General features: G+C 37.4%; 3 protein-coding genes across 3 annotated transcripts; 2 read left to right on the top strand and 1 right to left on the bottom strand.

The window, feature by feature from the left end:
* The first annotated feature begins 18,814 nt into the window (after positions 1-18,814).
* LOC145112028 (uncharacterized) lies at positions 18,815-20,083 on the top strand. Its single transcript, XM_079048241.1, has one exon. It carries the CDS (start codon positions 18,815-18,817, stop codon positions 20,081-20,083), a length of 1,269 nt encoding a protein of 422 aa, XP_078904367.1.
* Positions 20,084-22,218: 2,135 nt separating this feature from the next.
* On the top strand, positions 22,219-22,698 carry LOC145112027 (uncharacterized). The gene has a single exon (XM_079048240.1). The coding sequence runs from the start codon at positions 22,219-22,221 to the stop codon at positions 22,696-22,698; it is 480 nt and encodes a 159-aa protein (XP_078904366.1).
* A 16,259-nt stretch (positions 22,699-38,957) lies between these two features.
* On the bottom strand, positions 38,958-41,247 carry LOC145114863 (E-beta-caryophyllene synthase-like). Its single transcript, XM_079050972.1, has 7 exons — positions 41,164-41,247; positions 40,808-41,081; positions 40,321-40,702; positions 40,007-40,225; positions 39,753-39,891; positions 39,434-39,682; positions 38,958-39,289 (listed from the first exon to the last, which is right to left on the bottom strand). The coding sequence occupies exons 1-7, from the start codon at positions 41,245-41,247 to the stop codon at positions 38,996-38,998; spliced, it is 1,641 nt and encodes a 546-aa protein (XP_078907098.1). The 3' UTR covers positions 38,958-38,995.
* Between the last annotated feature and the right edge of the window lie 30,842 nt (positions 41,248-72,089).

Genomic DNA, 72,089 nt, shown 5'->3' with positions numbered 1-72,089 from the left:
GGCCTGCCATGGCTTCCTTAACACTGTTAGGTTCATCCAGATTTACCAGTGTACTGTCACTGATAAATGTATCACCTTCCGTAGTAATATTAAATCCATAATAAAACTCAGGTGTGTTCCTAACCCTTGTGGAACGCCTCGGAAGTATAGACTCGTCAGCTGGATCAACAGGAATTTCCTCCTCAAGTTGATTGCTAGTGTCTGAGGTTCCTTCACCAATCGAGTCTTGAATTTCTTCAAGGTCAATTTGCCTCCCACTGTCTCCTTGGCTTATAAATTCTCTCTCTCGAAAGACCCCTCTCCTAGCCACAAAGACCACATTCTCACTGGGTCTGTAGAAGAGGTAACCAAAGTATTTTTGTGGGTAGCCGATGAAAATACACCTTTCACTTCGAGGTTCGAGCTTGTCATGAGTCTCGCGCCTCACGAAAGCCTCGCAACCCCAAATCTTGATGTGGTCCAAATTGGGAACTTTCCCAGTCCACATCTCATGAGGTGTTTTGGCAACCTTCTTTGTAGGGACTAGATTAAGGATGTGGGCGGCAGTCTCTAAGGCATACCCCCAAAAAGAGATTGGTAGCGAAGCTCGACTCATCATAGAGCGAACCATGTCCAACAAAGTTCGATTGCGCCTCTCAGCTACACCATTCAGCTGTGGTGTCCTGGGAGGTGTCAATTGTGAGACAATCCCACACTCCTTAAGATAGTCGAGGAACTCAGTACTAAGATACTCACCACCTCGATCGGATCGAAGCATCTTAATGTTCCTGCCCAATTGATTTTCTACTTCCTGTTTAAACTCTTTAAACCTTTCAAAAGTTTCTGACTTATGTTTGATTAAGTAGACATAACCATATCTACTAAAATCATCAATAAAAGTCACATAATAGCGATTAGCATCCCTTGTGGCGGTTTTGAATGGTCCACATACATCAGTATGTATAAGGTCCAACAAACCCTCACCCCTTGCACAAGTACCAGTGAAGGGTGATTTTGTCATTTTTCCAAGTAGACAAGACTCACAACTATCATCCGACTTGAGGTCGAACGACTCCAAGACTCCATCCTTTTGGAGCTGGCCTATGCGTTTCTTTCTTACATGTCCAAGACGACAATGCCACAAAGATGCTTTATCCAAGCTAGTAGAAGAATCAATATATAATACATTATTTCCTAAATTATCTACAACCGATACAGCTTCATACACACCATCACAAGGTAATGCTTTAAAATAAAGAACATTATTAAAGAAAGCATTAATACTACCAACTTCATTATCAAAAGAAAAGGTAAAACCTTGTTTATACAAAGCATGAAAGGAAATAATATTCCTCGCCATTTCAGACGAGTACACACATTTATTCAAATCTAACTTTAACCCACTATCTAGCAACAAAGTATAAACTCCAATCTTGGTAACAGGTGCAACCTTCTTGTTCCCCATGATTAAGTTTATCTTTCTGTGCTCCACATCCTCACTTCTTCTTAGGCCCTGCAAGTCACAACAGATGTGAATACCACAACCTGTATCAAGAACCAAGAATTAGAATATGGTGAGTTATTAGACAATATAGTGTAAATACCTGCATGGGATGGTTTCACTTTCCCATCCTTGACATCCTGCAAGTACTTTGGGCAGTTTCGCTTCCAGTGCCCCTTATTTTGACAGTAGAAGCATTCAGCATCCTTAGGGATGGCAGAAGGAGTGCTAGAACCACCTTTGGTTCCAGATGAGGAGCCTTCAAGGGACTTTCCCTTGGTACCATTCGAAGGGTGCTACCTCTTCTTCCCTTTGCCTTGCCCGATATCCAAAACAGGGGTAGTAGTAGGAGTAGGAGTAGCAACCGACTTACTCTTAAGACCACTTTCGGCAGTCTTCAGAAGTCCTTGAAGCTTACTGAGTGTGACTTCCTCCTTGTTCATGTGGTATGTCATACGAAATTGATCATAACACGATGGCAAAGAGTGCAAAATGATATCAATTGCCAACTCCTCAGGGAGGTTCACATTCAGTTTCATTAGACGGTCCACATACCTTTGCATTTTCTGCATGTGGCTCGTGATTGGTTCGCTATCCTTTATACAGGTAGTGATCATGGAGGAGATTATTTCATACCGCTCTTGACGAGCACTCTGATGGTACCTTTCCATCATATCCTGATGCATCTGAAAAGGGTAATAGTCCTCATATGACTTTTGGAGTTCAGCTGTCATGGTGGCCATCATGATGCATGCCACCTTGGTGGCATCTCTTTCATGTGCCTGATACTCAGCGACCTCCTCAGGAGTAGCAGTGGACTCATCAAGCTCCTTTAGCTCCTTATCGAGGACATATTCCTTGTCCTCGTAACGAGTAACCATCCTGATGTTCCGGATCCAATCCATGAAGTTGGAACCATCAAAGATGACCCTCCCACAAAGGTTCATGAGGGAAAAGGAGCCAGTAGGGTTAGAGCCCGAAGCTTTGTTGTTGGAAGACATCTGAAAAGAAGAAAACAAGTTTAGATTAGATATATCGAATCCTTAATAATACACCCAAATGTAATATTAAGGCTAGGATCCAACACAATATATTATAACTTAGAAGAGGGATGCCGTAATCTAAGCTATAATATATTTGAAGGTAGGTGAATGACGATTCACCAATTTCCACCATGAAAACGAAATGAATTATTAGGTTTAATTGGTTTTTGAAATTCCTAGATTCTTTTGATATTCATTGAAATTTTCAATGGCATGTTTCAATCTCGATTGTGCCCTTCAAGTTTTGTGACTGGGATGCCGAGGATCACAAAACAAGGTGTGAATAACCATGCAAATTCACTTGGTACCCTTAATATTATCACCTAATCAATGTGTCGGTTAACCACACACGCTCCACCGATCTATGATAAACATTAAGTCACCCTTCGTGATCCTTACTAGTCCAAGTTAGTGTGTCGGTTAACCACACACGCTCCACCAACGACTTGGTAAGGTACAAAGTGTGAATTTCATGGCTTAGCACCATATTCACATTTTCCTAAAGTAACTAAGATTGGGAATTTATAAAAGGTTTAGTTACTTTATAATATTCATCATACTTTTAATGAGAATTTATAAGTCCTTGTCCTACCCATTCGGCTAACGACCCTCCACCAGTCAAGCAAGCGGTGGGTGAGAGTTGACACCCATTAAGTTGCCATTTTATAGGCAACAACCTTATACCCACCTTATAGACTGGCTTCGTGAATGAGGCGTACTAGCGGTAAGACGACTTTGATCTTATACATATATATAATAATTAACCATTAATGTTATAAATAGTATAAGGGTTAAATTTAAACTTTTAAAACTCTAAGGGTTTGGAATTAAAGTATATTAAAGTGTCTGTAACTTTACAAATTCCAAAACTTGAGGACAAGTTTTGAAACTATTCAAAACTTTTCATTTCATAACTTATGAATTAAAGGTTCATAAAAATGAAGACTCTTCATTTCCATGTAACTTATGTGTTTTAAGTGTGTGTTTAAAAGAAGTGACCTTTGGATATCCATAACTTGAGGACAAATTATGGACTCCATTAAAACACATAAATGATCAAGAATTAATCCTAAACAATTCAGCAAATAATTCCTATCATCTTCTAAATTCATAAGAACATGAACATGATCATCAAAGTTTCAAGAATTATATGAACACATACAAAGCATGAAATTTTGATATAAGCTATTGTAAATGGATTAGAACAACCATTACACCAACTAAAACAAGTTTTAAAACACCAAAACAGTTTAGGGTAATGTTTCTAGTCCATTTCCAGCAGCAAAAGTCGAAAATCTGCATTCTGAGGCTCCTACTCGCCGAGTGCACGAACCTACTCGGCGAGTAGGATGAGTTTACACATGAACTCGGCGAGTCCCCCCATGGACTCGGCGAGTTCATCAGTCAGACAGCAAAAAAATCGACTTTTTATCACTATTTTGCATCAAGTATCAAACAAACAAGCCTAGGCTCTGATACCACTGTTGGGTTTTGAGCATTCTAACACTTCCTAAGTGTACATGCAACCCTATTAAACCTTGGATCTATGTTTGTCTAAGATACATGCAAAATATTATTTTCCAAGGTTTATAACCTATCTAGCATGGCATGGGGTACTTTTAACCATAAAAGAATTAGATGAATTACATACCTTTTGTTGATTGTTGATTCCTTGGAGTTTGAGAGCCAAGCACCAATAATGTGAATGCCTCAAATGGAAATCACAAATCACCACAAACTTGGAAAATGTATGAGAGAGTATACTAACTCTTGATTTTGGCCACCACACTTACACACACATTAGTGTCTTTTTCATGCAACATAAGCTTGTTTATATAGTGTACATGGTTAGGGTGAAACCCTAATAACCCATGTCTTTTCCTCTTCCAAGGATCCATGGGTAAAAGCTCCATGGATCATCCATGGACTTCCATATAAGCTTAGCCCATTCCAAATGAGTGTTAGCCCACACCATATAAATATAATAGCCCATGATTTAATTAGTCTTCCTTTTAATCACTAAATTAATTCATAATTAATTCAAGATTAAAACTAATTAAGTAACATGACTTTATATTAATATATTATAACTTATAATATATTAATAAATCGTAAGTATACAACTCTCATAAAATTATCCATAACTAGTTCGGGTGAAGTGCAACCCAAATGGACCATGCCGGGTCGGGTCAAGTATATACCAAATAAGTTATGGACTTAGACACCTTATCCAACAACTTTACCATGAGTGGTATTTGTGTGTGACTGAGATGTTTTATGTGCTTATCTGTGTATTGTGATATCCTTCATTGTTTCTTTGTGATTTTTGCTATGTATTACTCAGAGCTTACAGAGTTAGGACCGGAGGGTCCACAGAGTTAGGACCGGAGGGTCCATCAGAGTTGTGGGACTGGAGGGTGCCACTGAGACACATTGACCAGAGGGTCTTACAGAGTTATAGCCTCGAGTGGCTAATATGTTGTATGTGGTATTTTGGGGAACTCACTAAGCTTCGTGCTTACCGTGTTATGTGTTATGTGTTTCAGGTTTTTCTCAGAATCGCGGGAAGGCACCGACTTTATTGTACACACCGGTGAAAGAGTTATGTTTTGAGGATCCTGGATTTGAGTCAAGTAATTTCGGAGTTGCGATTTGTAAATTGAATAAATGAGATTTTCGTGAAATGTGTTATGAGAGTTATGCGATTTTAAATGAAAATTTTATTTGTAAAATTACGGTGTTACAGAAAAACCCATGCTTAAGAGATGGCCAAGGTTTTCATCAAAAAAGAATGCAAGTAGTTTAAATAGTGTATACACTTCCTTTATAAAATATAAACCTTGACTTTTTGGTAAAAGACAAAAGAATTTCATCTACTCCAAAAAGTTATGCATGACATGTTAATTCATACCATACGAAATAAGTAATGTTACTTGCTAATAAAAATTATTATTTCCTAGAAATAAATAATTTCCAATTAATTATAAGAGTATTGAATATTTATTAAAATCAATTTCTAATAGATAATCAATTGTATCAAATTGTTGTTAGTGTGACCCACTAGTATCATATGTTAATTAGCAATGTCACTTTATTATGATTCTTGAGCATACAAGATCATTCAATTGTTAAATTATGTACCGTTGAAGTGAAAGAATGTTGTAGTCTAATGAAATGAATTCAGATGATAACTGGTTTATGGAACGAAAAATGAATGTGAGACACTTACTTCGGATGGACAATCCCCAAAGGTGTGGTTATAAAAGTGATGAAACATTGGTTAGTTTGATAGTATTGCTATGTGATTACCTTTATAGTAAGTGAGAACAATAGCTAATTAGTTTAAATTTAATTAGCATATCGACTGTGATGTATTGTTGGTTGATAAGTTAAATTATTAAATGATGCTACGTGTTGTTATGTTAATATAGTTGTTATTCACTAAGCCTTGTGGCTTATGATGTTTGTTATTATTGTATAGCAGGTTAGATTGTTGTAGCGTCCGACTCAGATCTTGTACTTGATACCAGTACGATTCCTAGTGATAACTTCTTGTATTACAGTATGCTAGTGTACACCAAAATGTGTTATAAAGTTATTAACAAAAATGAATTTTATTTGGTTGTACCCATTGTGAAAAAAATGTGGGCATTACATCTCTTCAGCCTAGAAAAATTCCATGTATCTATGTTTCTTCCTTAAACGACCTCTACGATCTCCAATGCTTCATTTTTATCTCCTATATCCATTAAAGACTCTTTGATTAGTGTCTGATTAATATCATGTATCCAATTATGTTTTTTTTCTATGAAGTATGTTATGTCTTGGAAAGTTTTTGTCTCCGTTTGTGAAACTAGTGTTACCAACATGGAATAAATGATTTTATCTTTTACAATGAAATTTATCTCTTCTTCAAAACAAAAATTGAATTTAATGTTAATCATTTAAATAATGAATATTCAATTACAATGATTATTTTTTGTAAATCACTTGATTTCACTCCATCAAAAGGAATGTTATGTTATTAGAGAGTAATGTTTGAATTCCTTTCCATTAACCCCTTACATATTCCTCTCACAAAGGTCCCGAATAATTTTCCAACTTGCATTCTTGAACTTACCTTCCTTAAATTCAAAGTTATTAACGATGATTCCATTGAAGTTTTTCTCACAGACGACATAATTAGTAACACAGAAAACCTTTTTAAATGCAGTTAGTGTTCAAGAAAACCCAAAAAACTTCGTACTTGATGAACCCTCGGAAGAACAGTTCGATCAAGCCGAAGATTTCAAGAAATATCATGTTCCAGGTATATGGGTGGTCTTTTTGCATCTTATCATCAAATGGATTTCTGGAAAGTTTGGAGGGTTAAATAAAATGAACCATGATGTTTAAATCTTGCTTATAGCGTCTTCACCAAAAACGGATCAGTTTTCAATGTTCCTAAAGTTCTATGGGATAATATTGTGAAGTTAGCCAAGCATTGGAAACTAACGAATATTCCATCTCCATGATTCTGGGCTATGAGTCTCCAATAACTATATTACAAGCTTCAACATCCGATGCACTAGACCGTCGATGAGGTAACCCTTCCTTTCAAACCTCTAAAAGCCTATTGGGTTCCAAATCAATCTAACATTGGTACTATCTAATGACTTCTTGAACATATGTTGAATACTCTCCCATTGATCTCTCCCTATGATATGAATCCATCAAACCAATCGGATCTTGCCCAATCAAAAATAATTTTCCAAATGAGGGATAAAATCCTACTCCGAATGCTTCATGTAGGATACACATCGTTCAAATCAAGAAGAAGCATTTAGGAATCGGTGCTCCCTATTTAATTTGAGTCAAAAAGAGCGAAAAGTACTAATTACTGTTTAAAAGAATCAAATATTGTTCCTAGAGCTGACTCTGGGTCTCTACCCACCCCTCCTACCCACTCATATTCGATATCCCAAGATGTTTCAAAATCACATACACACACGGGGAGTCTGCACATAATCCACCCTGTTGCTGGTATTGAAAATAGATCGTAGGAGCCCCCTGGATCACACTTACGTGTCTTACTTGAGCCTGTTATTTCTTCACACTTCATACAACCTGAAGCAATTGCTCATAAGTTAAAGCAATTTGATGCTAGGGTAGTCCGTCTAATATCAGATCTCTAACAAAACCAAGATCCACCAGGGATCAAAGATGTTCTGATGTTACTAATATTGAATATGTACAAGAAAATGATCCATAAGTTAATTCCTCCATCTTTCTCGATCCTGCCATCTTACGACTTCAAAGAGAAAATCCTAACAAGACTCTGGATCAAGTCATTAGGTTGCAAAAGATGAAAGAACCTAGAAGACTAAGAAGTCTCGGGATAAGTTTTAAAAACCGATGCTACTGGCGATATCACCCCTCTCTCTGATAGGGATCACTTTGAGGGTATTAATGTTGAGAAAGAAACCTAAGAGATCAAGAATGATAGTCCCTTTAACGATGATTTTATTGTTGATCCAAATATCACCATGGGTGGTGAAGAAGAATACGTACAAGTTGAAGAGGAAGATGAAGTGTTTTGTTTTTACCACTAAAACTAAATGTCATTTAGTTGCACACACTTTTAATGAAATATGTGTGATGTGCCATTATAATAGGTTTGTAGTGGCATATTTTATATGAACTATAAAAATTAAAAGATTTAATGGAACTTTACATTTTATGTCACTAATATTCATAATCCTTAATGAAATAATGTTTTAATTTGCCACTAAAAGTTATGTTGTATTAAAAATATTACGTTATTATATATATATATATATATATATATATATATATATATATATATATATATATATATATATATATATATATATATATATATTTGCAAAAAGATATATGTGGTGACCTTTAAGGTTAACAAATTGAAAAAAAATTATCTTTGTAAACTAAATATACATACACACTCCGCTACTTCATTTTCTAAGTTATTTAAAATGATCTAATTAATGTTTAATATAGTCGTGTCACACCCCGAGCCGGCGGCTGAAACGCCGGGTTGTGCGATGTTTTTCATGGATCACATATATTGATTAAATTGAATAATATACAAAAATATAACACAAATATCACTTTCATTATAAAATAACTATTACATCATACTAAGTTTTCAAAATACCAGAAATTCAAGTGCAAATAGTGCCTTAACAGATAGACATAAATAATAACAACAATAATTCTCCTGTGAATCCATGAGTGCTTACCAAATGGTTGTTCCATCTGACTCTTGGTGTCCTGAGAATACATATGATTTTTGAAAACGTCAACATAATATTGGCGAGTTCAAAGATTTTTAACTTTTATATCGAAAATACTTTTTGTATCAAAGTATTTGTTTTATCATATGTAAGTATTTCTAACTTATATAATTTTGTATACTATTTTTCCAAAAATAGTGTCATACTATATATAAAGACTATTTAAACTTACATAATTAGTTTTGTGTACTTTTTATCCAAAAGTAGTATTGTACGGTATGTAAGTCTGTTTCAACATATATAATTGTCTGTGTACTTTTTATCCAAAAGTAGTGTTTTAGTGTATATAAGTTTGTTTCAACTGATATATAATTGTTTGTTTACTTTCTATCCAAAAGTAGTCTTTTACTTCATATACGCCTGTTTCAACTTATATAAATGTTTGCTTAAGGTGTGAATATCAACGTTACAATGAGTTCCCATAATCAAGTTGGGATGATTTGTTGCATCTTACGACGCTTCATCGGACGTCGTGGTTGTTCTTTAGACAGTTATCGCCCGCATCCTGGTTGTAGTTGGCAGTCACAGGTGGGGGTGTCAATTCATAATGATCTATACATAACTCTCCCGCCCACTTAATATTTAACGGTTATAGGTAGGGATCTTAGCTAAGTATTAAACTTAGACGATGAACGTTTATTTAACCATTGCGTGAATAGCCTTAATAGTTTTAGCCTTAACTTTATATGTTTAAGTTATCGGGCCTTGTTGCGTTGTATAATTATATTTATTTATAATTATAACATTTAATTATCTTTTCAAAATTTAAACGGGCAGAGTAACCGTATGGTGTAATAACTATTTCATATTATACGGGCAGGGCTGTCCCAAGACGATTTGAGGCCCGGGGCCAAATAAAAAATGGGGCGCTTTGCGATAGATATATAGATATTTTCTAGAATACATATTATTATATTATAGTTATTTTATGGGGACTTTTTATTTAAATAAAACAATGATAAAATAAAGATTATTAAACAAAGCAAATAAGCAATGGAAAAAGCACCTGATCTATTGGTTGGATATTGTCAGTTTGCTTCCAGCAAAAACTTTTTACTTCTTTTTCAATTAGTCAATTATATAAACTCAATACACTTACAATAAAAAACACACACAGTTAATACTTAAATTCGGATATGAAAAAAAACCAGAAACATAAAATTGAAGTCGAATACTTGGGATGATAAGAGAATCAGAAAAAAAAACAATTTGGAAATAGGTATCTATGAAACAGAATTCACTCACAGAAATCGATATCTATGAAACAGAATAAGTCCCCTTTAATGTAGAAAAATCTCGAAGAAAAAAACACCCAATTAAAGAACGATAGCAATGTTTAATACATACAATTGATGATGATGCAATACACAATATATACTCAGGAAAAAAATTTGAGACGATGAATAAAAGAGATATAGCATACCTTAGAGTGTGGATGCTTCGATTATCGATGTTACTGGAAGGAAGTCTAAAACCGATTTCACTATAAGTGTAGAAGTAGAACCGATTTCAAAAAAAAATTAGTAAATTAAAACTTCAAACCCTTGGATGAAGATGATGGATCAATGTTTAACGTTAATGGAAGTTGATTGTGGAGTGCATAGTTTATTATTGTTAAGTCATAATTATTGTTATGTCAAATTAGTTGTCTTTGGAATTTCATGTTGTTCCGTTTCCAAATGGGGCTTGTCCATTTTCGGAATTGTTATCTTTTTCTTTCTATATATAGCGCCTTTATTTGTCTCTTTTGTAACAACTTTGGTACTATCTCTTCCAGCTAGAAAGAATAGTTCCTCGTTGCGAACTGTTCTATTGCTGAGTTTGATGGAGTTCATTTTGTGTTCAATCATCATTGTTCTATTTCTTTGATTCAATTTCATAATATAGAATCTATCGGTCATATTGTTTCCATTAATTGGTATCAGAGCAGGAGATAGTGTAATCTAATCGCTACTCTTCTGTCGAGAAAAAGGGTTTTTGATTAAGGTTTTTTCAGTTTTCTCAGTCATGTTCTTGTTATCTCAATCAATTCCGCATTTGCAATATCTTTAATGCGAATTGATTATAGATCTCAGATCTAAATCTCTTGTTATCCCTTAAACTCGATTCAAGTTTACACATCTGATTCTATATTCTGTTTCATGAATTCTCGTTAAAATGCCTAACGACGATCTTCATTCTCATTCAATCTTCCAAGTAGTATTGGATCAACATCAAGGATTCATATCCTTTTTCTTGAAGATTATGAGGTTTAGGCTCTTCATTTCGAAGATTATGTGCTGGGAATTGAAACACATGGATCTAGTATTTGGCACGCTATGACGGTTGAAACGTACAAGTATTCTGGTAACGGAGAAGAAGTCAAAACTCAAGCTCGATATGATGCTATCATCGCTGAAGACACATAAATTCCAAATGATGAGAAGGAAAAGCTGATATTTATTTTAAAGGCAATGAGAGTCATTCGATTTGCTCTTCCTCCTGACACATTTCGTCTTGTCAGTTCATACGACAATGCAAAAGGAATTTGGGACAGACTGAAGGAATTGTATTTAGGTGATGACGACTTGGAACATTCTCTACAAACGACACTTTTGTCAGAGTTTGGGTCCTTTGTGCAGAAACCAAGTGAGAATCTAGAACAAACTGTCAAACGCTTTAATCATTTGTTGAATAGAATGCTTAAATACAATCTTCAACGAAAAGTTATTTAAGAAAAGGTAACATTCATGAATGGTCTCACATTTGAATGGAAATCAATAGTTTCTGCTGTTAAGGCTCATGAACAGTTTAAAAACTATTCAATCGCAAAACTGGTAGGGATTCTGAAATCTAATGAAGATGAAGTCACAGAAGAAGCGAAGCTAGTCTCTGGTGTTGGATCGTTGGCGTTGCTTTCTAAAGGTGACAAGCAAAAGATGTTAGTTGCTGATGATTCTGAATATGGTATTTCGGATGATGATCTCTCAAATGAAGATAAAGTGTTGATGGTCTCTAACCCAAAGAAGTTCTTCAAAAAGAATTTCTCTCGTTTCCAAAACAAGTACAAATAGGGCAACTCAAACTATGAGAAGCCAAGAGAGGAGAACTATAAGAATTCCCAGAATGACGATGAGAAGTAAGAGAAGAAGTTGCAGGGTGATTCTGGATATGCAACTGATGGTGGAAAAGCTTCAAAAAGTAGCAGTTCAGAAAGGAAAGGATATGCAACTGATGGTGGAAAAGCTTCAGAAAGTTGTTTTTCTATGAAAACAATCTAGGAGCAAGTGAGTGAATGCGATAGGGTTATTGAAAAGGTACATTCTATTCTTAAATCTCTTAATATTCCTACATCTCGTTATGATTCTGAATTGAATGATCTGAGTTATACGATTTCTGATTTTAGTGATAGCTTGAAAAGGACTCGTATTAGTAATTCTAATCTGAATGATAATCTTAACAAGTTAACTTTTAAGAATGAGAAGATGAGAATTAGAATAGAAGTCTGGGAGGTTGAGCTTAATAGATCTAGAGATGATGTTATTTTGCTTAAGAGAGACAATAGAATACTTTTGAAACAGCGAAATATATTTTGTTTAATTGCTAAACATTTGTATTTCAACATTACTCAACTTCATTTGGATTGCGAAATAGGTAAAGGTTTGCATAAGATGATTTTGCCTTTTCTTGAATTGAAAGAAGATGAGATTGATGCTGAATGTTATAAATGTGAATTCATTGTTTCTTCGGATGATGTTTCTGATTCTTACATAGTTGGACTTGAAAAAATTGAAGAATATATTAAGTCCAAAGAACATAAAAACATGTTGAAAGATATCTTAACCGAAGAAGATAAAAAAGAAATCAAAATGAGTGCTATACAGAAATATGACTTATTATGCAAGAAATTGAATTCGGATAATACTCTAAATTCTGAGAATATTTCTAAATTCGATGGAAGCGAAATGAGTGAAATATCTAAAGAAGACGAAATTGATTGTTCTACTTTTGTGAGAAATCTTGATGAACCAAAGAAAAATTTGATTTCTGAAAACTCAATCGAATTTATTCAAATTGTTGAAAACAAAGGTTCAAAAGTTTTGAAAGAAGAAGCAACAGTTTTTCCAAAAGTTCAAACAACACCAAATCAAGTTTTTGTAAAGAAAGGACTAAACAAAAATGACACTTTTGAGTTAAAGTCCATGGTTGCTCTTGATAATGCAAATGAGTGTGATGAATTTTTATGGTCAAAGCCAATAGACAATGCTGATGAAACGAAAGTCTCTCAAAAATAACCTCCTGGAAATCAAAAGGAAAATATGTTTCAGAACCATTGAATCATGTAAATTATTGTTATGATAAGGTTGGACCAAGTGGTACGAAAGAAGTTTCAAGTGATACTTCATTGCAAGGAAAGAAACACCAATAAGAATAGAAAAATCTAAAGTCAACAATCGGAAATCTGTTGAGGAATTCATTGCAAAGAAAAGACAAATGACTGCAAGATACAAAAAGAATTTTATTAAAAGAAAACAATTTTGGAAGAAAGTTGGAATGAATTCACATCAAAGTTTTGTCAATTCATCATGATCTTTTAATCAAAATACTGATTCAACTCAAATTTCGAAACCAAAATCATGTTATTCACCAAATTCACAATTTTCAAAACCGATTGCTAAATAAAAAAATTTAAACAAGGTTGTTTTAGAACCTGAAATTACTCTTGATGAATACGAAGCAAAGTTGAAAAAGGAAGCAAATGAGTTTTCGAAAAAGATGGCTTCAAAATACAAAGAAAATATTCAAAGAAAAACTTATTTTGTTGAAATAAATCTTTATGATAACAAAATTAAAGTTTTCAAATTAGAAAAAGGGATGAACAATACTTTGAAAAGAAAATCATTTTGGGTTGAAAAAACAAAATTTTTTCCTGTTCAAATGAAATTCTCACAAGGACCCAAGTTGGTTTGGGTACGTAAAACTGTTTAAATTCTGCAAGTTATGCGTGACGAGCAGTATGATTCGGATTGGTACATTGATACCGGCTGTTCTCGTCACATGACAGGAAGGAAATTAGAACTAAGAGAGTTTCAGACTTTGAAAAATAGAGGAAAAGCGAAATATGAAAACAATGCTACTGGTGAAATAAAGGGATATGGAATGATAACTAATGGAGAATTCATAATTCGGAAGGTAGCTTATGTTGAGGGATTACAACACAATATGATTAGCATTTCTCACCTGGTTGTAGGTATAGGTCTCAAAGTATTTTTTGATGATGAAGGTTCAAAAATCATAGAGAAGAAATCTAAAGCTGTTCTTCTGAAATCAAAAAGGAAAGGAGAAATGTATCTTCTCAATCTAAATCCGATCTTCGGGAAACCACCGAAGGCTTTCTCACCTGAACTTCAAAGATATCAACAAGCTTGTGCTTGGTGATCTTGTTCGTGTGCTTCCTCTTCTGAAATTCGAAAAGGAGCACTTATGTGCTGCTTGTGAGCTTAGAAAACAAAGCAGAAAGTGTCATTCTTCTATAATAAACACCAAGATCATTGAACCACTTGAATTGATGTATATTGATCTCTGTGGTCCATCAGCTATGAAAAACATTGGCGGTAACAAATACATTTTAGTTATTGTTGACGATTTTTCTAGATTTACTTGGGCATTTTTTCTTAAACAGAAATCTGAAGTAACAAAAAAGCTGATTGATTTCATAAAGCAAGTTGAGCTACAATTGCGGAAGCCAACGGTTCAGAATTCAAAAATCATGCATTTGAAGAATTCTTGACAAGCAAAAGAATTTCTCACAATTTCTCTTCGCCTTACTCTCCACAACAGAATGGTGTATTTGAAAGAAGAAATCGTTCTCTCTTTGAAGCTGCTAGGACAAAGCTATCATTTGCGAATCTTCCTCTGTATTTTTGGGCTGACACTTTTGCAACCCCTTGTTTTACTCAGAATTGATCTTATATTAACAAACGATTTCTGATTACTCCATATGAAATTCTGAAGAATCGGAAACCTAACGTTAAATTCTTTCACGTGTTTGGATCTAGGTGTTTTTTATTAAATTCTAAAGAACATCAGAACAAATTTGATGAAAAAGCCGTTGAAGGAATCTTTTTGGGATATTCATTAATTTCGAAGGCATATCGTGTTCTAAACAAGAGATCAAAGAAGATCGAAGAAAGCTACTATGTTACGTTCGATGACAATTACATAAAGAGATATCAAAAAAAATATTGTCAATCTGAAGAAATTTTTCCTTCAACAAATTCTAAGATTATTCCTCTTATAAATCTATATGAGGATTCTCTAAATTTGTTTGATGAACCTGAAAATGTTAGTTCTTCGAAATCAAATGACAAAGATAATCAGGAGGATGAACTATTGAAGATTGTTGATGAAGCTGATAGCTTTTTTTATTTCCTTATTTTTATTAGTTTATTATAGTATATTTAGCTCTTTTTATTAGTATTGCATTGTATATTCTTTATTTTTCTTTATCATGGATCGTACCGGGGACTTTCTATGTTGCATGAGATATTTTGCAGGGTTTTGGAGCTTGTTGCAGTTATGGATTAGCTTGGAAATGGGCTTTGTGGGCTTCCGGGACATTTTTGGGCTTGGCGGATCCATTAAAGAAGACTTGGGCTTTAAAAAGGCTAAGGACTTGGATGAAGTGGGCTTGTGAAAATGGATCATGGATTGTTATTTTGGGCTTGGAACATCCATATTTGAAGCTAAAAGATGATTGGTTAATTTGAATCATGTGGGATATGGAGGGGACCAAGGGAATATTTGGTAGTGGGATGGTTAGTGGAGAAAAAAGGAGTCAATAGCATTCCAGCAGGACTTGCGCGGGTACCCGCGCAACTGCCCAGTTTTGGGCATTTTGGTCATTTGGCTTGCCATTACCTTGGGGGATTGGATCTATCAGCTATCACTTCGATTTTACACCATTGGAGACCAGAAGAAGGCGATTTTGGAGCTTGAGACTCATTTATTTTCATCTTTCCAAGTTATTGGTAGTTTCTTTATGCAATTAGACTTTTGTGATTGTTATTCTATTGCCACGAGTGGCTAATTTTTCTATTTTGGTTAACTTTGGCTAAAACCTTTGAATGTTTGTGGGTTTTTGAAGGTTTCATGTTTATTTATCATTTATCTTATGTTTATGATTCTAGTTTATATTTTTATGCTTGTTTAATACTTTGATCATGAGCTTGGTACTTGAATGAGCAATTGTTGGTTTATTTCTTTGGTTTAGCATTGAATCATTTAACTTCTTAGAACAAGGGCTTTATGATGGTAGAAATCATCTCTAGCTTATGAATCATAGCTCCTTTATGGATGTGTAAGCATTGACATCCTCTAGGAATTGGGGATTCCTTCATTCTTAAGGCTAATCAACTTCTTGGGTTCAATTGCTTCAACTGGATCTATGATTTAGATTAAGAAGGTGTGTTGTGGGCTTCCCCAACCTCCATACTACCTATGAGGAATCTCGGCATATCATGCTTCATGATTGCTATAACCAATTTGGGATGAATGATAAGCTTCATGTTGAATCCTAATGATAAACACACAAATGTTCATTGTGTTGAATTGCCTTGGTTAACCAATTCTCATCAATATTTGAGCATCTCATCATCTTGCTTAATTGCAAGCTTTTTAGTTATTCAAGTCTTTTAGTTTTCAAGAAATCATATCCCCCTCCCTTTTTAGTTTAATTGTAGTTAGTTAGTTTATTTACACTAGTTCTATTGGATTGCATTGGTGATTGAATACAACCATTTCCCCAAGGATCGATACCCCTTTTTACCATTATATTACGTTTTATTTGCAAACAAAGGGTGTAATTTGCTTGGTGGAGTTGACATCCCACCAAGTTTTGGCGCCGTTGCCGGGGAAATTGGTTATTTTTATTTGATTGTTTATGCCTAGGTCTACAAGAACCGGTGAACTACTCTACAATCCGGAGATTGAAAAAGAAGCAAAAAGGTTGAAAAAGTTAGCCAAACAAGCAAAGCAACAACAACTAGTTCAAGCTTCTGCCTCTTCTCCACTAATCAACATAGAAGATCAAGTTCATACTTCAAGTGATACCGACACCGAGCCGAGTTCTCCAATTGTTGGTCATTCCTTTGAAGACATTCCGTTTAAAAACTACATAGCCATGAATCACACTCCACCTCATAATCCTAACCCAAACTCAAACAATCAAGATGCCAACACCCTACCCCAACAACCAATACAACAACAACAAGAACCTCTCATTGATATGCCACCTTGGAATCAAGACCCTCCTCAAAACCAACCCAATTATCAACCACCACAACCACAAAACCAACAATTCCATCAAAACAACCAACCTCAAACCAATGCTTTTCAAGTTCAAAAACAAGTACATTACCCAAATCAACCTAATTACCAACAACCTCCAATGTACCAAAACCCAATGTACCCACAACAACAACCTCCCTACAACCAATATCCTAACTACCAACCTTATCCACCACCAATCTACAATCACCAACAATACCCATACCCACCTTACCAACAACCTCCCAATTACATTCAACAATATCCCAATAACCCCAATCCACCCAATCCCCCTCAAAAGTTGACACTTCGACAAATGATGGAGACGGATGTTACTCACACACCCCTTGGTATTGTTTATCCTGCAAACCGCCGAGAAATTGAATTGAAGTCAAGTTTAATACATCAACTCACCAAGTTCCATGGTTTGGATAGAGAAGATCCTCAAAGGCATTTGAAATCCTTTCATATGATATGTGTTAGCATGTTTCCCGAACATGTGACATTGGATGATTTCAAGTTAACCGCCTTCCCGCTCACCTTGAAAGATAAAGCTAGAGAGTGGTTATTCAACTTACCACTGAGTCTATTCACACATGGGAAGAATTACTCAAAGCCTTCAATAGCAAGTTTTATCCCACCTCCCGGATATCAAGCCAATGAGTGACATTTTGGGGATTCGTCAAGGGGAGAATGAGACTTTTCATGACTTTTGTGAGCGATTTAACAACTTATGTACAAGTTGCCCTCAACACAACATACCCGAACAATTACTTCTTCAACAATTTTATGAGGGTATGAATGAAAACGATCGGAGGATGATTGATGCTTCAAGTGGTGGTGACATCTTCAACACGACACCCCAAGAGATAAGATCACTTTTTGGAACCATTTATCAAAATCAACGAAACTTTGGGACCCTCAATGAAATGAAGAAAAATTCTCCACAATTGGTTGGTGAAGTTAGCAACACCCAACACTTGGAATCAAAGCTCTTGGATTTGACTAATGTGTTAAGTCAAATGGTGGTGGGAAGTGGTCAACAATTGATTGTGTGTGGTATATGTGCAATGATAGGGCATTATACGGATAAATGTCCCACACTTGGTAGTGAACCGGAGGATGTTAATGCAATGGGAGGATATCAAGGTCAACCAAGACCCATGGGATTTCAAAATAACTACAACCCAAATTGGAGGAATAACCCAATCAACCCTTACCCACCAAAGCAAAACCCACCACATGTTATGATGATACCCCAATTTTCTCAATACCCATCACAAAAACCTCCATATCCACAAACATCTCATCCCACTCCAAATTACCAACAACATCCACAACAAGGCCAATCAAGTGGTAACCATCAAATGAGCCTTCAAGAACTTGTCACTTCTCTTGCTTAAAGCCAAACCCAATTTCAACAAGAGACCAAGAACACTTTCTCCAACATTCAAGCACAAATTGGAGACTTGGCCACCGTTCTCAACAAGATGGAACAAAGGGGTAAACTTCCTTCTCAAACCGAGAAGAACCCCAATGTGAGTGCAATAACCTTAACAAGTGGGAAAACACTTGGAGAAAGCAACCCTAAAAGAGTTTTAAGAGAAGACGAAGATGAAGTCATTATTGTTGAACCTTCGAAAGTTGTACCTACTCCAAAGGACCCGATTATGCCAAACATCGACCAGTACGACTCTTCCAACAAACCCATCAAGCCATTGGTCATACCACCACCTTTTCCCTCCCGATTGGCTCCATCAAAGAAAAAGGAGGAAGATAAGGAATTTCTTGAAACCTTCCGCAAGGTCCAAATCAACATTCCATTATTGGATGCCATAAAGCAAATTCCACGCTATGCCAAATTTCTTAAGGATTTGTGCACCACTAAAAGGAAATTCAAGGCGAATGAAAAGATCCAAGTCAATACAAATGTGTCTGTGGTCATCCAAAAGAAGTTACCACCTAAATGCAAAGACCCGGGAATGTTTGCTATCCCTTGCACTATTGGTGATTTGCATGTCGAAAGTGCCATGCTAGATCTTGGAGCCTCAATCAATGTGTTGCCCTACTCGGTTTTTCAATCTCTCAATGTTGGACCTTTGGAAGAAATCGGAGTGATAATTCAGTTAGCGAACAAGTTAAGTGTATTTCCAAGAGGCGTGTTGGAGGATGTCCTAGTGCAAGTCAATCAACTAGTATTTCCCGTGGACTTCTATGTCATTGACCTTGAAGAGAAGACTCCATCTAAGTCATCTATGATTCTTCTTGGAAGACCCTTCATGAATACCGCTCACACGATTATTGATGTCCATAATGGGAAGATCACCATGGAGTTCGATGGAGAGACCATTCATTTCAACATGTTTGAAGCAATGAGGTACCCTAGCAACATTTCTCCATTGTATCCGGTTGATGTAATTGAGCCAATTACCCAAGAACTATTCGAGTTATCACATGGAGATATTTTGAAGATGGTGCTCAACTTGAGTCTTGATTGTGAAAGTTTGAAGAAAACATTGGGTATGTACACAATGGACTCCGAAGTTGAAGAGATTGTGAAGACTTTAGAAGTTAACAATTCCACAAAGAAGGATGTTTCTCAAGTTTCCTTATCTCATTCTCCGAACAAGATTCCCCCTTCCATAATCCAACCACCCACACTTGAATTGAAAATCTTGCCTAGCCATTTGAAGTACGTTTATCTAGGTCTAGACGAAACTCTCCCGGTGATCATCTCTTCTCAATTGAAAGACTTTGAGGAGGATCAATTGGTTGAAGTCTTGAAAGATCATAAAGAGGTCATGGGGTGGACAATAAAGGACATCAAGGGGATAAATCCTACTGTATGCACTCACAAAATCCTTATGGAAGACGATTGTAAGCCTCGGAGGGAAGCTCAAAGAAGATTAAATCCTACAATGATGGAAGTGGTCAAGTAAGAGATAATCAAGCTCTTTGATGCGGACATGATTTACCCCATTTCCGACTCCAAATGGGTTAGTCCGATTCAAGTGGTTCCCAAGAAAACGGGAATCACAGTTGTTGAAAACAACAAGGGCGTAATGGTACCCACTCGAGTTCAAAATGGATGGAGGGTGTGCATTGATTACAGAAAGTTGAATTCCATCACGCAAAAAGGTCATTTTCCCCTTCCTTTCATCCACCAAATGCTCGAAAGATTGGTGGGCAAATCACATTATTGTTGCCTCGATGGATACTCGGGTTTTCATCAAATACTTGTTGCCCCCGAAGATCAAGACAAGACGACTTTTATATGCCCCTTCGGCACGTTTGCCTACAAGCGGATGTCATTTAGATTATGTAATGACCCCGCCACACTCAAACGATGCATGGTGAGCATCTTTTCCGAGTATGTAGAGCATATAATTGAGGTGTTCATGGATGACTTCACCGTATATGGCAATTCGTTTGATGAATGCTTGGATAACCTTAAGAAGATTTTGAAAAGGTGCATTGAGAATAAGTTGGTGTTAAACTTTGAGAAGTGTCACTTCATGGTCAATCAAGGCATCATCTTGGGACACATTGTCTCCAAAAAGGGAATTGAAGTTGATAAAGCCAAAATTGATGTCATACAAACCCTTCCTTACCCAACATGTGTTAGAGAAGTGAGATCTTTCTTGGGCCATGTGGGATTCTATAGAAGATTTATCAAAGATTTCTCGAAGATCATGCGACCAATGTGCCTCCTTCTTCAAAAAGATGTTGACTTTGACTTCAATGTAGCATGTCAAGAGGCCTTTGACAAACTTAAAGACTTGTTCACCTCCGCTCCAATAATCCAACCTCCAAATTGGGAACTTCCTTTTGAAATCATGTGCGATGCAAGCAATTTCACCATTTAGGTCAAAAGGAAGGCAAAGCATCACACGTCATCTACTATGCCTCCAAAACCTTGGATAATGCTCAAGCCAATTATTCCACCACCGAGAAGGAACTTCAAGCCATTGTTTTCGCATTGGAGAAATTTCGACAATACCTTCTCGGGACAAAAGTAATTGTATACTCCGACCATGCGGCCTTGAAGTATCTAATGACTAAGAAAGATGCCCAGCCACGGTTGATTCGGTGGATTCTTCTTTTACAAGAATTCGATCTTGAGATTAAGGAAAAAAGTGGTGCCGAAAACCTAGTGGCGGATCACTTAAGTCGGTTGAATATTGGTGGTTCTTCTTCTTCTTCCATTCTTGATGAATTCCCAAATGAACACCTCTTCTACATTTCAACTACCATTCCATGGTATGCGGATATTGTCAATTACCTAGTTACTAAAGAAATTCCACACACATTTACCAAGTACCAAAAGGCCAAGTTGAAGAGTGATTCCAAATACTATGTATGGGACGACCCTTATCTTTGGAAACATTGTCCGGATCAACTAATACGGCAGTGTGTTCATCAAAATGAGGTCGAATCAATTCTGAAGTTTTGCCATGAGTATGCATGCGGAGGACATTTTGGTCAAAACAAAACCATGCGCAAGGTGATAGAATGTGGACTCTATTGTCCAACAATGTCAAGAGATACCTATATATTTTGCAAGAGTTGTGATAGATGTCAAAGAACGGGAACCATATCCATGAAGCATGGAATGATTCAAAGCCCTATCCTCATTTGTGAAATTTTTTATGTTTGGGGAATCGATTTCATGGGCCCATTCCCCGTATCTTTCGGTTATACTTATATACTCTTGGCGGTTGACTACGTCTCAAAGTGGGTGGAAGCAAAGGCTACAAGGCACGATGATTCTAAAACTTTAATTGACTTCTTGAAGTCAAACATTTTCGCAAGATATGGTGTACCGAGAGCCTTGGTGAGTGATACGGGCACTCATTTTTGCAATAAAATGATGGAAGCCATGATGAAGAGATATGGTGTCACACACCGGATATCAACAGCTTACCATCCACAAACAAACGGCCAAGCCGAAGTTTCAAATTGAGAAGTCAAACAAATTCTTGAAAAGACGGTCAACACCACACGAAAAGATTGGAGCTTGAAGTTAGAAGATGCATTGTGGGCGTATCGAACCGCCTATAAAACTCCAATTGGCATGTCTCCATTTCGCCTCGTCTATGGAAAGTCTTGTCATTTGCCGGTGGAATTGGAACACAAAGCATATTGGGCGGTTAAAAAGTGTAACTTCAATATTGAAGAAACCGGGAAGCACCGAAAGATGCAACTTCAAGAAATCGAAGAGTTAAGGAACGAGTCTTATGAAAATGCAAGCATCTACAAAAACAAGAAAAAAGCGTTTCACGTCAAGCACATCACTCGAAAGCATTTTATTCCGGGCCGAAAAGTTCTTCTTTATCATTCACACTTAAAGCTATTCCCGGGAAAGTTGCGATCTCGATGGCACGGACCTTTTATTGTTATAAAAGTGTTTGAACACGATGCGGTTGAAATTAAGAGTTTGGAAACAAATCAAATATTTAAAGTGAATGGGCACCGCTTGAAACCATTTTATGAAGGCTTTGACAAGGGAGAATTCGATAACGTAACATTGGAAACCCCGATTTACGAAGGTTGATGGAAGCGGGACTATGTCTTGGCAAAGACGTTAAATAAATGCATTGTAAATAAATAATCTCCGCTTGAAGTTTTGGGTGTATCTAAGCTTAAAGTTGGTCTAAAAATAAGCATATTGAAGCCTAGCAATGATCTTGGTGAAGTTTGAAAAAATGCCAAAAATTTGTAATTTGCACGGGTACCAGCGCAGCCGTTGCGCGACCGACCCCCAGCCGCGCCGATTCCGAGTTCTAAATTTCCCCAACATGGGGTGCTCTCTGATTGTTGCGCTCGGCCAGATCCTACCCTCGCAGGTCATTGCGCGGCCAAGACCAAAATTGCACCTCCCTTGTGCGACCAGCCCATATTACCCACACCCGTACCGCCCCACTCGATAACCCGCTCCAATTTCGTTCTAACCCAGATCCGACCCATATTCGACCCGAACTTAACCCACCTTATACCTCCTTAACCCGTCGAACCCCCTTCCCCCCTTGTGCCTCCCTTCCACCAAGAAGACAGCGATCCAAACCATCCTCTGCCACCTTATCCCTCCGACCAGCCGCTACTCCCGCTGCCGCCAACGTCTTCCGACCAACATCCATCGTCCGTCGTCACCACCTGCCGACCTTACGCCGCCTTCACAAGTTCCTCCCCTCCTTTTCTCACGCCAGCGACAGCCACTACAAACCGATTTCCCCCCCCCCCCTGTCGCCGGAAAACCACTACTCACCCAATCCTGCCTTTCGCCTGCTGCTCCCACCGGCGCTTCCCCACCACCCTCCTCCCCACTCAATTCCGACCAACCAACACCCTTTTACCACCGGGATTAAGCACAATTGCAGCCACCCTCTAACTCGGTGGCAAATTGAAAAAACCTTCATTCCACCACCACTTTCAATCAAAATTAAAAATTTCTTTGGGCATTCTTCACCAAACACTTCCAACCACACTGATCTACTATCAATTGGGCAGATTTTATTCGCCGGAACCCTAGCTCTGCCGCCGGCCGCCGCTACTACTTTTGACCAAAAATTTCAAACTTCTTGTTTCTCACCGGAGATTCAAAAGATTCAACCTTGCGAGTTCAATTCAAGCTTGGGGTGCGGTTTTTGCGGATTTATTTTCGGGTTTCGACACTCGAATTTTGGTACATTCCTTTTAATTCATTGCATTTAATTTCTAATTTAGATAACATTATGCCATGAATTAGAGTAATTAGACTTGGTTTGCTTTGAATTTATTGGATTATATTGTATTGAATCGAGCCAAATTGCAAGTTTGGAGTAATTGCCCGATTTTTATTGTTATTGGATTGGTGTGAGCCGAGTGTGAGGGATAATTTTGCACAAGTTTTTGGTCTTTGCTAGGTTATATTAAAAGGTGCAATGGGAAAGAACAAAACCATTCACGCGTCTCGTGGATCTTCCCGTGAAGCTCAATCATCGCGATCAACAAAAAAAGTGTCTACCGAGCATGTTGATTGTGATGGTAACCTTGCCCTCACTAGTGCACAAATCAAGCAATTCAAGTCCAACCTCCAAAAACATGCGATCCGAGCCACTAAACTTTACCACCAGGAGTCGATGATCAACCTTGGCCTTGATGATTGCTTGCAACAACTGTTCTTCAACATAGGTTGGCACGATTTCCTAGCTCTTTCCGCACGCACATTCAAGCAACCCACACTTGAATTCCTTTCCACTTATGCACGGGACGACGCAGAGGAGGTGCTCACATTTAAACTCCAGGGTCGGCAGCGCAGCCTCACATACGACAACCTCAACACTATCATGGGCACATACGATATGAAAAACACCGACATCTATAGTTATCAATGGACTCAGTTCAAGAGCTTGCCCAAAGTAGAGTTTTGGACTCAAATCACCAGCCTTCCAAACTTCAATCCAAGTCGAAAAAAAGATCCTTACATCATCCATCCTTGTTGGAGAATCGCCCACCGGATCCTTTCAACTTCCATCTTTGGTCGTCACGAGCCGGGACAAATCAACACAGTCGAGCTATATTTCCTCTATTGCATGACTAGCCGCCGTTGGTCTTGCCCTGGTTTCGCCACCTTTTTCTTGGATAAGTGTGACAGCATACGCATGAAGACCACTGGCGACATTTGCATTGGAGGTCTCATTACCCTAATTGGTTTGGGTGTGGGCCTTCAATTTCCTGAGTCTGAGTACGTGCTAGTGGATGACCCACCTCTCTGTTGGATTAGTGTCTAAGTCCATAACTATTTTGGTATGTACTTGACCTGATTATGAGTATGGTCCTTTTCAGTTGCCTTCACCATAGCAATATGTAGGATGAATTAAGGAGAGAAAGGTCTAATTTTGATTTATTAATATATTATAAGAATAATATATTAACGGAGAAATCATATTGTTTAATTAATATTAGTCAAGAATTAATTAAGAATTAATTTAGTGGCTAAAAGAGAGTAATTAAACTTAGGGGACTGGAGTTGTAATTATAAGATAATTACAATTGGGCTATGGATCACCTAATAATATATATAGGTTGGACGAATTCTATGAGAAGCCCATAAGGAATTCGTCCAAGGGATATGTTAAAGGAGTCCATGGGCTGCTTAGGGCCTAAGCAGTCAGATTAGGGTTTCCTAGTTGCAAACCCTAATAGCCTACATGTATATAAAGGACCCCTATACCCCAAAAACGTGGCTAAGTGTTCCTTTAGGGTTTCCAGCCGTTTTTGGTGCCTCCCCTCTCTTCTCTCCTTCATCCAACTGCTTAATGGTGTTTGTGACTCCATTAGAGGTGCAATACTTGAGGCACTGAGCTTTCTGAAGCCAATCAAAGCAAGGAATTGATTGTTATTACTATATAACAATCAAAGGTAATTACTAAACCCTTATTTCAGTTCTTATATGATAGATCTAGGGTTTATAGCTTTGGATATTCAATTGAATGTTCATTTGACAAACTAAATCCAAAGCTATTAGGGTTTGCATGTACACCATAGGATTGATGTATTGCTCAAAAACCCATCAGTGGTATCAGAGCCTAGGTTTGTTTGTTAGTGAATTTGATGCTTATTTGATCGAATTTTGGCTGAAAATTGAATTTTTTTTGAGGTTTTCGACTTGACTCGCCGAGTCAACTGGGTGACTCGCCGAGTCCATAGTGAACTCGACGAGTCTAAGCCTGAATCGATGAGTCAGAGAGTCAGATGGAGGATTTTTCGGGTTTCTTGCCTATTTTTGCTGTGAGATAATTACCAAAACGTTTTTTATTGATAGAAATTGGTTTTTTATGATATTGGGTGATTATCTTTGCCAAAATAAAAGATAATTTCATATTAATTGAATAATTACTTCCTTATATGATTAAATTTAATTATTTGAATTATTTGGTGTATTATCTTGCAAGAAATTAGACTAGGTCAAAACTATATAATTGCCTTATTTGAATTGTTGATCTAGAATGTTCTTGACAAAGTTTGAATAGTTTCAAATTACTCCCTTTAAGTTTTATAGTTTAAATTTGAACTTAAAAGTTTTGTTTTTGAAATTTAAATAGTTAAACCCTAATGTTTTGAAATGTTTCAAAACTTGCCCTCAAGTTTTGGAATTTAAAAGTTGATTAAAAGTTTAATTTTGAAATGCTAAATTCTAAAAACCCTCGTATTTTGAAAAAGTTCAAATTACACCCTTATGGTTTTATTTATTAATTAAGGTGTATAATTAAAGGAGATTTTATAAACCCACAAAGTTTTGGTTTACATTTAATTAAAATTAAAAGTATAATTTATTAAATTAGACCACCTATATTTTAAAAGTGTAAAATACACCCTATACTATATATAACATTGAAAGTCTAATTTTATATATATCTATGAGTAAACAGTCAGTCTTACCGTTAGTAGGCCTCATTCACGAAGCTGGTCTATAAGGGGTGTTTAAGGAAATTGCCTATAAAATGGGGATCCACTCTTACCCACCCCACTCTTGACTAGTGGAGGGTCGTTAGCCGAACGGGTAGGATAGGACGAAACCTTCCATTATAAGTATAATGAAGTACAAAGTAACTACATGCTTTACAAATTCCCAAATCATACTTACTTTAGGCAAAATGTGAAATTGTATGCTAATCCATGGAATTACACTTCGTACCCTTGTCAAACGTTAGTGGAGCGTGCGTGGTTAACCGACACACTAATTTGGGATTGACATTGGTGGCGAAGGGTGGCTCGATGTTTATCATAGATCAATGGAGCGTGTGTGGGTAACCGGCACATTGATTAGGTGATAGTATCATTGAGTGCATCACGTAGATTCGTATGGTTATTCACACCTTGTTTGTGATCCTTGGCATTCCAGTCGCAAATTTGAAGGGCATAATCGAGATTAAACATGCCATTGAAAAGTTCAATGAATCTCAAAAGATCTAGGAGTTTCAATTCATTTAAAACTTAAACTTCAGTTTTTGTTTTTCATGGTGGGAATTGGTAAATCGTCATTTACCTACCTTCAAATATTCTGCAACTAGATTACGGCATCCCTCTTCTAGGTTGTAGAATGTTGTGTTGGATCCTAGAATTGATGTTTCATTTGGGTGTTACATCATGGATTCTTATCAACTAACTTGAATTTTCTCCCGTTTTGTAGATGTCTAAATCTTACAATGGTCTTCCCAAGTCTCTTGGAACACGCTTTCCAAATGAAGATGACGTTCCACGATACGATCAAGGAAATGAGAGTCATGCTTCACTTCCTCAACCTCCTCCAATTATTCTCCCTAACCCACAAGTTCAAAGGCTTGAAAATTTCAAGCTCACTCAAGCCCTATTGGCAAGTAAACACGAAGATGGGAAACCTGTGTGTGCATACGTCTTGGAGATAAAGTCACACATTGACAGGTTAAGGATGTTGGGTGTCGAGATTTCAGGTGAGTTGGCTGTTGACTGGGTTCTTCAGTCACTTCCTGAATCATATAGTGAGTTCGTAAGAGAGTACTATATGATGGAACACGACGGGACCCTCATTGATCTCACCTATTTGCTTATAGCTGCTGAATCAGCAATGATTTGGCGTGTTGGTCAAGCAAAGTTGTCTGGTGAATCAAACTCCCAAACTTCAATGGACACTGGCAACATTGGAAGTCCAGAAAGGACTAAGCATGAGATTATCCCATGTGCTGTGCCAAAGGAGTCCATTTGCTTTTATTGCCTAGAGAAGGGGTATTAGAGACGAAGCTGCCCAAACTACCTGAGAGATCTAAGAGATGGGAGAGTCAAGGAATATGCCTCTACTTCAGGTAAAATCCATTATCTAACTCTGTAAGTTCCTATTTTTGATTCTTAATACATGATGTGATAAGATTACATTTTGATGTTTTGCAGGATCAAAGAAAAGAGAGGAAGCTTAAGGAAGAAGTGTGCTGAATCTGATCATGAAGAAATGGATTTCGATCGCATGGATTCGAAGATCAGATTTTTGAGCTGCTACTCTAGAGTTAGGATAGATTGATAAGAAATATGTAATAGCATAATTTTTCAGTTGAATTACATTGTAAGGACAAATTTTTCCGCAATAAAATAAATTTTGATTTTGTCTTACTTATTTATCCTTGCAATGGTGTGTATGAAAAATTGATGTTTAATTATTTCTATTATTAGCAATAATGGATTTGATTCTTAATTATGTTATTTGTGGAAATGTCGAGAATTTGCCAAATAAGGGAAGATTCTCATCGTCCAAGTTTCAATTGGACAGAAACTTGGAATCATACAACTTGGTTGCGTGATGAATGAGAAACTTCATATTTAGAAATTAGACTAATTCTTTGGCAAAGTGTCAAGAGAAGGACTAGGAGTCAGAGTACACTAGGTTGTGCGTTGATCAAGTCCACCACAAGAGTGATAAAGATATTCGTCATGATTTACTAAAGTTTAGTAAATATGGTTATACTTATAAGATTAAGTATAATTCTGAGTTGATCGAAAGAGTTTCAATCAATAGCAGAACGAATAAGAAGAATCAAGTAGGAAGAAAGATAAAAGTTTCTCTATTCTAAGAAGAAGGGAGAGTACCTTTTATTGTGTTTTATGATAAGTCTTAATGATTAAGAACTATTTCTCAATTGGTCCTCTAAGTGAGTCTTAGTGCATTTGCATGTCTAAGAAGAGGAATCAAGAATTATGGAAATAGTTAAATCAATAAGTCAATCATACTTCGTTCCAATATCAAGTCTTAAGAGTCATACTCTAAGATTATGACTTGAGTGACAAGTCTTAAGTAGGTTTATAACACTCGTCAAATGTGGAATTTGGAAAAGTTTTCTTATTCTTGCACATTTGAAATTGGTAAGTTGTGATGTCTTGGATAAGACAAAGACCAACCAAGACCAATTGTGTGAAGTGTTAAAGTTGACAAAAGGCTACACTAACTCTTGAATATTTGTTTGTCAAGAAATGTTTCTTGACAAGAGAATCTTATATGTCAAGGAGTCAGTGGGAGTCTTAATGGTCTTGAAAAGTTTCAAGAACAAATCAAGAGTAAACCTAGTTAATCATCACTAACGCACGACTTGAGGTTTATAACCTATCGTGTTGACATTATTTTGTTTCCGTGCCATTCCAATTAAGCTAAATATGTATGTGAGTTCTATGAGTTCTCATTTGAATGCATAAAGACAAAGCACCTTGATCAATGGAAAGTACATTGATATGTAAGGGTGAGTTGCTAAACCACTTGGAAGACATGGTGGGCACTCGTGTTACCATGAGGCAAGAAATCAAGATTGAACAAGTTCAGTCCATATGGTTTTGGATTTGTCGCAAACCTTCGTTTTGACAAATTCACATGGATAGGAACACATACACCATAAAATCTGAGTGTCATAATATTTATCTCCTTCATGAAAATGATTGTGATGAAATGCTTTCACTAAGAGAGATTTTAAGAAGATTGCAATTGTGAAAATTGTATTCTCAAATTCGATTATGATTACGACATCCCTCTTCATAGTTCGAATTGTGAGATTTGGCAATTAGTCTGAACATCTGGGACTTAGTAACATAAATTCTGAATTGCTATCTAAGGCAAAGGTGTATGAGCTTAAAAAGCTTAGATAAAGGCTTATCAAAGCATTAGGTATTAGAAATATGAACTTAAGGAATTCAATAAGCATTGTATTCTGGAAGTTCAATTGTTTTCTGAATACATGTCAAAGCTAGTGGGAGCATAAGTGTTATGCTGGTAAGAAAATAATCATCATGTTAGTAGGAGCATGATTATTATGGTAAGTATTGCAAGTTAGCAATATTAATTATAGAAAACAAAGATTCACTTTGCAAAGTTGCAAGGGTTGAAAAGTTGTTTTGCTATAATTAAGGGAGAGAATATTATACTTCGTTTCAAAATTCTAAAGCTTAGATCAAGAAATGTTAATAAATTTAGTCAAGGATACATAGTGCATTCTCAAAATTCAATTATGATTACGGCATCCCTCTGCATAGTTCGAATTGTGGGAACATGGCACATAAAATATTATGGCAGAAGGCTGATAAAGTGTCACGTCTTTATGTGAGACATTATGCATCATGTCCAATATGCTTCGGGTATAGGATCGATTGCATATGCTATAATATTTGACCATTCTAAAATTTTCAAAATGCCTAGGGCATTAAGAGGGAAAAAGGGACTAGAATCGGTTTTGACTAATATAATTAAACAACTATCAAAGGACGATCTGAGGTTCACTGAGGATTTGTCGCTTGTGACTAGTTGAAAGTATAGTACTAGATGGACTATATTGACATTATTATGAATAGATAAGATTCTATTAAGAATAAGTTGTCATATGGCAAATATGGAAATGTTTCCATTAATGGGAGTTGGATATTAAGAAATATGTCTAGATTAGAAACTTTTTTGCGAGAAGGATGTTCAAAGGAATATACTTTGAATGTGAGACTTCACGTCTATGGAATTGTCTTGTAACAATTTCCGATTGAATACCTTGTAATTTCATTAGCCGGGTCTTGGTGATTTTTGTGCTGTGACATTACGAAAGAATCATTGCATAAAATGTTAGAATCTGACATATTCTAAAAGTGGCAAGAATTTGGTATTCTTATACTAATAATAAGGATTGGGGATTGTGAAATGAGTTTCATTGGAAAAGTTTTTCAATAGATCTATTTCACAAAGTATGGACCATAGGAAACCAAAGTGCGCATGCTTGGAGCATGGGACAATTGTGGTTATAATTCGAGTAATAAGTTGATTTTCTGAAACAGTAAGCAATGAATAATGAGTAATCAATATGGTGTTTAAATAAAAGTGTTTTTATTTACGCTCAAAAGTTTTGGGGCCATATAGGATTAATATTATTATTCTGTTTCACTTTGCATGTTTTGACTTCCAGAATAACTGGGTTATTCGAACCTCCACAGTCGGTCATACGTTGGAAGTAAGTATGAAGGAAGACTGTCATGAATCTGTCTGTAGATTGTCTAAAGTGTTTAGACATAGCACAAGTTTGCTGCAGAGTTCATGAGTGCTTTGATAAGATTAAAGTATTGGATTAAACCCATGCTCACTTGAATCACTTCATGGATTTATCACGGGTGATTAGTGAGACGATAACATTGTATATTCTTGAAACCGAGAAGTGTGAGTTGTTATTTGCTTTTCGGTTGCACATTGATGATAAATAAACGCACCATTAACTTGGTGTTCTAAAACTTATTGTTGTGTGTGATTCGATTAGTAGGTGAAAGCAAGCATTTGAGTCGAAGTTTATCCATTCCTTTTACCCAAAGTGGGATAAAAGCGATATATGTGGGCCCCTCCATGATTTAGTGATGACACCCTAAGCGCTTGGCCAAGCCGGGACTAAGTTCATGTGTTCAATTGTAGTCTGTTGTCAGTCGTCATAAATCAGAGGTCGGGAAACAATACATAGACAGAGAGAATGATTTAAATCCATGTCTCATGTCTATACGATATCTTGTAGAATGGAGGAATATATGATCCCTTATCTAAAGGACACGCGTATCTGATAAGATCAGAGTTGACAGCGGTTTTTGAAAGCTACGATTGCTGATCAGGTTCTGAAGTTATGCAAAGTAGTTATTAGACTTATCCAAGTGGGAGACTGTTGGATTAGTGTCTAAGTCCATAACTATTTTGGTATGTTCTTGACCTGATTATGAGCATGGTCCTTTTGGGTTGCCTTCACCATAGCAATATATAGGATGAATTAAGGAGAGAAAGGTCTAATTATGATTTATTAATATATTATAAGAATAATATATTAAAGGAGAAATCATATTGTTTAATTAATATTAGTCAAGAATTAATTAAGAATTAATTTAGTGGCTAAAAGAGATTAATTAAACTTAGGGGACTGGAGTTGTAATTATAAGATAATTACAATTGGGCTATGGATCACCTAATAATATATATATATATATATATATATATATATATATATATATATATATATATATATATATATATATAGGTTGGACGAATTCTATGAGAAGCCCATAAGGAATTCGTCCAAGGGATATGTTAAAGGAGTCCATGTGCTGCTTAGGGCCTAAGCAGTCATATTAGGGTTTCCTAGTTGCAAACCCTAATAGCCTACATGTATATAAAGGACCCCTATACCCCAAAAACGTGGCTAAATGTTCCTTTAGGGTTTCCAGCCGGTTTTGGTGCCTCCCCTCTCTTCTCTCCTTCATCCAATTGCTTAGTGGTGTTTGTGACTCCATTAGAGGTGCAACACTTGAGGCACTAAGCTTTCTGAAGCCAATCAAAGCAAGGAATTGATTGTTATTACTATATAACAATCAAAGGTAATTACTAAACCCTTATTTCAGTTCTTATATGATAGATCTAGGGTTTATAGCTTTGGATATTCAATTGCATGTTCATTAGACAAACTAGATCCAAAGCTATTAGGGTTTGCATGTACACCATAGGATTGATGTATTGCTCAAAAACCCATCACTCTCTACCTCCTCGACTGCTTCACTCTCACCCGAATGAAGTTATTGGTGCCTATCAACAATCGTCAGTACTCCTGGATCAACCATGTCAAGCAACCAGTTTATACCTTACCTAATATAAGCATATCCGCCTTTTCCACCAGCAACCCCGAAACTTGGTTCTTACCTGAAGATTTACATGATGATGATGCTGCAGAAGATGAGGATGAAATGCAGGTCGACAATGCCAATGTTGGTAGTCCATTTGAGGCCGAAGACCATTATGACCTCCCAATCCGACAATTGCCACCACCCTTTTATGGTCAGCCTTCGGGAGCACATTTTGAGCCACAACATGAGTACCAGTCTTATCCACAACACAACGAGCCCGAGCCGGAACCTGAGTTGCCTCTTGATATATACAGTCAGCTTGCCACCTTGCGCCTCCAGGGCAACCGAAATACAGCATCCATTCGGCGCATCGAGGAGCAGCAAGCCCGCACTAACAACTACATGGAGGATCTTTGGTATCATTTTCGGCCCGAAGGCGGTTACCGCCCTCGCGGTCCTCCTCCACCTTGATCCCGATATGATCCTTCCTTACTCTCATCCTAAGTATTGAGGATAATTCTTAATTTTAATCTTGGGGTGAGGTAGTCTTTATCTTTTATTTTTTATTGCATTTAGGTTGTATATTGTTGCATTTAGAGTAAGTCATTTAGGTCATTCATCTAAGTTTCATACTTTTTAGATGCATTCTAGTTTAAGTTCATGCATTTTTGTTCTCTCTTATCTTCTCATCCATACAGGTACCATAGCGCCGAGTCATAAGTATTGAATCATAGATTGGTCCCGGGTCTTGATATGAAATTCCTTGTATTGGATAAATGGGACACGTTTTGAGCCTCACAGACTACTTTGAGACCGCTTGTGTGGGGGTCAGATGCAGGTAGCTTGATTGGGTCTAGGTGCGGAGGGATGTGGTTGGTCAAACCGATGTGTGCGAGCAAAGATTAGCCCGGTAAGGTATTTTGAAGACATTGAAGACTCGCATCTTGGTTTTGGGGGGAGTATCTCTTAGTACTCCCGAGTCTCGTCCGAGCCTTACTTAGTTAGATTCTCACCACCTTTTTAAGATAGGTCGTCATTTTGTAGGGGTCTAGAGTAGATAGTTAGATAGATTTTGTTTATCACACCTTGTATTAAGGTGCTTGATGAACTTTGAAGTGGGTCCCCCAATTCACATCTTTTGGGACCAAGTTTTTTCGGTAACACCCATTTTTGAGTCATATCCCACCCTTTTTAGTTGATCTTAGACCTTCCAAGAAGAAAACACAAAAAAAAAATGAAGAAATTGGAAAAGTGAAGACAAAAAGAAACAATGAAGAAGATTAAAGAAAAGCAACAAAAACAAAGAAGAAAAATGAAGAAAAAGAGCAACACAAAAAGAAGAACAAGAATCCAAGTTCAAGACTTTCTTTCAAAAAAAAAAGAAGAAGAAGAAGAGCGAGCTACAAAGAGGCTGAAGACCAAATAACAGAAGTTCAAGATTGAAGATTTAAGCTGTTAGGTTTAGATTTAGGATAAGTAGAATTTTTATTATTTTATTTTTATTTTTGATTTTTGGTGAGAAAAGGCTATGACGATGAGACGGTAAACTGTAAAGGACAGTACAAGGGAGAAGCCTCTGAAACCGGATGTTTGCCCGGAGGCCACGCTGCAAAACCCTATTTCGTACTATACACTTTAGCCTGAAAAATGAAGGAATCATAGTGTGTGAAGAGACGCCTTTCCTTCATGCACTATGGTCTACATTGTTGATTTAAAGTGCCCCCACTTGGCGCATCCTCTATTTCCTTTGTATTGCACACCGCGACTACATCCAGTCGTGATCTATTCGCCCATCAAGTGGTTGAGAATGCGGTTTATGGCTCAAAAGAGGGAAACATTTTGAAGATGCGTAGGGTCCATGAAAGACTGATTCTGACCATGTTGACTGATATTGACCAAGTTCTATGGTATCTTTCTTTTTCCTTTTTAGTTTAGCTCATCATGAGCTCATTTTAGTCTTGTTCTAACTTGAGGACAAGTTAGGTTTAAGCTTGGGGTGATTTGATAGTTTATTTTATTTCCTTATTTTTATTAGTTTATTATAGTATTTTTAGCTCTTTTTATTAGTATTGCATTGTATATTCTTTATTTTTCTCTATCATGGATCGTACCAGGGACTTTCTATGTTGCATGAGATATTTTGTAGGGTTTTGGAGCTTGTTGCAGTTATGGATTAGCTTAGAAATGGGCTTTGTGGGCTTCCGAGACATTATTGGGCTTGGCGGATCCATTAAAGGAGATTTGGGCTTTAAAAAGGCTAAGGACTTGGATGAAGTGGGCTTGTGAAGATGGATCATGGATTTTTATTTTGGGCTTGGAACATCCATATTTGAAGCTAAAAGATGATTGGTTAATTAGAATCATGTGGGATATGGAGGGGACCAAGGGAATATTTGGTAGTGGGATGGTTAGTGGAGAAAAAAATGAGCCAATAGCATTCCAGCAGCACTTGCGCGGGTACCCGCGCAACTGCCCAGTTTTGGGCATTTTGGTCATTTGGCTTGCCATTACCTTGGGGGATTGGATCTATCAGCTATCACTTCGATTTTACACAATTGGAGACCAGAAGAAGGCGATTTTGGAGCTTGAGACTCATTTCTTTTCATCTTTCCAAGTTATTGGTAGTTTCTTTATGCAATTAGACTTTTGTGATTGTTATTCTATTGCCATGAGTGGCTAATTTCTCTATTTTGGTTAACTTTGGCTAAAACCTTTTAATGTTTGTGGGTTTTTGAAGGATTCATGTTTATTTATCATTTATCTTATGTTTATGATTCTAGTTCATATTTCTTATGCTTGTTTAATACTTTGATAATGAGCTTGGTACTTGAATGAACAATTGTTTGTTTATTTCTTTGGTTTAGCATTGAATCATTGAATTTACTTAGAACAAGGGCTTTATGATGGTAGAAATCATCTCTAGCTTATGAATCATAGCTCCTTTATGGATGTGTAAGCATTGACATCCTCTAGGAATTGGGGATTCCTTCATTCTTAAGGCTAATCAACTTCTTGGGTTCAATTGCTTTAATTGTATCTTTGATTTTGATTAAGAAGGTGTGTTGTGGGCTTCCCCAACCACCATACTACCTATGAGGAATCTTGACATATCATGCTTCATGATTGCTATAACCAATTTGGGATGAATGATAAGCTTAATGTTGAATCCTAATGATAAACACACAAATGTTCATTGTCTTGAATTGCCTTGGTTAACCAATTCTCATCAATATTTGAGCATCTCATCATCTTGCTTAATTACAAACTTTTTAGTTATTCAAGTCTTTTAGTTTTCAAGCAATCATAACCACCTCCCCTTTTTAGTTTAATTGTAGTTACTTAGTTTATTTACACTAATTCTATTGGATTGCATTGGTGATTTAATACAACCATTTCCCTGAGGATCGATACCCCTTTTTACCATTATATTACGTTTTATTTTCAAACAAAGGGTGTAATTTGCTTGGTGGAGTTGACATCCCACCAGAAGCTGCTGAAGAAATTGAGAATCGAAACGAGCAGTCAATTCCGAATGCAACTCACTCAGAACCTCATGATGTTCCGAACTAGGGGGAGAGTTCATCTCTAAATATTGATCCAGATGGTCCACTTCAGGGAGAAAGCTCGAATCTAAGTGATGGGTCAAATGCAAATTTCCGGGGGAGAATATCGAAAATAATGATTCGAATGCTCAATCGGAATTTGAAGAAGTTGTTGTTGAAATTGATCCGGTCTACGATCAGAACTTTCCACCACTGACGAAATGGACTAAATGTATTGGATTTAGATTTATTTATTGTATTCCTATTACCATAGATGTAATGGATTTTTATTTATTTATTTATTTATTTATTATTATTATTATTATTATTATTATTATTATTATTATTATTATTATTTTGCATTTGAGCATGAACAAAATATTGATTTTTTTAATTATATATTGCTTAAAAAAAATCATTTAAACTGATTATCATATCCATCACTATAGTCTGTCAGTAATTCGTTGGAAAATATCGTTTGTCAGTAATCCGTCGGGAAATACGGTGAACCCTGGTTAAAGAAAAATGCTTCTATAATCCGTCACAAATAATTACCCACCAGACTTTTCCTACCAACCAAATTCCGACGGTAACCGTTAAGTGACGGAATACAAACAGAAAATTCCGTCGCAAAAAACCCTTTTTCATACTAATGAATGACATATATATATATATATATATATATATATATATATATATATATATATCATGGTTCTAAAAAACGCGTCATGGCGCGCCTCAAGGCATGCCATGGCGTGAGGCGTGGTGTAGCCGTTGCGAAAACGTCCAAGGCAGGTTTGTTAAACGTGTCGTCCAAATAACGTGTCAATGCATGCCTTATCGCGATATGGCGCGAGTTTTTTTCAAGACGCGAGTTTTTTTTGTTTTTTTTTCGATTTTTTTTTGTCGGGCCTAAAATAATTGAGTTTTTGTTAACTTTTTATATTAAATACTAATATAACACTTCTAAAAACTTGATATACTTGATAAAAATCAATAATTATATGATTTATCTTTTATAATATATATAAAATAGTTACGCCTTGAAAAACGTCATGGCTAGCCAAAGCTTGTTATAACTTATCTTGTATCTTGCCGCCAAGCCACGTCTTACGTTATTTAAAACCTTGATATATATATATATATATATATATATATATATATATATATATATATATATATATATATATATATATATATATATATATATATATATATATATATATATATATATATATAGTGGAGGGTTCAATTGAAAAAAAAAAAAAGGTTAAAGCCATTATTATTATTATTAACATCATTTATGGATAACGGATAACGGAAAACACTTAGGCGTACCGTCGGAAATGGATAACGGATAAACATGTGTTTTCCAACCAAACATGTTTCCTTAAACTATGCTAATAATTACCTTAATATACACAAAAACATATTTTTTTCGTTTTTTTTATTTTTAGAAAGCCATTATTATCGAAAAATTATTTTAAATATATCAAAATTAATAATTTTTTATTCTCTATAAATAGACATCCATATTGATATACTTTTAAGATAAAATAAAAAATTTATTTTTTTTAGAGTTTCAGCTCTCGTTATTCATAAGTGAATAAAAAAATCTGTCAGATTTTTATTACAGTATATTCGTTATTTACTTATGAATAAAACGTATGCGTAACTTTTTTTATAGTTTAAGTACCGTTCATATATGAATATGACACGCAATAAAGTTTTCTTACTTAAAATATATTTTTTACATCATCTTTTATCATATATTATATTTATATATGAATAAAACGTCTATTAGTTGTCGTCATATTTTATATTCATATATGAATAAAACATTTATCAGATTTTTGTTACAGTTAATTTGTTATTCATATATGAATAAGTAGTATAAATGATACTTAAACTGTAAAAAGAATTAACTATATATTTTTGTTCATAAATGAATAACGAATGTACTGTAGCAAAAATCTGATGCATTTTTATTCACTTATTAATAACGATAGCTGAAAATAAAAAAAAATATTTATTTTATCTTAAAAGTATATCAATATGGATATCTATTTGTAGAGAATAAAAAATCATAAATTTTGGTATATTTAAAATCATTTATCGATATAAATAACTTCTTAAAAATTAAAAAAACAAAAAAAAAACTATGTTTTTGTATATATTAAGGTAATGATTAACATAGTTTAAGGAAACATGTTTTGTTGGAAACACATGTGTATTCTTTATCCATTTCCGCTGGTACAACAAAGGTTTTTGCGGCAAAAATAAATGAGTGGCTGAGAACAATTCCTCCATTCTCAACCTTTTTTATTTTCTCAATTGGACTTACCTCTATATATATATATATATATATATATATATATATATATATATATATATATATATATATATATATATATATATATATATATATATATATATATATATTAGAGTGTTATCTTATACAATTTTATAACATACAATCTATGTCATTAAAAAGGTTTTTCATAATAGCGGTAGCCAGCATAAAACATAAAATGCTTTTTATTATTGTATGTAGCATAGAAAAACAAATGAGAAATTAAAATTTATTACATAAACATGATAATGCACGCATGACCACGACAGATCTTGATTTTTTATTTTGCAAAACGATGGAGAACCTACTTCTTGAGCGCATCTCGACCAGAGAATTTGAACTCATATACTCATCTCACGAACCAATAAAGATTTGATATGAGCTATGAGTTCTTCTTCCACATGAGTGAAGAGATCTTTATGTCCATGTAAGACATCTATCACCCGTGCCAAGTTGATGACACGCATTATTAGAGACATTCGAACATCTTTACAAATGAGAGTCTCCAGGGATATATCTTTCCATGCATCTTCGACCTTCTGGTGCAACAACTTATGGACGTACTCCTCTGTGAAATCGTATTGATTCATATAAATTTCCACGGAAGATGGGACATGTTGTCTTTCTTGTTCCTCCTATATTATTATTATTAACATCATTTAGACTTCCAAATCTAGCACAGTGTTATGAGAAAAAAACAAATGGGTATGCTGATCATAGGAAAAAAGTGATAATTAATCGCAGTGTAAAACAATGTAAGCCAATAAAACTAGATGTACCTTGTGGTTGGCAGTATCATCTTTGAATCTACAAATCACGCATGAAGCTTGGACAATAGTAGGATTCGTGAGAACCCATTTGAACGACTTGTCTGAGACGAAATCATCCATTCCAACAAAAGATGATGCGGTAAGCATGCTATAGCCACAACTCACGAATGCAACTGACATGTGCTCCTCTATTGTTGGTTTGAAACCCTCCTTAACCCATTTTGCTTCAGTAAAGTAGCTTTGAATGAACTCTTTCATCTGTGGTTGACAGTTATATGTATCTGGGAGTATGAACATATTAGAAACGATTGACAGGTTTGAAACTTACAAATTCTATGGCATAGTCAACATGATCTGATCTTCCCTCCTTTGCCATGATTTCTTCCATTTCTTTGTAAACATCCATAAGTCCCTGGTATATCGGTTTCATGTACTCCGGAAGAACATCTACGCATGTAACTGACCACCTGTAATTAATTTTCAAAGTTCCTAGGTCAATTCGATCAAAACAATGGGTTTAAGGACTTAGACGTGTTAGTTTGCCTATGTTTGTGTAATACAACACGCTGCAAATTATACTACCTTTGAACTGCTTCGGTAAAGATTTCAAGCTCTTCAAAAATACCATAAGCATCATAAGTATCGTCAAGAATTGTTGACAATCCAAGCACTTTTGTTAAGAAAATTCTTGCACGAGAATATTGTGGCTCAAAGTATACACCAAGTGCCCAAAAGTAGCATTCAACCAATCGATCCCGTATATAAGGTAGATTCTTCGGGACATTGAAACCTTTCCACCACCTACAGTAAATTAAGTAATACGTCCACATGGATATAAATCTATAACTTGAATATATTAATGAATTAAACGAGGGAAGATGAGGTAGCATGCATACTCGGAAACTTCACTAAGCTCCTTCTTGTGCAGTGACTGAAGCAGGTTGAAGCCTAACATGGAAAGTTTAAGTAACGACTCGTTACAAGAAGCTTGTTTTTGGTAGAAAGGAATGTAACGCAATGCCTCGAGTCTTGGCAACCTTCTCTGTATAGGCTGCTGTAGTGCTTCCTGTATGTGGGTAGAAAGAATAGGGTCGTTCTGAAGAGGATCCTTTGCTATGTCGGCAAGACGAGTTCTTGCGAAAACAAGAGCCTCATCTAGTATAACTTCGCCTTTCACCATCATATATGCTGCCTCATATAACTCAAGCATCTCATGAACATCATTGGCCAAAGATTCTTTAAAAGCTCCATTTTCGTCTTTGTAGGTAGTGAAAATATCTGTGGATACGTAAAAGATTGTTAGCTTCAATTGGAGGATATATATAGTCTCTCTCTCACACACACACACACAAACTACTGTTTTTCTATATGGTGCATACTCACCACATGAAACATAGAATCCTTGTTGTCGCATGAGTCGAAACCAAAGGGAAGAGCTACCACCATTCCAGTCATCACCATATGTGTCATAGATATGTTGCAAGGCTTGCTTAATCTCCTCATCAAAATAATAGACTATTCCGAGACGTTGGATAGCATCAATAAGTTTTAATAATATTGTATGTTCCATCTGAACACCTAGAGCTGCCCTTATATCTTTCCTCACTTTTTCTTTCAGATCTTCGACTATTTGTTTTATCCCGTCTTCCTCCGCTTGCTATATTCATTCATCAATAATCATTAAAGTTGTAATAAATATGCACGAGTTAGTTTTTTTTTCTAATAATTAAATTACATACCTCTTCATAAATGAGAAACTGATTTCCCCAAAGGTTGGGATGGAAGTTGGCAGTGGGGCGAATAACTTCTTGTATGAAAGACATTCTCAGAGATTTTTATTTTCTACTGCTAATAACATAGTATATGAGATGAAACCTATTTATAGGGGTCCATAAGTCATTTAAATGAAATTTGGAAGTGGGGCACGTAGCTTCCTCTTGGTCAAACTATACTCAACTACATTTAAGTTTTATGAATAATTTATATATAATTCTTTATGATTTTTACATGCTAGTAAAATGTAACAACTACGTTCCATAATTCCATTCGACCATATTTGCCACTAGATTGTATCTTTTGTGCAAATTAGTTGTGTATAAATAGTGGTGTTAGTAGTTGTATTATTTAAAAAGTTTGTTCTTATCTTGCTCATATCTTCTCTCGATATGCATGTGAGCATTTCTTTTGTAGCATTTACGAGTGATCAATCAAAGTTTTGAATATACTCAAACTTTTTATTCCTACAAATCTTCCTACCTAATGAAATTGTAATATCTCATTTAATGAAATTTAATGATATTTTAGTATATTAATATTAATTAGGTAGAAGGATTTGTAGGAACAAAAATAAAAAGATATTTAATTTCTCAAAGATTTTATGTAGTGTTATTTACATAATTATTCTTCTTAAGATTCCTTATTTAATGCTTCATTCGTTCCAACAAACTTCCTAATTAAATTTGTGATTATAACAACAATTTGAAATCGGTTAATAAAACATATGAAAACCTAGTAGTATAGAAAGGTCACTTTTGACAATATCTACAAAATTAATTGCTTACTTATTTTTGCTTTAATTTCTCATAACTCTTTTGTAGGATTTTGGTAGATAATTACGTCATGAATGTTACACATAATAAAGTTATTAGGCCATTTTTTAGTTTGGGTCTTGTTTGAGCTTTTAGCCTTATAATTAGGTTTAACTTATTTAGCTTTTTTATTTATATTGTCTTTTCCTTTCACTGTAATTGTACTCTCTTTTGATTTAATAATAAAACCCTAGCAATAATTTTGTTCATTAGTTTACATGGTATCAAAGTCGTATTCGAATTTTTTTTTTTAACGTTTTTAGCCTTATAATTAGGTTTAACTTATTTAGCTTTTTTATTTATATTGTCTTTTCCTTTCACTGTAATTGTACTCTCTTTTGATTTAATAATAAAACCCTAGCAATAATTTTGTTCATTAGTTTACATGGTATCAAAGTCGTATTCGAATTTTTTTTTTTAACGTTTTTGGGTATGTCTTTATGATATGTTTATGTATTTGGTTTGTTTGGATTATTCGAGGGCTTCAATTATTGCTGGTATTCGTTTGGTTTTTTGGGTTTTTCGTCGTAATTTGCGTCGTGATTTGTGTACCGTCGTCGCGATTTGAGGATTGTTCGAGGGTTTATGTTTGTTTCATCGATATCTCATCACAATTTTATATCCACGCCTCGATTTGAGGATTATTTGAGGGTTTATGTTTGTTTCGTCAGTATCTCATCGTGGTTTTATATTTGCGTTGCGATATTTGTTCAGAGTGAAGTTTTTGATAAACCTTTTTGGTTGTTATGGTCAATATGGCTCTCTTCAGTCTATTAGTATCCAACTTGATGGCAAGAACTATGCCTACTGGAGTTATGTTGTGAACAATTTTTTGCGGAGGAAGAATATGTGGGGAATTGTGGACGATAAACGAAACAAACCAAAAAAAAAGAAAGCTGCAAATTATGCAACCTTATTAGAATCATAGGAGACTGATAACTCCAAAATTATCACTTGTAATAACAGTTATGTAATTCAGTCTATTGGCATACAGTTGGCAAAGTATGACACTACAAAGGAAGTTTGGGATCACTTGGCTAGACTGTACACACAGTCTAATTTTGCAAAACAGTATTAGTTAGAATTTGATATTCGAGCCCTCCAACAGAACAATCTGAGTATTCAAGAGTTTTATGTTTTTATATCTGATTTATGGGATCTGTTGACTCTTACTAAACCAGTTGAACTAAAGGCCTTCCAAGCTTACATTGTCAGAAGGGATGCACAACGTTTGGTTCAGTTTTTGATGGATTTACGTTCTGATTTTGAAGGCTTACGTGGATCTATCTTTCATCATATACCTCTACCCAATATTGATTCGGTTTTTCATGAATTAATTGGTGAAGAAACTCGCATCAAGTTACATGTTGACAAAGGGACTAATCCTATCACTACTCCAACCGACTTTGTTGCTCCACAACGACCTCAAAACTCTAATCAGAATCGTTCTAAAGTTGCATATGATGAGTGTTCCTTTTGTAAAAATAAAAATCATTGGAAATCTTAATGCCCTTTGTTGTTAAAAAAGGGAAATCAGCAACAAAAACAAACTAGACCATCTAGACAGTTTCAGCCTTATCAGCAAAAATCGGTCTTCTAGATAGTTTTCGCCACACCCATCTTTTCCACCCTTTCGTTCACCATAATTCGTTGTTTTGGTTGCACCTTCAATAGAGGCCGAAACAATTGTTACACCGCCATCAACTTTGGATCCTCAGGTTGTTGAAAAGTTCAGACAGTTCTTTGCCTCTAATCCTACTGCATTGGCATGCATGTCCATAAAGCACTGATTTTTATGATGCATTAGGAGTAGGAAAGCCTTTGGAAAGATTAAGAGCTTAATGAATTTAGAAGCACTGATTTTTATGATGCATTAGGAGTAGGAAAGCCTTTGGAAAGATTAAGAGCTTAATGAATTTTTATGATGCATTAAGAGTAGGAAAGCATGTCCATAAAGCACTGATTTTATGATGCATAGGAGTAGGAAAGCCTTTGGAAAGATTAAGAGCTTAATGAATTTAGAAGGCTATAGTAGTTCTCACGACATGAAGGATTGGCCTTCACGACGTGAGAAAAGGCAGTCTCCAGGACAGTTTTGTCTCGACGTGAGAAAAGGCAGTCTCCGTTACAAAAGCTTAGTTACGACGTGGCGGCCGACTGTAAGACTTTTAACTGTTGACTTTAACTTTGACCGTTGACTTTTTGACCAAGTTTGACTTTTTGTCAATTTGAGGGTTTTGGGCTGTAGTTTAAGGATTGGTCCCCAATTGGTGTTTGGATGACATGTACTACCAATTTTTTGATTTGCGAGAGCTGTTTTGTTATCTACAAGACTATGATGTGAGTTTTCTCGCTATACTTTGTATTGCAGTATGTATCCTTGTGTATAGGATGTTGGTATGTTGTAGCTATCTGTTTGATTGATAGCTATGTTATGATTACCTTTGTTGCTGGCTATTGTCTATTTGTTTGTTTATGTGAATATGTCGACATATTGTGGTTGGTTGCGTTTAGCCGGTCCTGCTTTGTGTTGTAGGCCAAGATACCCCGGCAATCTAGTGTACTCTAGGGCTTGTGAGGCGGTCCAGTCAGACTGTAGGCCCAAGCGAGCGGTCCAGCTACTATAGTCCTTGTGAGGCGGGCCAGTAGACTGTAGGCTCGGTAGAGCGGTCCAGGCATCCTGTAGGCCTTGTGAGGTGGGTCGTGCGAACTGTAGGCTTATGTGTGCATGCATTGTATGTGTATTTTTGTGTAAGGTATTTTGGGGGAACTCACTAAGCTTTGGCTTACAATTATGGATTTAAATATTTTCATGTCCTTCAGATGATCGGGGCAAGACGAATGCGTGATCGTACACTTGCTCCTGCTAATTTATGTTTTGAAACATGATTTTGATACTTTGATTGCTATGGTTTGTATTGGAAACAATGTTTGATTATTCTATGGATTTCATGAAAATGTATTTTAAAAATGAAAAATTTTACTGTGTTTTTTGGGACGTTACATGTTTACTTTTGATGGACCCATTGCAATCACATTTTTTCTGTTATGCCTGGTATCCAACGTGATTTGATTCTCAAGCTGTAAAAGTTTACAAGACAACATGCTTTTCAGAGATCCGCCAAGCATGTCGCTTTCGCTTTTCCGACCAGCTGTTGAGACGATTTCTGCCACATTCATTCTCAGGAACACGCGCCTGACAACACTCTTCATTCACCTTTTTCTGACGAAGCTTTAACCCAAGCTTTTTAGACATGTGTCATCGACTTTTCTGTTGCGTCTTTCAGATTTTCAATCATGACTCATTACGTGTTGCTCGTGTCGTTGTTACACTTAGGAAACATGCTTTTTGATGCATGTGTTACCTTTAAACATCTATACTTTTCAATACACGTCCCTCAAAATCCAGATAAGTGAACACTCTGTTAGGTGGTCAGCTTTTCATACATAGATCAGTCACTATCAGAATATTATCCATAGCTGTCCCCATTTGACCAACATAGGCGTCAGGACGATACATCCTAAATAAATTCTGATGCTTTCATAATTAACAATATTCAGAACATTGCAGTTTCTTTCATGGTTCTGAATCACAATTTTACAATAAAGTATTTCTTGTGAAGCATGAGTTACAAGACAATAAAGCTTCATCATATTGTGATTTATGAGACGACTTGAAATACTATATAAGCTCCCCTTCAAAATAATTACCATGAATTTTTAGGAACCCATTTGAGTTTAAGAATTGGAGATTAAACCTTGCAAACCACTACAAGAAAAACATGATTTTGCAACAGAAGTAATCCGTTGCGAAAAGTTGCAATTCAGTTAAAGACGAATAGCGATGGAATTTGTGACATCTGATTTCCATCCCAAAAAAATCCATAGCGAGGGTGTGGGAGGGAAACAATCATTACGTCGCAAATATGACAACGGAATGAAATCCTTTGTAGATGGTATTCCGTCGTTCCGTTCTATGATTCTATTGCGAATTCCATGGTAGTTCTTCCATTACAAATTTCGTTGTAGTGGATCCCTAGCAAATTCTGTGGTGATGAATCCCTAGAAAATTCCATGGTGATGAATCCCTATCAAATTTCGTGGTAGTGAATCCCTATCAAATTTTGTGGTGATGATTCCATAGCAAATTTTGTGGTGGTGAATCCCTAACTGTAACACCCCGACTCCCAGGTATAAAATCAAAAAGCTTAAAGTCATATTCTTGGACCTACTCGACGAGTTGGTTGTCCCCAACTCATAGTGTAGAAGTGGATCAGGCCGCATATTTTATGAAGTCTACTCGACGATTCGGACGACCCCGACTCAACGAGTAGGAGCTGGAAAATGAAATCCTAATTTTTAGGGTTTGCACCCTATTTAAAGAACCTTAAGTCCTTTCCTCCAGCCCCTTACCACCTCTTGACAGCCAGTAGAAACCCTAATCAGTCTAGACCTTATTCTTGAGTGTTTGTGAGATTTAAAGAGTGATTTTGGTGCACTTTGTGAAGAAGGTTTGTGTTGGGGTTCAAAGGTCGCGAGATGTCGAATTTATCTTTGTTGTCAGTAATATCGAATGTTTGATTGTATTTTATTTTAAGGACTTCTCTAGTGTCGAAGCTTAGATGTCGAATGTCCTTATACTTTTTGTGCTTTCAGTTTTCCCTATAAATATGGGAAGGATACTTTTAGAGGTTAAAAATGCTTTCTCTGATTGTAAATCATTTTCTCTTTGCTCTTGTATTCAACTGATAAAGTAATACAACGTGCCAAACAGATTATATTTAGATCTCGTGTTCTAAATCAATTCATACTTTGATTCCGTTTCATTACTCGATTCAATCAGAACTACAATTGGTATCATAGCAGGAATCAAACTGTTTTGATATGATTTTCATTTGTTTCAAAAGCTTTTTGAATATCGTTCTAGATTCAAAAGTTTCCGCACTTTTGATCCTGGAAATCTTTGTAGATCTTCAGTTTTGATTTGATTCTAAACTTCGATTGACTAATCGAGTGTTCAGTGTTCATTTGTTGTTTGATTCATCTTGTTAATCCCAAATTTCTCAAGCTTTTCTTTGAATTCATCCGTACATCCATGTCGAACTTCAACATGAATACCATGACTTCTTACTCTCATCTGCTAGGATCTTCAACAAAGATTCCTATGCTTATTCCGGAGTATTACGATCAATGGGCGGATCGTATAGAGGATTACTTGAACGGAATCGATGAAGAGCTATGGAAGTGCATTACTTATTATGTTCTTCCTCCTCCTTCTGTTCAAAGCATTGGTACTTCTGCATCAACTCAAAGTGTTGTTGATCAAACTGCAAGGTTGTAGAAGAACGAGAGGAGGTGCATGAGAGAGCTTTATGGTGCCCTTCCACCTGTTGTGTATAATTACATTCGAACCTGCAAAACTTCAAAAGAAATCTGGAATACATTGAAAGAAAAGTACCAGAGTAGTGAGAAGACCAAAACCAGTCCGGTCAAGCAATGTCTGATTGAATTAAGAGAATTCAAGAAAAAAGATGGAGAATCAATCGAATTGTACTATGATCGTCTGAACGAGCTCATCTATAAGTGTAATAGGTATGGAATTACCAGGTCTACTATGGAATTCAACCTTACTTTCATTATGGGGCTTCGCAAGGAGTGGAGGAATGTGAGTTTGATGATGAAGGCACAACAGACCTTCGATTTTTTAACTCTCAATGATCTTTACAACCCGCTAAAAGCTCACGAAGCTGAAGTGAATGAAAGAGCTGAAGAGTCAAGGATCAAACTGGGTGGTCCATTGGCATTGGTTTCGAAGGTATCGGGAAGAGTAGGTGAGAAGGAAGTTACTGAGAAGGAAAGTTCTGAAGATGAAGGTCTTAACGTCAACTCTGATGACGAAGCAGTGGCTTTTTACTCCAATAATAGAGTAAAGAAGTTTTATAAGAAGCCGTTTAATGCGAAGTCAAAAGCTTGGGAAATGAAGGGAAACAACACTGGGAAGGTTAGTGATGAGAAGAAGTTTGAGAAGAAAGAGGTTGAGGGTGAAGATTCAAAACAAGAGAAAAAGCTAAAGGGTGATTCGGGAGTTGATTGTCACTACTGTCATGCTGCAAATCACATGGCCAATGACTGTATGTTGAAGAAGAAAGAAGAAAAGAAGAATAGGGTTAAGGATGAGGCATACTATTCTGAAAGGTTGGAAGAAGTGAGGTCTAAGTCGAAGGGGTTGTCACTGGTACCAAGAGGAGAAGGTGCGGATGAGGGAAAATAACAAATATGGTCTTCAGGCTCGGATGACGAAGAAATGAGGAATCCAATGCATGGAGCCATGTTCGCAAGATATGAAGAGGAAGAAGAAGAGAAAATCACTAGTAGTTGCTTTGTTTCGACATCAGGAGACAATGCACCAATGACATCGAAGGTACATTCTCTACTTCAATCCTTTAGTATTCCTTCAAGTGCTTATAATTATGTGTTAAGTGAGTTTGATGCTGCTATTACTTATGTTAATAATCTGGTGATCTCTGCTAGCAATGAGGCTAAAAATTCTAGTACTCAGTTACTAGAAACTCAGAGGATGTTGGAGGCGAAGAAGGCTAAGATAGATCATCTAGAATTACAAATAACAAACATCGTGGTTGATAGAGATAGTCTGAATACATATAATAGGATTTTGTTAAAACAAAGGAATACTTACTGTAATTCTGCTAAAAGACTCTATTGTAAATTAACTGAATTGCATCACTCCAGTGACATAAGTAAAGAATAACATAGGAAGCTTCTACCATTTTTATCTTTCGAAAAGGAAAAAGTAGATACAACTTCTTATGATTGTGAGATGACTATTTCTGACTTTGATAAAGTTCCTGATAATAGATATCCCTATGGAATAGTGAAAATTGATGAGCATCTAAATGCTAATGATCTTGTTGATATAGTTAATAAGACCTTGACTGTAAATGAACAAATGAAGATTTTGAAAAATACTAAGAATTCAACTTCTGACTCCCAAAACAATTTTGCTGATATCGAAGATGATAATACCAGTGAAATTGAAGTAGAGGAAGTTGTTGACTGTTGTCAGTTATCTGTTATTAATGTCAAATCATTAGCTAAGGGTAAAGAAATATGTCATGATTCAAATATTAAATTTGACAAAAACCAACCCTCTACTTCGAAAGTTTTTAATCTTGACCATGTGATTGTCGAAGATAGTCAGACTGACAGTGACGATGATGAAGATGTTTCAAAAGAAACAACTGTTCCAAGTGTTTCGAAAGAAACAAAAATTCCTCGAATTGTTGAAGATCAGGTGTATGAAGAGACAAAGAAATTTGAAAAAATCATGAAAGAAAAAGGTTCCCATTATCTTGAACCTAATTTTGTGGTTTATCCAAACTTCAAGTGTACAAATAGTGTCGTATTTCCAAACCAAGTTTTCGTCACAAAGGGTAATGGAGAAAGTGTGAATCCAGAGATAAACAAACTAGTTGAAGAGGACAATAAGAAAGCTTCGAAAGAAGGATTTTTCTCGAATCAGAGGACCATTGAGAATAATCTTACCAAAAACTCATAAACTTTTCAAAGACAAAAGCCAAGTCGATCTTGGGTGGTTCAAACTGAAATGTCAAAGGTTGAAAAACAAACAAACGTTAAAGTTTCTGAAAAACCAATTGAAAAAGTTCAAAGTCAAAACGAAAATGTTCAAAAGATTTCACAAGAAAATGGAATTTCAATGAATCAAGCACGAAATAAGGCTTATTGGAATAATTATATGTCTAAAAAGAAACAATAAAATTTTTCTTCCAAAAGATCTGAAAAGAAAAAGTCTAAATCTGTTAAGATGAAATCACAAAATTCATCTTTTGCTGAAAAGAAATCAATTTCAAAACCTTCACAATCACAAAATGATTTTTCTAAAGACAAGGAACATGTTTCGAAACCAAACCAAAAGTCTAATGTTCAAACTTCTTATCATGAGAGTTATGTGAAAAATCAACAATCCAAGAGTTTTGTTAAGAATTCTAACAATCAATGGTTTTCACAAAATAATTTTTAGAGAAGTGATTTTCGATCAAATGAACAAAAGGATTATCATCTTGGTCCTTATCAAAATCAGTTTTCACATTCACAAAAAGTCTTTCCAAGAAATAACGTTGGTTATCAAAACCGATTTCAGAATCGTTATACTCCTCATGTTTCGACAAGAAAGCTAACAAGAAACTATGAGAAATTGAAAGTTCAAGGGAGAATAAATGAATCTTTCAAGCCTGATCAACCTTATTTTCAAAACTCACCTTCAAAACAATCCGCAAAAACTTCATTTGTTAAAGGAAAAACAAATGTGAAAGATATCAATCATTGGTTTGAAGGAAAGGGAAAGAGTTTTCAATTTGGGAAATTCTCTCAAGAACATATTAAGGATGAATATCAGAAGTATCTGAATGAATCATCAAATGGATGTTCTTCTTCGAAAGAATCAAATCCTTCTGTTCAAAAATGGAGAGCAATTTCGACAGAAAAAGTCAGTAAGAAAGAAACTAAGAAGAATGAGGTGCACGTTAATGTTGACTTTAAATCTTCGAATGATTACATTTCGATACCCTTAAATAATGACGTGGACTTAATTGATAGTGTCAAGAAAAAAGTTCGAAACTGGATAATAGGATCTTCGTTTCACCAAGCATTTTATTCTAATAACCCAGTACCCAAACAACCTTGGGGACCTAAATTCTTTAAATGATTGCAGGTTTTGTGTGACGAGAAATATGATGAAAAATGGTATATCGACAGTGGTTGCTCTCATCACATCACATGGAAGAAGGAAAACCTGAGAGACTTTCGAAGTCTGGAAAATGCTGGTGTTGTGAAATTCGGAAATAATAACAAGTGTAAAGTCAAAGGCTATAGGAAAGTAACCAATGGGAAGTTTACAGTCAACAAAGTTGCTTATGTCGAAGGTCTTCAACACAATTTGATTAGTGTTTTGCAACTTGTTGTGGGCACTGGCAATCAAGTTGTCTTTAATGAAGAAGGAAGTGTCATATCAAACATCGAAACAAAACAAGTTCTTCTTAAATCAAAGGGAAAAGGAGATATGTTTACACTTGACATCAAACTCATTGTTGGTGTTCCTTCTATTTGTCTACTTTCGAAGGCTTCCTCTGATATAAGTTGGATGTGGCATCGAAGATTGTCTCATTTGAATTTTAAAAATCTGAACAAATTGATGGTAAAAGATCTTGTTCGAGGTTTGCCTGTATTAAAATTTGATAATGATACCCTATGTGCAGCTTGCGAATAAGGAAAATAGCATAGACAGGGTCATCCGATTGTGATTGATTCAAAGATCGTCGAACCTTAGGAACTTCTTCATATTGACCTTTGTGGTCCTTCGACAGTTGAAACACTCAACAAGAAGAGGTACATTTTGGTTATTGTTGATGATTTTTCTAGGTTTACTTGGGTATATTTTCTTCGTTTGAAATCAGAAACAGCTAAAGTGATGATCGATTTTATCAAACACATCGAATTAAGTTTGAAGAAAATGGTTTTCAAAATCAAGAGTGATAATGGATTTGAGTTCAATAACAAGGTTCTAGATTCGTTTTTGGCTGACAAAGGAATTTCGCACAACTTCTCATCTCCTTACACACCTCAACAGAATGGTGTTGTCGAAAGGAGAAATCGTTCACTCTGCGAAGCAGCAAGAACGATGTTGACTTACGTGAATCTTCCATAATATCTCTGGGCTGAAGCTGTTTCTACCGCTTGCTTTACTCAAAATTGGTCTTTTATTCATAGAAGATTCGATATCACCCCTTATGAAATCATTAACAACAGGAAACCGAATGTAAAATTTTTCCATGTTTTTGGTTGCAGGTGCTTCATTATGAATCTTAAGGATAATCTTTCAAAATTTCAGTCTACGGATGATGAAGGAATATTCTTAGGTTATTATCATAATTCTGTGGCATATAGGGTGCTCAACAAGCGAACAAGGAAGATCGAAGAAACCTTTAATCTCATATTTGATGATCACTACGTCAAAAGTGTCGAAACATGTTTTGAACAAAAACCAATCATTAATGAATGAAATTATGAATCTGAAAGTGTTAATTCATTAGATTTTGATTATGATTTAATTTTCGGTACTCCTGATAGGGCTATTGATGCTGAAATCCATGCTGAGGATAATCGAATTCCTGAAGCATCAAAGCATTCTGCAGATTCGATAGTGATACAACCAATTGTTGATTTACACTCGACAACAAATTCTCCAGTTTATAACGAAAGTCTGCCAGTTCTACAAACTGGTCAAGTGGAGGGGGGAGCACTTGAATTCGACTACTCATGTTGAGGGGGAGCATACTTTCGAGGGGAGAATAAATGTTGATGTCGAGGGGGATCATCCAGAAGATAATTTTGTTGAGGGGGAGCAAAATTATAATCAAACAAATATTTCAAATAATCAAAACGAAATTTTTCATGATACAACTGATAATGTGTCTATTGCAGGTTCAGAGAATGATGAAACGTTCGAAGATGCACCGTTGGATTTTGATCCAGCATATCCTCTGATGGATAGATGGACTCGAAATCATCCATATGACCAAATTCTTGGTGATCTACAAGCTGGAGTATTAACGAGGGCTCAGATTCGTGAAAAGAATGAGATACTCAATACTCACCAGGAATTTTGCATGTTCAATGTTTTTATTTCGAAAATTGAACCGAAATCAGTCAAGGCTGCTATGGAACATCCTGATTGGGTTGTTTCTATGCAATCTGAGCTTGCTGAATTTGAAAGAAACAAGGTATGGAGATTAATTCCCAAACCAAAAGATGTTTCTATTGTGGGCTTAAAATGGATCTTTAAAAATAAAACTGATAAAGATGGTAATGTTGTTCGGAAAAAAGATAGACTTGTAGTTAAAGGTTATTCGCAACAAGAAGGTATAGACTATGATGAAACCTTCGCCCCTATCGCAAGACTCGAGACAGTTCGAATATTTTAGCCTATGTAGCGCACAAGGATTTTGATGTCTACTAGATGGATGTGAAGTGTGTGTTTCTAAACGGTGAACTCGAAGAGACGGTATATGTTGAACAACCTCCGGGTTTTATTACGAAGAATTTCCTGATCATTTTTATATCTTAGATAAAGCTGTTTATGGGTTAAAACAAGCACCAAGAGGATGGTATGCAACTCTTACCAATTTCTTAAAGCAGATGAAAATTAAACAAGGATGAGTTGATCCCACTCTCTATCGAAAGAAAGTTGGGGATCATCTCATGCTTGTTCAAATTTATGTCGATGATATTATTTTTGCTCTACTGACCCTGCTTTGTAAAGAAAATTTGAAAATTTAATGAAAAGCCAATTTGAGATGAGTATGATGGGGAAGATAAACAATTTTCTGGGATTAAACATTCATCAGAGCTGAGAAGGCATATTCATCAATCAAGAGAAATATACAAGAAATCTGCTGGAAAAATTCGGAATGACGAATAGCACAAAGCTGAGAGTACCAATGGTTGTTGGAACAAAGCTTATTCCATCATTGGATAAACCAGCTGTTGACCTCACATTATATCGAAGCATGATAGGTTCGTTACTTTACCTCACGGCAAGTCAACCTGATATTATGTTTTCTGTGTGCAATTGTGCTAGGTATCAATCGAATCCCAGGGAACCTCATATAACTGTGGTCAAGACTATATTTCGTTATCTCAAAGGAACAACTTCGTTAGGACTGTGGTATCCTTCAAAGACAGGCTTTTTCATACAAGCATTCTCAGATGCTGAATTGGGAGGTTGTAATCTTGATCGAAAAAGCACAAGTGGCGAGTGTCAACTATTGGATGGGAAGTTAGTAAGCTAGCAATATGTGTTTCGATTTCCACAGTAGAAGCAGAATATGTTGCTGCTGCAGCTTGCACTTCACAAATCATATGGATACAAAGTCAACTGCGTGATTATGGAATCGACATGAAAAAAATTCATTGTATTGTGACTCACAGAGTGCCATTCGCATCTGAATGGCTTAGGAATGATGGATGCGAATTATGTTCTAGGACAGCTTTTGTTAGAATGACAAGCCAAAGTGAAGAAAAGATGTCGATTCAGTGGTTACTGTTCATAGTCAACGCTTCGACATGCTTCGCTTTCGATATCATGCACAATGGTTTGACAAAAATCTTTGTTACTTTTGCTATGTTTCAAATTTTCGTTAGTCCGGTACAATTCTTTTGTTGTTTGTTATTTTTCGTTATCAAAAATCAAAAACAACAAAAAGATTTTCATTTTTGTTTTTCCTTATCAAAAATAAAAAACAACAAAAAGATTTTCATTTTTGTCTTTCTTTATCAAAAATTCAAAAATACCAAAAAGATTTTTCGTTATTTTTGTTATTTTCTTTCAAAAATCAAAAATCCAAAAATATTTTTGTGTTTTTTTTAATATTTTATTGTGTAGTTATTAGCGAAGATTTTTGGTGGTTCATGCTTGCTGCTTAAGGGATAGGTAAATTTTCGAAACTTTGTCCTAGTTAGGATATCCCTAGAAGCATGTTGTAGCATGTCGACTCAAGCCTCCACAACACAATGTGTTTCGAAGCCTTAATGGTTTTCTCATCCTGAGGATTCCTTCCCAATCAGGCTAAATTCACATTCGTTATTGAGCTAACTTACTCTTCTCATCTGAGTTACGAGTTAACTGCTTGGTTCAATCATAGCAGATGTACTTTCGATTCTTAAACCCAATCTTTTTAATCCTAAAGTTCTTTCACGATTACACATAATGACATATGTCCAAGAGATTTCTGGTATACACCAATCAAGGTCTAGACATATCAAAACTTTGTGTTTATGATCTGACATCATGAGACTGTGATGGAAGTAAAACCCAAACTTTCAAACTAATAAAGGAATTGACGGGGAACTTTGTTCCAGGCTTTAACGAAACATTTGTTTCTGTACCAAATTTCGCTACTTCAAATCATATTCTTTCTTTTTGCGTGGTCTTGCTAAAATGTTCGAAACCTATGATATTTTTGCCAAACAATATCCAGACATACTTTTGGTTTGTGGAATATGATTTCAGTATGAGTATCTATCTGATTCTTAGTTACTTCAAATACTTTTCCAAGTCATACTTGTCCCTAACTACACTGGTCAAACAAGTAATTTCATTTGCAATGTATCACTCTTATGTTTAGATGTGACATGTAATGAAATTTCAAACCAACCCATGAAGCCATATAAAAAGATACCCTTCGATACTTCTCTATAAGTATTTGATTGTACTTTACGGGAAACCACACAAGCTGTTGATTATCTCTCTTGATAATTAGCGAAGTGATCTTTGTGTGGGATCTAACTGCCTTTATGTCGAATTTTTATTTTCGACATCACAGAATCAAATTTTTTTTATTATTTTGTTTTTTATCTTATTCTTTGGTATACAATGCACTCACGAAATCCTTGAGGTTCTGAGTAATACCAACTCAAGCTGAAGATTTCGCAAGTCTGGCACATGACTTCGCTTTTCAACCCAAAAGTGAAAGAGCCCTACCTCCATTCTGCAGGTCTCTGATGGTTCTTATCCACTGGGTACCATCGAAACGACATCTGATGTAACGGTTTGGTTACTGTGCAATATTCTAGGAAAAAGTACTCATCACTTTTCCTGACATGGCTTGCTTTCCGGCGACTAGTACGATTTTCAAGGAGAAACGTGGCAAACTATTAACGACAACCGTTTGGAATTCAAATTGCAGATATGTAAAAAAACTGAATTGGGGATTTCATTCCAAGTTCACGCTCACAATTTGATTCTCAGACGATTTGTGATCTTTCTCTTACTGTTCTTCAAGTTCTTTTCCAAACCCTAACATTGGTTGCTCATCAATCGCAAACCATTGAAGATGTTTCTTCTTAACCTATTATGAAGATCCAAAGCACAAACTTCCAGGTTCAAAGTGATGTATCTGTTTATCCTGATGAATTGAAGATTCTCATTGTTGCTCTTCAAAACTCTGTTCTCTCCAAGGCGATGTTCAATTCTTTTTCAGTACCTCTTTCTTGGCTATCTCTTGCTGGTTCTACGGCTACATACAACAAGACGATGAACATAGTCACTTTTCAACTGATGAATGAAAAGAAATTCCGACTGTCAAAAAAGAATTTTGCTCAAATTCTTAGTATTCCAAATGTTGAACCCTTCTTTAAGGTCAGAAATGAACAAATCATTCATATGTTCAACGAGATGGGTTATCAACCTCCTCTCACCAAAATCAGTGAATTCAAGAAGTTTCAGTTACCATGTTTGTGGAATTTCTTCTTTGGGATATACCTTGATTGTCTAACTGGAAGAACAGTGGGGTTAGACAAAGGAAGATTGGAGGTTTATGCCATGGTAGCTGGTTTATATTATGATTTACAGGTGGAATATGCAACTCAACTTTGGAATGAGTTTGTGAAAAGTGTTGTGAACACAAATATTGTTGATGGAATTTCTTGTGCTCGATACTGGAGCACCATTCTACAGTTTTTTTTATGAGAAGGAGGGTATCCCAGTTCCTGAGAATGAAGAAACTGGTGAGTTTTCACTGTTTCATTTTCCTAAAATAGTTGAAGATTATGCCGAAGTTTTTCCAATTGTTGCTAGGATTCCAGATGCAATGCTTCGAAAGGTTGATCCATCTAATCCTGTCTTGGTGAATTACTTGAAGACGATAAATCCGGATACTGAAACTGGTGTTTTGTTAACAAAGACAAGTGAAGGTCCTTCGAAGAAGAAAAGAGGATCAAAGAAGGATGTTCAGCCTAGTGCTTTGAAAGTCAGTGCAGTTGAAAAAGTAGATAACTCTCCAAAGAAAGTTGTTGTACGAGCAGAATCTTCGAAGAAAAGGTCAAAGCCTATAGTTCAAGAAATTGTTCTTCCTTCGAAGGAGGTGGTACCTTCGAAATCGGGAGTATTAAAGAGACTCAAGAAAATGGCTCACAAAACTCACCATTCTCCTGAAAGATCCGGAAGTTTTTCACCATCCTTTATTCGAAAGCCTCAATTGGGTCGAAAGGGTGTTGTAATTCGCGAAATACCCACACCAGTTTCTCCACAATCAAGGAAAAGGCGAGCAGAGGATATGGCTAAGAAAATCTCCAAGAAACAAAGGAAGCAGAGGAAGTTAATCTTGCAAGAAGACTCAATGGATGATGAAGTTGTACCTGAATCTCCATTGACAAATGATCCAAAGGGCAATTCTTCACCAGTGAGGATTCTCCAGTTAAGTCGAATATGGAAGAGACTGTAAATCCTAATGACACTGTGAAAACTTCTACAGTGGACACAACCATCAATCACGGTGAACAACCAAAGATTTCAACTCCTGAGCAGACAACTGTCATATCACCCGAAGTTTCGACTATTGAATCATTTCATGAGGAGATTCTCACTTCAGGCATCACTGCACACGTATCTGATACGGATGCAAATGTCAACAAGGGTGATGGAGTATCGACAAATGAAGCCCAAGGTAACCCTTCTCTTGTTGTATCATCTACTTTTGAAACCTCCATTATTGATACTTCAGTTTCATTACCACCATACATTATTCCCAATACATCTCATATACCTTCATCTACTCATTCTCCTACATTCGAAAACATCATGCAACAACCCATTACTTCCTTATTCCCATCTCAATCCAATGAAAAACCCATAACAGTTCATGACGATGAAACAGATGATGGAGGGTTTGTAGGCTCGTTTGCTGACACAGAATTTAATCCCGAAGAGGAAAATATTCCTGATCATATGCTGATGTCTAGGAAACAGTTCAAGATTCTGAACTGCAGGCTTAAATCCTTACTCCAACTTCAAGTTGATGCAGGGGGTAAACATTCGGTTTCTGGAATTAAAGTTGATGTCATGTTAAAAGCACAAGAGCTTCGTCTTCTCAATAAACTCGATCAGGTTGACAAGAACATGAATTAAGGGTCAAAGCTCAATCAGAGACCTCTAATGGCGAATTGAAAGAATTGAATTTTTTGTTCAAGATGTAAAGACTGTTCGAGAAGATGTCAATCGCAAAATTGCAGAGTTACGCACAGACATGAAAAAGGAGTTCACAAACTTGACAACTAATCACTCTTCTCTTCTCACGAAGGTCGATATAGTTGCTGGTGCAGTAACAAAAATTGTTGAGTATTACCATTCTATACTTCCGAAGACAGATGAAAAGGCGGAAGTTGATTTAAAGAATTTTGGGAAGATTGATTCACTTTTGGTTGACTTGAAGGAAATGGTTTCAAAGTCTTGTTCTTCATCTTTGTTCACTCCTGAGTTTTTAACTCAGAATTTTCGGTTGCTTGGGTCAACAATTCATTCTGAATTGGCTCCACTTTCGAAACTCCTCAACTTACTACCAACTGATGCCCCACTTGTTGCCACAGGGGTGCAAGGGGGAGAAAAGAAAAATGTTGGTGTAAGAGAAGGTGAAGGAGTATCTGGCAAATCAAGTGGAGATGCGAAAGTTGTGGGAAAAGTCTTGACTACTCAAATACCGACAATTATGCCAAAGAAGACTGATCCGATTATTTCAACAACAATAACAACAAGACCTTTGGAAAAAGGGATTGTAATTGGGGGTTCCAGCTCTTCTTCTTCGAAACCTAAGCCTACTAAAGCTGATAAAGGCAAAGGAAAGGGTATTAGTGTTGAATAGTCGAAGGAAGAAAGAAAAGCAGCTATTGAAGTTGAAATGGAAAAACAACGTCATATTCAAAGCATTCTTAGGCTTCGTCAAAATGATTCTCCAACAATGACCAAAGGTGATCCAAGGAAACTACATAGCTATGAAGGCATTGAAGTTATGGTAGCTTATGGTGAAATGCATGACTTTGAGAAGAAACCGAAGAAGAGTTATGCAGCTGAGAATTCAAACATGAATCAGTTGGACTTTCCTATTAACAAGATGATGTTTATTACTTCTCAATATCAGATTATTGACAAGTTCGAAGACAAGGAAGAGTTCAATAGATTAAAGATTCGATTTCATGCTGTTCTTGGGAAAGAAGATGAAGAGGTTTGGTCACTTATCAAGATTATTCGAATTTTGAGTATATCCAAAGATGTTCTATTTGAGGGTGTACTTCAAAATTTTCGGTATCAAGTGATCAGAGCAAACAATACCACTTTCAACTTTACTGTTTCTGATTTCCCTCTTATGAATCTGAATGATTCAATAATGAAACGAATCTCCAGGGTACAAGCAAAGAAGATTATTTGCTGGTTCTTGCTCATGTCAAGATATTCATCGTCAATTATTTCGATTGTTTAGCCTTGACAGATGTCGAATTAGCTTTGATAATGGGTAAAGAGATAACTGTACCTCAATCAATATTGAAGACTAAAGCCGATTTGCATCCTTATGATGATGGAGAGATTTGTCTGAAGCCACTTGGGATAATATTTGTTGGGAGAAGCAAGAAGGGAAGTAAGACGAAATTTTTGTTCCAAGCATGTGACGTCGAAAGATATACTACTGCACATTATACGAACTTGATTGTTCGTATGAATAACTGTAAGAAGAACAATGATAAAGATAAGGTTGAATTGAAGAAGGTGATGAATTGGTATGTGGAGATTCGGATTTTGATGCATCAAGCTATCCATATGTTAATGACTTAGATTCGACACTTTTCATAAAGGGGGAGAATGTTGGGGTTCAAAGGTTGTGAGATGTCGAATTTATCTTTGTTGTCAGTAATGTCGAATGTTTGATTGTATATTATTTTAAGGACTACTCTAGTGTCACAGCTTAGATGTCGAATGTCCTTATACTTTTTGTGCTTTCAGTTTTCCCTATAAATATGGGAAGGATACTTTTAGAGGTTCAAAACGCTTTCTTTGATTGTAAATCATTTTCTCTTTTCTCTTGTATTCAACTGATAAAGCAATACAACGTGCCAAACATATTATATTTAAAACTCGTGTTCTAAATCAATTCATACTCTGATTTTGTTTCATTACTCGATTCAATCGGAACTACAGTTTGAAGTCTAGGGAGCTTGGAGCAAAGAGAAGCTTGTGGATCTGACTCTACTTCATCTTGGCATCATCTGGAAGGTAACAAGTCGTTACCTTGGCTTATCTTTAGCTAGATCTATTCATGCATAGATTTAGGGCCATTTTTAGCACCTGTTGGATTAGTGTCTAAGCCTGTAACTATATTTGGTAAGTACTTGACCCGGTTGTGCATGGTCCTTTTGGGTTGCCTTCACCATAGCAACTTGACAGGGTAATTTATGGAGAGAGAGAAGATATTATGGTTTATTAATATATTATAAGAATAATATATTAAAGGAGAAATCATATTTTTTGATTAATATTAGTCATAGATTAATTAGGAATTAATTTGGTGACTAAAAGAGATTAATTGAATAAAGGGGACTTAAACTGTCAAATGTGTGATAGTTACATTTTGGGCTGGGAAACCTAATGGACTAAGTGGTGAACGAAATTATGATGGGAGTCCATCATATTTTCGTCCATGGCCTTATTCCAGAAGGTTCCATGGGCTGCTTAATGTTTAAGCTATCCATTAGGGTTTTGACTGAAACCCTAGCTGCTCACAGTATAAATAGACCCCGTAGGTTACAGAAATCAGCCACTGCTTCTTGAAGAACCGTAGAGCCGATTTTGTGTGCCTCCTCCCTCTATCATATACTTCCCTCTTGCTAGTTGGTGTTTGTAAGCCATTAGAGGAGTTACACTTGTGACTCTAAGCTCAAGGAAGAAGAAAGATCAAGAGTTATTCAAGAGGTAGTCATCTAGATCTCATTAGTTACATTGATTTTGCAATATGTATGCTAGATCTAGGGTTTCAAATCTTGGATGAATAGCATGTACAATAGAGAAACCTAGATCCAAGTAATTAGGGTTTGCATGTACACATAGGAATGTTCTTATGGCTCAAACTCATCAGTGGTATCAGAGATTAGTCTGGTTTCAATTGTATTTGATGCTATATGATTTGGTTTTGCTTGAAAAAATTGTTTTTTGTGCATCTGCTTGTCTGACTCGGTGAGTCCCATTGTGGACTCGACGAGTAGGGTGAACTCGACGAGTCCATAAAGGGACTCGGCGAGTCGGAGAGTCAGGCAGAGGATATTCCAGGATTATTTGCTGTTTTGGTTAAGGATTATTACCTAAATCGTTTTAAACAAATAAAATCCGAATTTTATTACCTTATTAACAATATCCTTAACAAAACAAGAGATAATTACAAATAATTTAAATAATAAATTTCCTATTTAATAATATTTGATTATTTGAAATTGATTTGGTAAATTATCTTGTAAATAATCTTAATTAGGTCAAATTTAGATAATCATTAAATTAATTGTTTAATTTAAAATTATTTGCTATTTGATCCTTTGTGTTTTGAAAAGTTCAAAACTTGTCCTCAAGTTTTGAAATTTAAATTTGTGATTAAAATGTTTAATTTGAACTATTTAAATTTCAAACCCTAGAATTTTACAAGCTTAAAATTAAACCTTATACATTATAAATATATAAGATTAATATATATATATATATATATATATATATATATATATATATATATATATATATAACTTAAAATGCTAGTCTTACCGTTAGTAGGCCTCATTCACGAAACCGATCTATAAGGGGGGGTATAAGGTTATGGCCTATAAAATGGCCGTTTAATGGGTGTCCACTCTCACCCACCGCTTCCTTGATTGGTGGAGGGTCGTTAGCCGAACGGGTAGGATAGGGCAACCACCTTCTCATTAATAAGTATAATGAATTATAAAAGTAACTAAATGTTTTTTTACAAAATTCCCAATCTTAGTTACTTTAGGCAAAAGTGAATTTGATGCAATTCCATGAAATTACACTTTGTACCCTTGCTAAGACATTAATGGAGCGTGTGTGGTTAACCGGCACATTAATTGGGTTCTAGGCAAAGGTAGCAAAGGGTGACTCATTGTTTGTCATAGTTCGATTGCGCGTGTGTGGTTAACCGGCACGTCGAATAGGTGACTGTAACAATGAGGGCACCATGTATATTTGCATGGTTATTCACACCCGCTTTGTGATCCTCGGCATCCCAGTCACAAACTAGAGGGGCATATCGAGATTTAAACATGCCATTGAAAGGTTCAATGAATCTCAAAGGATCTAGGAGTTTTTCAATACATTTAAAACTTAATTTTTCGTTTTTCATGGTGGAGAATTAGTGAATCGACATTCACTTACCTTCAAATTATTTACTTGTTAGATTACGCCATCCCTTTTCTAATTTGTAAATAATGTTGTTGGATCCTAGCCCTAATTTCTCATTTAGGTGTTTAATTGGGGATTCATTTCTAATCAAACTTTGTCTTTTTCCTTTTCAGATGTCGAACGTCAACAACAACGCTTCTGGTTCAAACTCCTCTGGCTCGTTCTCACTCATGAACTTGTGTGGGAGAGTGATCTTTGATGGATCCAATTTCAATGATTGGATCCGCAACATTCGCATGGTCACTCGCTACGAGGACAAAGAGTATGTCCTCGATGAGAAGCTGAAGGAGATTGACATCAACACTGCCTCTGCTGAAGACATCGCGGCCTTTGAGGCCCACGAGCGTGATGCCACGAAAGTCCATTGGATCATGTTAGCGACTATGACTGCAGAACTCCAGAAGTCCTATGAGGACATGTACCCCTACGAGATGCACCAAGATCTTCTGGACCGATACCACCAGAGCGCTAAGCAAGAAAGGTATGAGATCATCACTTCGATGATCACTACCAAAATGGGTAATGGAGAGTCCCTTACTGCTCATCTGCAAAAGATGCAGAGATATGCCGATCGCCTGCTAAAGTTGAATGTGAACTGTGATGAAGAGCTGGCAATTGATATCATCCTTCACTCCTTGCCTCCATGCTATAGCCAGTTCCGCATGACCTACCACATGAACAAGGAGGAGGTCACTTTGAGCAAGCTTCAGGGCTTGTTGAGGACTGCTGAGAGCAACCTGAAGGATAAATCTGTTGCATCAACTCCAACTCCCGCTGCTGCTCCTGTCTTGGCAATAGGACAAGGGAAGGGTAAAAAGAGGAAGGCTCTCTCAAAAGGTCACCGCAAGGGAAAGTCCCAAGATGGTACCTATTCTAGTGGAACCAAAGTTGGTTCTGCTAAACCCAACTCTAACCCTAAGGAGGCAGAGTGCCACCACTGCCACAAGATAGGGCATTGGAAGAGAAGTTGCCCAGAATATCTGCATGCCATCAAGGATGGGAAGATTAAGCCATATTTCGCAGGTATTTACACAATTAGATCTAATAATTCATCGCATGCTAATTCTTGGGTTCTTGACACAGGATGTGGTTTTCACATATGTTCTGATTTGCAAGGACTAAGAAGAAATAGGGATTTGGAGCATGGAAGAATAAATCTAATCATGGGAAACAGAAGATCGTCGCCTGTCACCAAAATTGGAGTTTATTCCTTAGTGCTTAGTAATGGATTAGGTTTAGATTTAAACAATTGTTGCTATTCGCCAGATATGGCAACAAACATAATTTCATTTCATGGTTTATATAGACAAGGATTTAGATATTCATTTGACAATGAAAAGGGTTCTATTTATGCTTATCTTAATAATGTTTTGTATTTTGAAGCATTGCCCTGTAATGGAATATATGAAAATGTGATGGTTGTAGATAACTTAGGAAATGATGTATTGTGTGTCGATTCTTCCAATAGTATGGATAAAGCATGCTTGCGACATTGTCGTCTTGGACATGTCAACAAGAAAGGTATAGCCCAACTCCATCTAGATCTCAATAGTTACATTGATTTTGCAATATGTATGCTAGATCTAGGGTTTAAAATCTTGGATGAATAGCGTGTACAATAGAGAAACCTAGATCCAAGTAATTAGGGTAGTTGGCATGATCTGAAGTTATAATTTTAGATCTCGACAACTCTTGGTCCCTATTGCCATAAAGTTATCAAATTTAGCAAGCATTGGCCTTTCTCCTTGGGTTAAACATTTCCCTTAGCTTGGTTTTGGCATTTAGAACCATGCATGTACGTAAAGTGTGCAACTTTACGTGGAAACCATGCCCTAGGAGGTTAGATCTGCAATATGGAGCTTTGGGGTAGCTTAAAAACGTCTGAATGAGAAATGGACTTAAGGGACTCGACGAGCCGCTTAGCCGACTCAGCAAGTCGGATGAAGATTGCCTGTATTGAGTCTGCATGAACTCGGCGAGTCAGTAAGAAGACTCGACGAGTCAGTTAGGGTTTTCCCAACATTTGGACACGCATGGACTCGACGAGTTGGTTGGAAACTCGAAGAGTCAATTACGGTTTTTATGATTTCCTGACTTCTTAAGGAACTCGATGAGTTGCTAGCTGCACTCGACGAGTTGGGTCAACATGGACTGTTGACTTTGACTTTGACCAAGGGTTGACCAGTTGGACTTTGAGGCTATTTTGGTAATTTAGGATTCTGATGGACTTGGTCCTATGGTGGTTATAGGTGCTCGAGTTCGTGGCTACGATTTGGGAGTTTGATCTTATCACTACAGTTCGACATCATGAGGTGAGTTCTTCTCACTATATCAACAGGGTCTAAGGCACCAAGGCCAGCCCTTTATGATTTGTATCCTGGTTATAGGATGGTTTCTATGTTAATGATCTGTTAGATCGGTATCCTGGTTATAGGATCATGCTATGTTAGTGATCTGTTAGATAAGTATGTTGGTTATAGGACGGTTGCTATGTTAGTGGTCGGTTAGATCGATATCCTGGTTATAGGATGGTTCCCATGTTAGTGATCTATTAGATCTGTATGACTATATGTACTTCCTAGCTAGCGTATGATATTTTTATGCACATGTTTGTTGGTTTGGGGGATTGGGTTGAGGCAGGTCCTGCTTTGTGCTGTAGGCCAAGATACCCAGGGCGAACCGGATAGACTGCAGATCCGGCTAGGGCATACTAGTCAGGCCGAAGGCCCGGCGAGTGGTCCGGATAGGCTCAAGGCCCTGCGAGGCGGTCCAGACATGCCGATGACTCGGAGAGCAGTCCAGATAGACTGATGGCCCTGCAAGGAGGTCCAGTCAGGCTGATGGATCATTATGCATGTTGTTTTGTTTATATGATATGGTTATATCTGTATGGCGTTGGTATATTCAGGGAACTCACTAAGCTTCGAGCTTACAGTTGTTGATTATGTTTCAGGTACTTATGATGATCGCGGCAAGGTGAAGGCGTGATCGTGCACCTGCTTATGATTTTATGATTTGATTCTAGCGATACCCTGACATGATACTATTTGAAAATAAATTTGTAATAACTATGGGTTTTAAATGTTTTAAAAAGTTTTAAATTTTTGTGAAATTTTATGGATGTTACAAGTTGGTATCAGAGCCTTGGTTTGAGTGAATTGGAGGAAACACTCGTGTGTATCCAATCTCAAACTGAGGACAAGAATTTTAAAATTATTTTTCAAATGGTTTTCAAATTAATAAAGGAGGATGCACGTGTACGATCAGCCGGAGCCAGTAAGTAGACCCCAAAATACCTTACGAATTATTTGATTTATGTGATATGTTAGAACAGCATGATAGTAATAGGCTAGGGATCTTCAGGAATTGCATGATAGAATTGTCTGATAATATGATGCTTGATAGCCTAGGGTTTTTCCTTGTATGAAATTGACATCATTACTGTGGTTGCTTAGTGTATGCATTACGACTGTACATAATTAAGATCTTATAGCCTGAGAATGTTTGGTTTGGCCTTATTTCCTGTTCTTGTTTGATGATGGGCTTAGGGTAGGATCAGGTATTCGAAAGTCTATAGGGTCCAGCGTTATGTATGGCTAGCATACACTAGTGCTGCGAGGTTGGTGGAAGTTTCATGGATGGGTTGTATGGGATCAATCCGCCAATTATGAGATATTTATCCTTCCTCTAAGAGTGAGGATTGAGCGCATGCCATGCTTACATATAGTGTAGAGCGTTATGATGATACTTGAGACAAATATTGGTAGGTGTGGAAGGTAGTATGGGCCCGTACTACTTAAAGCACAGGACCCATACGCGTAGCAAGGAAGTTACAACCCCTAGGGTTTTGTTGGGAGTTGGTTCCCGAATTATTATATGGAGTATCTGATAACTTCCTGGTATATTTTTAGCATGGTGGTTACTCGACAACTTGTGACTGGATCCGGGCCAGGATCAGGAGGCGGCGGACAGGAGGCACCAGCAGTGCCCGAGACTATCGGCCATATGGGGCTAGACGAGATGGACGCCAGGATTCGGGAGATCATGCATGATGAGGTTGCTGCGATGTTCCGGGCTCAGTTACCGGAGATGTTTGGGTCTATCAAGACCGCCATCATGGAGTATTTTGATGAGCGTTATGCATCCCTCATTGAGACGGCTGCCACAGCAGCTAAAACGACTGTAACAGCGGTAGGGGGAGGAGCTAGTCGGACATTCCAGTATTGGGACTTCGATAACACGAAGCGCCCGACTTTTGATGGGACTCAAGACCCCATCAAAGCCATGAGGTGGCTTTATGACGTGGAGGGGTGTTTCTTCACATGTTCATGTCCTACTGACCAGAAGGTCAGATGTGCCCTTAACCTGCTGAGGTCCGGGGCAAAGGACTGGTGGAGGTTGATGACTGGGTCTTACACGGATAAGCAGAGAGCTGCGGTTACTTGGGAGCAGTTCAGGGATATGTTACGCGCCCGCTGCATTCCACGGGTCGAGCAGGAACGGTTAGGTAAGGAGTTCTTGGAGTTCAGACAAGATGGTGAGACGGTAACGGAGATCACCTGTATGTTCACGGAGAGGGCGACGTTCTACCTGGACTTTGCTTCTAAGCAGGCTTAGATGACACGTTATCTGAGCATGCTCAAGACTGACATCCGACAGTTTGTGGCGACCCAACGTTGGGATACGCTTTTGGATTTATAAGAGGTCGCTAGGCGGTGTGAGTTAGAGATTTAACTGCAGTTGAGGGAGCAGCGGCAGGCCCCGACACAGTCACAACCGGCGCGAAGGCGGTCTAAGACCGCTGATTCTAGGTCGGGAGGCCAACATGGCCGCACTTGTGGCAAGTGCGGGAAGGGTCACTCTGGGGTATGCAGATCAGGTAGCGCATGCCGCAAATACGGAAAAGAGGGGCACTTTGCGCGGGATTGCCGCCAGCCAGCCCCGGTTCAGGATATGACGATATGCTACCACTATCATCAGGTTGGTTACGTGAAGACCAACTGTTCACAGCTTGCAATCAGGCCGTCGCATGCTCCAGCGCAAGCTACACTGAAGATTACTGACAGGAGTCAGGGTAGAGCAACGCCCCCGAGGGCTCAGGGACGCGCCTTCCAGCTTACAGCAGAGGAGGCCAGGGCAGCACCAGATGTGGTTACTGGTATGTTTCTACCCCTTATCTTACTGATTATATCTGTTTTATGCTTATATGCTTGTACATGTGATTAGGTACATTTTTAGTGAACTCCTTACCTGCTTTGGTATTATTTGACTCGGAGGCGAGTCGGTCGTTTGTATCAGACATCTAGTAGGGAGTTCGGTTTGCCGGTAGGAGAGCTAAAGTGTCCGTTGCGAGTCTCTATCGCGAACGAACACGGGATTTCCGCTTCTTCGGTCTATCAGGGTTGCGTATTGGAGATCTTCGGGGTATCTTTCCCGATAGACCTGATCCCGATTCCCATGGGGGATGTATGTGTGATTATGGGTATGGACTGGCTTAGTCGCTTCAGTGCCATGATCGACTGCGAGGGTCAGAGAGTGGTAGTTCGAACCCCAAGTGGGGGAGAACTGATTGTTTACGGCGAGGGTACTAAATTCGGATCAGGGATTTGTTCCGCTGCCAGGGCTCGATAGTGCATTCAGCACAGGTCTGCGGGTTATCAAGCGTACATGGTGGATACTCGGTTCAGGGATCAGATTCCAGTTTCATAGGTTCCAGTAGTCAGGGAGTTTGCTGACGTGTTCCCAGAGGAGTTACCTGGAGTGCCTCTGGAGAGGCAGGTCGAGTTTAGGATCGACCAAGTGCCAGGTGCGGCCTCTATCGCCAAGGCGCCATACCGATTGGCACCACCAGAGATGCAGGAGCTGTCATCACAGCTGCAGGAGCTTTTGGGCAAGCAGTTCATTCGTCCTAGCAGTTCTCTGTGGAGAGCACTGATCCTTTTCGTCAGGAAGAAGGATGGATCACACCGGATGTGCATTGACTACCAGGAGTTGAACAAGTTGACAGTGAAGAACCGTTATCCACTCCCGAGGATAGATGATCTTTTTGATCAGTTGCAGGGAGCATCTTGGTTCTCCAAGATAGACGTGAGGTCTGGATACCATCAGGTCAGGGTTATGGAGGAGGAAGTGGAGAAGATCGCGTTCCGGACTCGTTATGGACACTACGAGATCGTGGTGATGCCTTTTGGGCTCACCAACGTGTCGGCCGTATTTATGGACCTGATGAATCAGGTCTGCAGACCGATGCTCGATCGCTCGGTCATCGTGTTCATAGACAATATCTTGGTGTACTCGAAGACCAGAGAGCAGCACGAGGAGCATCTCTAGGAGTTATTGGGAGTTCTAAGGCGAGAACGGATTTATGCCAAGTTCTCGAAGTGCGAGTTTTGGTTATGAGAGGTTCAGTTCCTTGGACATCTCGTTAACCAGGAGGGGATTTTGGTTGATCCGACCAAAATCGAGGCAGTTATGCAGTGGGAGATTCTGAAATCTCCCTCAGATATCAGGAGCTTCTTGGGATTCGCAGGGTACTACTAAAGATTCATACATGATTTCTCTAAGATTGCAGTACCCCTCACTTGTCTGACGAGGAAAGGGGTGGATTTCCGGTGGGGCCCCGAGCAGCAGAGGGCGTTTGAGACCCTCAGACAGCGACTATGCGAGGCTCCAGTCTTGACTCTCCCGGAAGGATTTGAGGATTTTGTGCTATTCTGTGATGCATCCATCACAAGACTGGGAGCGGTCCTCATGTAGAGACGACGAGTGATAGCCTACGCATCGCGGCAGTTGAAGCCGCATGAGAGGAGATACCATACTCATGATCTAGAGTTGGGAGTGGTGGTATTCGATCTCAAGATTTGGACACATTTCCTCTATAGGGTCCGCTGTACCATATACACGGACCACAAGAGTCTGAGGTGCATCATGGATCAGCCGAAACTGAACATGAGGCAGCGCAGGTGGCTTGACGTGGTCAAGGATTATGACTGCGAGATCCTTTACCATCCTGGTAAAGCAAACGTGGTTGCAGACGCTCTGAGCCACAAGTCAGCTGGATCTTCTGCTCCAGTGACGTGTATGAGGATATTAGTGGATTCTCCACTTGTGAGCTTGATCAGGGAAGCTCACGTTGAGGGTATGCGACAGGAGAATTGGAAGCTTGATAGGATTAGGGGTGAGAACACCCGGTTTGTGCAGGATAGCCGGGGATTATTGACCCGTTGCGGTCGGGTCTGGGTTCCGATGTTTGGTGGGGTCAGGCAGACTATATTGGAGGAGGCTCATAAGTCTCGCTTCTCTATTCACCCGGGGGCCACCAAGATGTACCGGGATTTGCGATTGAGTTACTGGTGGCCGTGCATGAAGCGGGAGATCGCTTGGTACGTTAAGAGGTGTTTGACCTGCAGGATGGTCAAGGCTGAGCACCAGAGGCCGCATGGCAAGCTGCAAGCTCTAGAGATTCCCATGTGGAAATGGGAGCAGATCACGATGGACTTAATCACCAAATTGTCGAGAACGACAAAGGGTTTCGACGCTATATGGGTCATCGTGGATCGATTGACTAAGAGTGCTCATTTTCTGCCCATTCGGGAGAGGTCATCGGCCGAGAAGCTGGCCGATGTGTATATACGCGAGATTGTAGCTCGCAACGGGGTCCTGGTCTCTATCATTTCCGACCGTGATGTTCGGTTTACCTCCCGTTTCTGACAGAAGTTCCACGAGGAGCTGGGCACGCGGCTGCACTTCAGTACATCCTATCATCCGCAGACTGAAGGCCAAAGTGATTAGACCATACAGACTCTCGAGGATATGCTGAGAGTCTGTGTTATTGACTTCGGTGGGAGCTGGGACTCCTACCTACCCCTTGCAGAGTTCTCCTATAACAACAACTTTCATTCCAGTATTGGTGCTCCGCCTTATGAGTTGTTTTATGGACGGACATGCCGCACCCCAGTCTGTTGGGGCGAGGTTGGTCACAGGGTGATGGGTCAGACTGAGGTAGTCCTGTAGACTACCGAGATGATTCAGCAGATCAGACAGCGGTTGCAGACCGCACAGAGTCGGTGGAGGAGTTACGCCAACCGACGTCGATCTGAGTTAGATTTTCAGATCGGTGACATGGTACTCCTGATGGTCTCACCCTGTAATGGTGTGATTCGCTTCAGGAAGAGGGGGAAGTTGGGTCCCTAATACATCGGGCCATTCAGGATCACTGCCAAGGTTGGTAAGGTGGCGTATAGGCTAGATCTCCCTGAGGAGCTTAGTCGGATCCACAACACTTTCCATGTTTCACAGTTGCGGAAGTGCATTCTGGATGAGGAGGCGATCGTGTCCTTAAATGATATTCAGGTCGATGAGCGCCTGAATTACGTGGAGAGACCAGTGGTTGTTCTTGAGAGGAAGGTAAAGGTTCTACGGAACAAGGAAGTACCTTTGGTAAAGGTACAGTGGAAGCACCGGAGGGGATCCGAGTGGACTTGGGAGCCGGAGGCAGAGATGCGGGAGCATTACCCCGAGTTATTTACCGCAGCAGACTTCGAGGACGAAGTCTAGTTCAAGTAGGGGAGAATTGTAACACCCTGACTCCCAGGTATAAAATCAAAAAGCATAAAGTCATATTCTTGGACCTACTCGACGAGTTGGTTGCCCCCAACTCGTCGTGTAGAAATGGATCAGGCCGCTTATTTTATGAAGTCTACTCGACGATTCGGAGGACCCCGAATCGATGAGTAGGAGCTGGAAAATGAAACCCTAATTTTTATGGTTTGCACCCTATTTAAAGGACCTTAAGTCCTTTCCTCAAGCCCCTTACCACCTCTTGACGGCCAGTAGAAACCCTAATTAGTCTAGACCTTGTTCTTGCATGTTTGTGAGATTTAAAGAGTCATTTTGGTACACTTTGTGAGGAAGGTTTGAAGTCTAAGGAGCTTGGAGCAAAGAGAAGCTTGTGGATTTGACTCTACTTCATCTTGGCATCATCTGGAAGGTAACAAGTTGTTACCTTGGCCTATCTTTAGCTATATCTATTCATGCATAGGTTTAGGGCCATCTTTAGCACATTTGTGAGTGAATTCGGGTATTGGGCATGATCTGAAGTTGTAACTTCAGATCTCGACTCCTCTTGGTCCCTATAGCCATAAAGTTATCAAATTTAGCAAGAATTGGCCTTTCTCCTTGGGCTAAACCTTTTCCTTAGCTTGGTTTTGGCATTTAGGACCATGCGTGTACGTAAAGTTTGCAACTTTACGTGGAAACCATGCCCTAGGAGGTTAGATCTGCAATATGGAGCTTTGGGGTAGCTTAAAAACGTCTGAATGAAAAATGGACTGAAGGGAATCGACAAGTCGCTTAGCCGAATCAGCAAGCCGGATGAAGATTGCTTGTATTGGTTCTGCATGAACTCGGCGAGTCAGTAAGAAGACTCGACGAGTCAGTTAGGGTTTTCCCGACATTTGGACACGCATGGACTCGACGAGTTGGTTTGAAAATCGACGAGTCAATTAGGGTTTTTATGACTTCCTGAGTTCTTAAGGAACTCGACGAGTTGCTAGCTGCACTCGACGAGTTGGGTCAACATGGACTGTTGACTTTGACCGTTGACTTTGACTTTGACCAAGGGTTGACCAGTTGGACTTTGAGGCTATTTTGGTAATTTAGGATTCTGATGGACTTGGTCCTATGGTGGTTATAGGTGGTCGAGTTCGTGGCTACGATTCGGGAGTTTGATCTTATCACTACAATTCGACATCATGAGGTG

Source organism: Lactuca virosa, chromosome 5, assembly GCF_052849685.1.
Source record: "Lactuca virosa cultivar CGN04683 chromosome 5, Lactuca_virosa_CGN04683_v6, whole genome shotgun sequence".
NCBI classification, from domain to species: domain Eukaryota; kingdom Viridiplantae; phylum Streptophyta; class Magnoliopsida; order Asterales; family Asteraceae; genus Lactuca; species Lactuca virosa.
Note: the sequence above shows the minus strand (reverse complement) of the source record. Positions and strands in the feature narration are given on the sequence as shown.

Excerpts from the sequence above, each read along its gene's own strand:
- LOC145114863 (XM_079050972.1), bottom strand. The coding sequence starts at position 41,247 with ATGTCTTTCATACAAGAAGTTATTCGCCCCACTGCCAACTTCCATCCC. Across the intron at positions 39,892-40,006 it reads TTTACCGAAGCAGTTCAAAG|GTGGTCAGTTACATGCGTAG; the intron begins GTAGTATAATTT and ends AATTAATTACAG. Across the intron at positions 39,290-39,433 it reads ATGATACTGCCAACCACAAG|GAGGAACAAGAAAGACAACA; the intron begins GTACATCTAGTT and ends ATAATAATATAG.
- LOC145112028 (XM_079048241.1), top strand. The coding sequence starts at position 18,815 with ATGCCAAACATCGACCAGTACGACTCTTCCAACAAACCCATCAAGCCA.
- LOC145112027 (XM_079048240.1), top strand. The coding sequence starts at position 22,219 with ATGTCTCCATTTCGCCTCGTCTATGGAAAGTCTTGTCATTTGCCGGTG.